Here is a 72,089-nt window from a genome sequence, read left to right as displayed (position 1 = left end):
GTGGCTCCCAAAAAGAAACATGGCATGAAGAATTTCCCAAACTTATTTGACCATAAAGCTGATCTAACAGAATATTATCATTTTTATCATTCTCTTTCCAGATACACATAATGACAAATAGCTATCCCCTTTGATAAATTCCATAGGCTACACACTTGCTTATTCATATAATACTCTTTATTAATACTTCCTTTAGGAACAGGTCACAATATTTCTCTCCTTAAATGGCCCACAATGACCCTTAAATGGTATGGATTTTGGTGATATGGTCTTAGAGACCCACATCCCTTAATATCAAACATTTATTTGAACTCATACAACAAAAGTATATCAAAGATGTCCCAGGTGTTTAGACGTATGCCTTATATCCTGGCTAGAACTAAGCTAGACTAGAACAGAAACTGGAATGTGAAGGATGAGAGAAGCCCCTGCCAAAGGCCCCATGGGGTAGTGTGTTTAGAGGGATGTGAGGGCATCCGTTGAGGGAAATCTAAGTTAGAGTGACACCAAAGCTGAGCCTATAAGGTTATTTCCCTTATCCTGTGGTCTAGCAGCTACAAGGAAGGTCCCTTTCTTAAAGTTGTCCAGGGTCTTGAATGTCTCAGCCATTGGATTTTGAAGAAAGTGCAGAAATACCACAGAGCAAGTTGAACTTCTCTGAGTCTACACATGTCCATCCCAGCAGTCTTGCTGGTAATTCTGCTCTCCTGGCCCTGCTCTGGTCCCTGGGCCATCCCTCTGGTGCCAGAACATTCCTTATATGTAGTAGCTCTAAAGGAGAACCCAAAGTCTCTAATTCCATTGATAACCAGTCAGGATTTTCAGGCCTTTATTTGGAAACTGCCTTTGGTCCAAAAGCGTGGCAAGATCTCTTAACTCTTCCTAGGGCCAGGTACTCAGTCTGGGCTCTCTACCCAAGAAACACAAATAAGAAAGAAGCTTGGGTTATACACTGGACACTTGCACTGGAACTGTACATCCTATATATTCCCTCAGGCAGCCTGACTTCCATCTGGAGACAATAGCTTTGTGTGTCTGAGCAGTACCAGCCCATAGCCTGAGAACTCCCTTTGCTGAGGGCACCCCCTCCAGAGAGCCCTCCCTGATTATCCCAGACCACTGCATTCCCATCTCAAAACCCCTGCAAAATGTACTAAGCACAATTGTGTCTTAGGCCTTAGACCTTTATCCCAACTCCTAATCCTTGGACAAGTAGGGAGGAGAATCAATTCACTCTAGAGTAGGAATGACATATATATGGCACTGTTACCCCACTCCCATCCTTGCCTGTGACAGACATTAATCAATCCCTTGTTCTTTTCTTCTGAATCCAGTAAGTCCTCAAAATCCTTCTGTACAGTAACTGATAGGAGCTAGAATCTAAGATGAAGCACATTTTCCATTCCCGTTCTAGAGATTATAGTGTGCTGGGGCACCTGGGTGACTCAGTCAGTTGAACACCTAACTCTTGATTTAAGCTCAAGTCATGATCTCATGGGTCATGAGATCAAGCCTACATTGAGCTTCGTGCTCAGTGGTGAATCTGTTTGGGATTCTCTCCCTCTGTCCTTCCCCCCATTCTCATGTACAAGTGCTCTCTCTATCTCTCAAAAAATAAATCTGTGGAGATTATAGTGTGCTATTAAAAATGTACCATGAAAGAGACACAGATTACAATAGTTCTGGGGAAGGAAAGATTGTTTCATTCATTTATTTAATTTATCAGATATTTATTGAGCATTTACACCAGGCTCTGTGCTCAGCAAAGGAAGTTAGAAAGTGCTGGCAGAGTACAGAAGAGAGGTAATCAAATGACTGGGTTGTCATAGGAAGGGAAATTTTTAAGGGAGTAAAGAAAACAGAAAAATTTGGAAGCAGGGTAGGGGAAAGCATAGCAGACCGTAAGAACAATTTATGTCAAGACAGATATACAATAGCTATGCAGAAGTTTTGATGACTAAAGGATATCATATAGAAATGACAGGAAATGAATTTTTATGTATATTTCTCAGAACTGTGTAACTAATAGTGTGGTTTGTGGACCAGTGGCATCAGCATCACCTGTGAGCATGTTAAAAAGGCAGATTTTCAGGTCTCACCCCAGACCCACTGAATCAGAAATTCTAAGGAAGAAGCCAAAGGATGTAGGATTTAATATATGTTCTAGGGGATTCTGATGCTTGTTCAAGATCCAGAAGCACTCGGGCAGCCCGGGTGGCTTAGCGGTTTAGCGCCACCTTCGGCCCAGGGTGTGATCCTGGAGACTCGGGATCCAGTCCCATGTCAGGCTCCCTGCATGGAGCCGGCTTCTCCCTCTGCCTGTGTCTCTGCCTCTTTCTCTTCGTGTTTCTCATGAATAAATAAATAAAATCTTAAAAAAAAAAAAAAGCACTGCTCCAAAATAATGGTCGATGCTACAAATCATTGATTTCACCTCTGTGTCCCTTGGGGACATTCACCATCCCGCCTGGGTCCAGCATTTCCCCCACTGCACTCAGCATCACTTCCTCCTGCTTCACCTGACTCCATGGATGCTGGTGCCACCGAGGATTTCAGACTCTACACTTCAGTGTGACTTTGACCCCCTCCCCCACACCATCTGACACATCCCATCTGCCCTCACGTCCTGGGAACTTGTTAGTCTGACTAATAACCTGAATCCACTCAATATGGATAAAATGAGATGAGGTGACAGTGGGCATTGCGAAGAAGGTCATGTCAATCTCTTCAACTAGATAAACCTTTGTTCCTCAACCCCCCTACAGGGCAAGGATGGAGAGCCCAGGCTCTAAGCTGGCCTGCCCAGACTCACATACTGACTTCTCTCTTCTCCTCCCTCTTGCTGTATGACTTTGAATGAGCTGTTTAAGATCTCTGTGCCTCATTCTCTAAGCTGTAAAATAGACATAATAATGGTACTCATCTCATGGGGTTGTTGTGGGGATGCCTGAGTTTATACAGGTAAAGTACTTCCAACAGGACCTGACTGAATTTTATAATAATTATTGTTATTAAATTATTAAATTTATGATAAATCAAATAATTTCAAAATTATTAAAATGAATAATAAAAGTTAATAAAATCAAGGATTATTTAAAAATATTTAATATTAAAATAATTGAAATAATAATGTATTCAAATATTAAAAGTGGTAGCAGTAGTATAGACATTCCATTATTCACCTATTGCCATAGTCTTCTGTCCTCCAGTCTCTCTTCACCGCTCTTGGCCTTGCAACCTGGCCCACTGGGCACGTCAACATGGCAGCTTTGTGTTGAACAGAGCATTCCCCTCATCAAAAGTCTGCAGAAGCTCCCCTCTCCCATCATCATCAATGATTTTGATAAAGTAATGGAACGCTTTGCTTCTAATGAACTCTTACAGATAATAGTGGACCTGTTTTGATTGAAGTTAGGGGGTTGGAACACCCTACCAGCTTCTCCCTTTGCTCTTCCTTGCCCTGAGGGACATCCCCATCCTGGGATCCCAGGAATACAGCACAGAAACGTTTGGTTTATGAAATCCAAGCAGCAATCAGGTTGCCCACTTGCTTTAGGACTACAATCTCCTTCCCAGGAAGGCAAACCACCACCACATTCAATTGCACCTCACAGCTTTGTCCCAGCTGCTCACCCCATCCATGCATCAGAATGTTGGGCCTGAATTTCCCACCTAGGTCTGGTCTCACTCTGCTGTGTGTCCTCCGGGTGAGCCCTGTCCCCAAGGGACTTTTCCTTCCTCTTGACTCTGGTCTCCCTTGTACTTGTCAGACACCCTCCTGTAGGCAGGGAACAACACACCCTGGGGAACTCTGAGAACAGAGGAGCCTAGGAAGAGCTATTTCCAACTCAGAATGTTCTGGCTAGCTGCCTAGGCTTTGTTCTGTTTTCCGATGTTTTTTAGCATCTTCTCATTACATCATTGAGAGAAGCACAATTAAGTGCTACTCTCTTCCTCTCTTTTTAATAACTTTTACTGTGTTTTCTGATTATAAATGTAACATATGGCCAATATATTGGAAGAAATCTGTAAAATACAAAAAAAAATTCAAAGAAAGGAAAGATAAACTTTAAGAGAGTTTTGAGAAACAGTTCTTTAGGACGAATTACTGCATCGTTGGGAGCAGAGGGATGGTAGGTGGAATGATGAGCCCAAGAAGATTCCAAACCCTAATCCCTGGGGCTGTAAATAATACTGAGATCCCACGCCCATGACTATGTTACCCTATATGGCCAAAGGGATTTTGCGGATGTAACTGTAATTGTATTAACTTCCTAGGGCTGTGTGACAAAGTACCACAAACTGGGTCACTTGAGACAATAGAAAAGACCTAAATTAAGATGTTGGCAGGGCTATGCTTTCTCTCTCTTAGCTTCCAGTTGTTACCAGCAATTCTTGGCATTCCTTGGCTTGCAATTCCATCACTTCAGTCTCTGCCTCTGTCATTACCTGCCCATCTTTCCTCTGTGTTCATATGGCATTCTCTAATCTGGATTTCATTGCCTCTGTGTCTCTTTTTATTAGGACATCAGTCATATTGGATTAAGGGTCCACCTTACTTCTTATCTGACCTCATCTTGAGTATGTCTGCCAAGACCTACTTCCAAATAAGGTCATATTCAGAGGTACCAGGGGTTAGGGCTTCAATGCATCTTTTGGGGGAGACAGTTCAACCCATAACAGCGTTACTGGTGAGTTGATCTTAAAATAGGGAAATTGTCCTGGATTATCTGGGTAGGCCCAGTGCAATCACATGTACCCTTATAGGCAGAGAACTTTCTCATGCTGGAGTCAGTGAGATGCAGCACCAGGGGAAGACAGAAAGGGTCCAGGCTGGAGATGGGTTCCATTCCACATGCCATTGCTGGTTCTTACATGTAAGGAGCCACATGCAAGGAATGAAGAGAGGCCTTCAGAACCTGAGGATGGTGCCTGGCTGACACCAGAGAGGAAATAGGAACCTTGTTCTAATAACCACAAGCAACTGGATTCATGCAACAACCTAAGTGGGCTTGGAAGTATATGGTCCCCCAGAGCCTCCAGAAGGGAACACAGCCCTGGTGACACCTTAATTTCAGTCTTGGGAGACCTGGAGCAGAAGAATCAGATGAGCTTCACTGTACCTAGTTTATGATCCTTGGAAACTGAGAGATGATAAATGGGGTTAAGATGAAATTTGTTAAATAGCCATAGGAAAGGAGAATATAAAGAATAACTCCAGGCTTCTGCTTGAGCACCTGGGTAGATGCAGTGGTCTTTACCTTGGTGGAGAAAATCTGAGAGAACCAGATTAGGTGGGGCAGGGCTCCATGGACAGCAGCGTTTGCAAGACCTAGGAGAAAGCTCTGTGAGGACAGCAGGTTCCCAGCTGGACTCATGAGCCAGACTGAGCCTGGGAAACCTCTCACCCTAGCTAAGGGGTGGGGTGACAGGAAGAAGAGGAATCAATATGGAAACTGGAAGAGATGGCCTCGCAGAAAGGGGAAGTCAAAGTGGTGCACGATGTGAAATGTCTAGTAAAGTGAGGCCTCAAGAAACCCATTTTAGTTTCTTGCATTATAAACATACACCCACCATATGACCCAACAACCCCATTCTACCCAGAGAAATGAAAACCAATGTTCATGGAGACACCTGTATACACATTTTTCCAGCGGCTTTATTTGTAGTCACCCAAACCTAGAAACAACCCAAATGTCCTTCGATGGGAGAATGAACAAGCAAACCATGGTCCATCCATACATGGAACATTACTCAGTCCTAAAAAGGAATAGGCTATTGATACACACAACACCTTGGATCCAAAGACTGTGTGCTGTATGAGTCCATTTATGTGACATTCTCAAAAATATAAACCACAGGTATAGAAAGCAGTTCAGTTGTTGCCAGGGGCTGAGAGAAAGAATGATTACAAAGGGGTACCATGAGGGAATTTTGGGGTGGTGGTAGAAGCATTTTATATCATTTTTTTTAGAAGATTTTATTTATTTATTTGAGAGAGAGAGAAAGAGAGAGCCTGAGCACACCTGAGCAGAGGGGAGAGGGAGAAGCAGGCTCTCTGCTGAGTAGGGAGGCTGATGTGAGTGAGGCTGGATCCTAGGACCCTGAGACAACGACCAGAGCAGAAGGCAGATGCTTAACTGACTGAGCCATCCAGGTGCCCCAGCATTTTATATCTTGATTGTTGTGGCGATGGTTACAGAACTCCATGCAGGTGTCCAAATAGAATGGTACACTTCAAAGTGTAAATTAATCTAACTTTATTTTTTTGAGTGAAGAAAAATATTAATTAAAAAAATACCCTATAAATCTAGACATGTGGAAGTTAGTGGTGACTTTCAGAAGAACAGTTTTGAGGGACAACAGGCCTGGGAAGCAGCCAGAAGAGGCACATGAGGGACCAGGGGATAAAGAAGGAGAGACACAGAGTACAGACAAAGGGAAGCGGGAGGGGAGGGGGGGCAGTCAGAAAGGAGACCGCAAGGTGGGGAAGGGGCATTTTTCATCCTCAGGAGCTGAGCGTTGAACTGACCACACCCCTTGGTTTATGACCCACTTTCATCATCAGTTTGTGCCAGGCCCATCTCTGTCATTTCCCTTTAGTCTCTGACACCCACAGGCTCCCATGCTAATGTGTTTGATTCATGCTTGAATATGTATGTATGCATCTGTAAAATATGAAATGTTCCTCTACTTGTATTTGTGCTTTTCATTTACATAAATGGCATTATGCAATTGGCCTCATTCTGTTTCTCTCTTCTTTCACTCATTACATTTTTTTAAAGATTTGTTCTTTCTCATGATTCTTACAGCATCAGCTCATTGCTCTGGGAGCCATGTAGTATTCTGCAATGAGTGTCCAGTGCCCTGCACCCACCCTCTGTTCTCCTAGTGCTGGACTTGAGGTTGCCTCCAGCTGCTGTGATGGACCACTCTGTGCCTGTCCCCATAGGACCATGGGACATTGTACTTGTAATATGTCCCCAAGAGTGAGATTGCTGGGTAAGAGTGTACCAAGCCTGGGTCATAACAAAAAGACTCCTTGCCTGATGGTTCTGCCCATCTACATTGCCACTAACAGTATCGGGGCACTACGAGAGGGACCTGGTTTCCCACAAGGGATTGTGGGTAGATGGAGTCATTTTTTCCTTCACTCTTCAAGTTCCCACAGAGAGAGGCAATTTCTACTCTTCTTTCCAGGAGAGCAATGTGCTTAGGACTGCTTCTCCTTCTCCCTCTGCTTTCCATTCCCAGAGGAGTAGCTTGTGGGGTTGATACATTTGTGAGCATAGAGTGTATTTGTGAGACCTGAAGCTCCTGAGTGTTCTCTTTAGGGCCCCCACCCAGGAGATTGGTCCCTGGGACTCATCTCCTCCACATGGTTTACTTACAAGAGCCCAATCTGCCTTGGGCAGTGGGAGGCCTATTGCTCTGCTAACAAGGGAATGAAGAATTAGGAAGTTTAGTTGGTCAAATTTTCATCCTTAAGTGTAGCTGCAATAATCAAGATGATATTTTGATTTCTATTTGATTGAATCCTGTGGTCATCTCCCAATCGGTATCAAATTCAGGGATATATGGGGTAAAGGGTATGACTTCCTATTACCGTAAATCCCTAACACATTGTGCACAGGCCTGAAACGTTGAGAAATGGGTGCAGGGTCAAGCATTTGGGGTGTAAGTAATTGAGGCTTGGGCTCATCCTAAAACAAGGTCTCACAAGCCTTAGACTTTGCAGACATATATATGTGTATATATATATATATATATATATCCCATAACTATAGCATTCATTACTGATTCTGGTCTCCCCTCGCACTGTGGGGGACTTGGCCAGACAGAAGGAACACAAGTATTAGGCAAACTTGAATCTGGAAAAAACAGGAGCAGGGGGAGAAATGAGGAAGAAGATACTCATGTCCACCAAACACTGCTGACTTTATATGTGGAGTAGAAAGGCAGGGATTCAGTTAAGGCAGGGTCAAAATGCTAAAACTTATCCAAGATTGTCTGATAAAAGGCAGAGGGAGACAAATTCTGGAGAGTCACATGAATGTTGCAGTACAGTGGAGAGCTAAGTGGCAGGAGAGAGATTTGTAGCTGCCACCCATGAGGCACATATTCTAGGCTCTGGGAAAAATCAGACAACAGTGTCAATCCTTACCAGTCCCTGGTAGCTCAGGATTCAGAGTACTTCCTGTAGCTCCATATCTGGAATCTCACAGGGAGGTACTACAGCTGAAGCAGACATAGGGACAACAAGGCATCTGTCCCTTGAGATGAATTTCATGGGCTTGAGAAATGTAATATGGCTGCTCACAAGAGGTGTTAGAGGCTCTGTCTCTAAACAGAGTCTTCCCTGAGTTCATCTTTAGATGTCAGGATCATAAAATCCCCCCTGGGATGTAGAAACAAAGACATTCTCTACCCTACAAGATGCTAAAAAGAGGAATATCTCAAATGACCCCTGATGACAGGCTATGTCCATTCCATATATTTAAAATTTTTGCTGAAAAATCAAAGCATCTGAAAGCTACCCCATGATGAAGAAGAGAATTTGTACAATGGACTTTTCCCCATGGGTCTGAGATTGGAGGTCACAGAAGCAGAGCCTGAGACAAGGATTTTGGTGAAGGTAGTTTATTTGGAAGATGGTCCCAGGAAATTCCAGTAGGTGATGAAAAAGTGGAGTGGGGAAGGGAGGAAAATCAACAGAGGGGTACTGTTATGGGCAACTGAGACCAGTCCTGTTGGGAACTTCCTGAGGGACTGGTCATGTCCACTTGAGCAGTGAGGAAATTCGGGTGCATACCCACCAACTCCTCCTGCTTGTTATTTCATTAGGGGCACTGCTTCTGGGGGTTCAGCTCACTAGTATTTCTGGACAGCCTCACAAGTGTCCAAGCACACTCTCACACCCAAAAAAAGCCCTCAGCCAGAAGGTCTCAGGTGCTTGCAAGAGGAAGCCATCAACATCACAGTCACAGTGAGTGCGAAGATGACACAGAAGGGGCACCAACTTACATCTGGAAAACAACATGCTCTAGTCAGCCTCTAGAAGTTAGAAAATTTCTCCCGGTTCAGTGTTGTTCTTACAACATCAGACAATGCATGGCCAGAGACTGACATCATGCTGAAGCTGAAACCAAGATTTTTTCTTTTTCCCCCTACCCTCTCTTAGACACTGCTGAATGGATGCTGTTTCATCAGTGGTCATGTGTATTTGGATTAATGTAAATAATGGGCTCTGCTGGTGATAACTGCATTTGGGGCTTTCCCCCCTAGTATTTCTGAGTCACATAGTGTGCATCAGTGTTGTGATGGTCCTCTGTGTCCTCTTAAGGATGGATATGAGCACTAGACTTTGGGTTGCAGGAATCATCTTGGATATCCTGAAGGAATTGCAGTGAAAGTCACCCAAACTATGGCAGCAGAGGGACTGAGACTCTACCCAGGTATGTGAGTGAGACCCTGCACTTGAGACCACAGAGTTAACATTGACAAGGGTGACTTGGGATATTAATTTTTTGTGAAGTTCTTAACAAGATTTATTTTTAATATCTTAGATTTCTATTTACAAGCAGGTGTTTGAGTAATGGAAGTTTGAATTGAAGCCTATTATTCAAGTTTAGGACAGTTTTCTATCACCACCATTATAATAACAAAGCTTTAAAAATCTATCATTTGCGCTCATTTCATGACCTCAGCTGAGCCCTTTGTACTATGAGGCATCACCTGAGATGGAAACACAGAGAGAGCGGACTGTCAGTATAGGATGTAGGCCTTAGAGTTGATTTAGTTAATGTACAGTGCTGACGCATTTCAGAGCCTTTAGGGAAAGAGCTAAATTGCCCACCCTTGTGTTTTATAAGATTTACAGATTCTTTTGATGTCAGGACACAACACAATGACACTCAGATAGATGAAAGGCAGAAGTCTTTGTTGCCTGAATGAAAGAAGGTGCTGCGAGGCCGAGCCACACACACAGAAGCTTCACCCACGCCAAGGTAATAGCCAGTTTGAGCTGATGGGGCAGCTTATGCCAGGCAAGCAGTGTGTGGTTAGCTCAGTTACTGGGGCTCGCTGTGGATTGGCTAATTTGAATAATTTCCAGGGTGCCAGGGCATAGGTACTGGCCCTACTTGTCTGGGACCTTGGCCCAGGGCACTTAGGGCTGGTACATATGGCCTGAGGTACGAAAGCCTGATAAAGGGAGAGGTTGGGTGTGTGGGCTTAATTGGCTGCTCAAAACGGGAACTGACCCACCTCCCATCAGGGCTTCAAGACTGGGTCAAAACAGCATAAACAAATAAACAAGCAAAAAAACAACCTATGTTACTCCTGGTCTCAAGATGATGAAAAAAATGTGGTTGGTGCAGGGGAGTGGCCACATGACTGTGGCATTAAGTGCTCCCTGATAGACTGCTCATCTCCTCCCTAAGGAATGACCACACCCCCAGTGGACCATAAGTTTAGACCTAGCGTCAGTAGACAAAACTTGGGTATGTCAGAGAGTGTCATGTCACCTTTTTCCCACTTTTCTGCCTTTATACCACGACAGGTCCTCAAGCCTATGAAGAGACCAGCACAATATTGGGAAGGGTTAGGGTTAGGGTTAACATTACAGATAGGCTGGAGCCCTCATGATAGGAATAGTGCCCTTACAGAAAAGAAAGGAAAGTGCTTTCTCCCTCTGTCTTTCTCTTCTCTATCTCTGTCTCTGTCTCTCTCCCATGTAAGAATATAACAAAAAGCCAGCTATCAGCAGGCCAGGAAGTGGGCTGTCTTCTGACACTGGATCTCCTAGCACCTGGATCATGGACTTTCCAACCTCCAGAACTGGAGAAGTATTAAATGTTTGTTGTTTAAGCCACTCAGTCTCTGGCATTTTCATTATAACAGGGCTGAAGTATCAATGGCACCGTGAAATTCCCTTTGTTTTTTTGTTTGTTTGTTTTTCTGATTTTTTTTTTTTTGAAATTCCCTTTGAATGCTCACTCCGTCTCCACCACATCCATTTCTTCAAAGCTTGGTTCATTCTCCAGCTCTGCTCATGCCCCCACCCTCACCACACCACTAGAAGCTCCTTCCTTTGTGCTCTCCCTGCTAACCACACCATACATTTCTATTCCTCTCTATACCTCATAGATCTTCAGGGGGAGAATGTTGTCTGTATTCCCCTTGTATCTCCAGGGCCTGGCATTGTGTGTGACCCTGATTAGGTGGTCAGTAAATGAGGGAGTGTATACTCTGCCAGCAAGAGGAAGCAAAGGACAAACTTGACTCACAGGTGTCAGAATAGATGCATTTACTTGGCATGCCCAATGTAATTACAGGTCTCAGGTGATTTAAAGGCTGTTTCTACAGGAGCAAATAAATCTTTTATGAAGGCTTTGTCGTGCAGCATAATCACCCAGCTTGTCTTTGGCTGTTTAAATGCAGCAGGTTATACCATCTGAGACTCTGGAGTCCAACCAATGATCCTACGCAGCAGGGAACTCTCGGGCATGAGGCTGGAGCTGACAAGTCCCACTGTGGAGCCTTGGGAAAGGCTCTCATGGAAGAAGTCCATGTGGCCTAGGAATTCTCAGGGGTCAGAGCATGGGGAGTGTGGCAAATTGCATTAATTGCCCCAATTCTCAACCCTTCCTGTATCCATATCATTTGCCATGTGACTTAGTGAGTATATTTTCTCACCTCCAGACTTTGTATTTGGCCAAGGACCTTCCTTGGCCAGTAGAAAGATGAATGAGTAGAGTGTAGTCCTCCAGCAGCCTTACTTGCTTCTTTTGGGTTTCTGGTACCTTTGCCATCCCTGGAGAATGAGATTCCCATGCTAGACCACTCTCCCAGGAAGAGTGTAAGACAGATGCATGAGCAATAAGTACTTACTGGGGAATGCCTCTGAAATTTTGTGATTTTCGTTATCCAGAATTATGGGGGCTCTGACTTAGGCCATTACCCTGATCAACCAGAAACACAACAAGGTCCAAGGGCAAAGGCAGAATGATATTAAAGAGGGTTGACAAATCCTTGACCGTCGTTAAGAAGCCAAGTGCATTCTCAGACCAGGTGCACTAGGAGTGGAGAAGCCAGGGGAGAGGGTATGCATCAGTGGAGCACCCTCCAGAGCAGGAGGCAGCAACATAAGTCTGAGGACTATTCCCTGCAGCAGCTCATGCTGTTTGGAGCTTGTTCTTATCAGTACCTGAAAGTAGAAGGCTGGGCATCATCCATCCATACTCCTATTAGGTACAACATTCAGGCTCTGGGTAGCTGCTTGTTGGGGGCAGGCAGGAAAGCTGGGTCCTAGCTACAGATTTCCTGCAAGGTCTCTGATGCTCCAAGGCAGTCACTCCTCCTGTCTAAACTTCAGTGTCCCCTAACAACAAGCAGGGCATTGCAGGAATGTCCTTATTTTTCAGGACGAGCTAGGTTATGCAGAAATAACAACGCCCCCTTCCTCAAATTTCAACTGCTTTCAAAACAAGCCAAGAAAGGTCAAAGTTTATTGGTGATGTCCTCACTGAGGACCCAGAGTGATAGAGCAGTTACTCTTGTTGTCAGTCACTGAGGCAGAGGAAAAAGAACGGAGAAGGCACACACTGGTTCTTGCAGCTCCTGCCCGCAAGGGACATCCTTTCATGGGCCAAGGCATGTCCATGACCAATTTAACTTCAAACAGGCAGAGAAATGCAATTTTATCCTGTGTCTGGAAGGAAAAAGACATGGAACATTTGCAAACAGCTCTGATGACTACTATGCTCTCCATACAGCTTGATACTGTTTTTTGGAGGTTTTATTTTTATTTTTAAAAAATATTTTATTTAAATACAATTTGACAACATATAGTATAATACCCAGTGCTCATCCCATCCCATCTCTTCCTGTAGGAAGCCCAGTGTACTGCTACAAGCACTCTGTCAATTCCTGGGGTCATCACCAGGGCTACCTCCAGCAAGTCTTGTCCCTACTTGTATGTTACCTGCGGTGGGGTTTTCTCCTCCCTGCTCCAATTTCTGACATGAAGAAAAAAAAAAGAAAAAAGAAAAAGATGCCTTTTCTTTGATTTCTCCTGCATTTATTCACACAAAGCATCTTTGTGCAGAGCCGACTTTGCTGAAGGTTTGCACGGGGAGAAGGATTACATTACAGAACATAGACAACCTAAAAATGAATATCAAGCATTCCTGTTCTCCTGGGACTTTGGGTCACCCTGCCACTGGAAATTTCTCTCTGTGCTTGGCTCTACAGGTGAAACTCTGCCACTGGGTATAAATCCTCTCCTGCTGGCTTCTATCTACTCTTTATTTGTAGAATAGTTCTCTTTTGGCCTCTATTTGGCCCCAGGGATGTGTTACATACAGACATTCAGTGTCTGCTAAACAGAGCACATCTACTGTGGGTCCTGGGCAGCTCAGAAGACCTGGCAGAGGCTCTGAAATTCCATTCCCCACCCGCAGCCCTGGTCCCCTCCATAAGTAGAAGGGAGCAGTATAGAGATTTATGTGCCCAGGAATACAGGCATTGCTGCCTTGCCCTTGCTCCATCCCTTAAAAGGCAGAAGTTGCTTAAGTCAGTTTTGGTTTTAAATAACTCTCTCTCTCTCTCTCTCAGACAGACTCACTGTTTTTGTGAAGCATGCACATGTGAATGCCAGGTTGCATGTCCCCTACCGGCCACCCATGGGGACTGTGCTAGGCTCCTCTTCATTTTACAGATGAGAAAACTGAGCCTGGGGAGGACGAGCCGGGTCTCCCACACAGCCCCCACGTGGAACACAAATCTGGTCTGTAGAACAAATCACCCTTTCTCTTTGGTCAGTGTCTCTCTGACCTCATGCCCTTTACAAGAAAGGTCTCTGCTTCAAAGAATTCCAGAGAAACCATAAAAATTTCCTGAAGGAGTGTTTTCTGCCATCTTTTGCCTTTTATCTTCTTCTTGAAATACATTTTTAAACCAACAAAGGCTTGGCCACCAAGTGCCAAGCTCTGGCATCTGCCCCAGGGGGAAGAGCAGAGAAGATGCAGAAGAGCTCGTATCGGAGCCCATGGAGGGTACCGCTGTGCCCAGAGAAGCAGGGCTTCCTGACGCCCATGGGCTCACAGAGGCTCCTGGCCCCCTGGGGGGTGTCACAGGAGTGGGGCCTGATGGCGGGGTGTGGAGTGGGCTGCTCACAGTGGCTTCACGGGAAGCTTACCAAGTTCCATCTGTCCATACGGGGCAGTTAATGAACATTCCCTTACACTTCCCTCTCATTCCCCCAGGAAACTTCTGCTCCATCCTACTGCAAAGTGGCATGGTTTCTCGGCTCACACATGCTGGGGCAATTCGCTGACCTGACTGTGTAGGCTTGATCCCTTCCACTGGACTTTACACCTTGAGAAATGCTCAAATATCCCCATTTCACAGACGGGGAAGTGGAATTCCAGGAAAGTAAAGAACTCATGTCAGATCTCCCAACTCCTTAGTAACCAGGGTGAGACTAGTCCCCACATCACCTGCACTCCAGGCCTGAAATGCTCCTGGACCCCATGCCTGCCAGGGTGTGGCAACCAACATCAACTCCAGCAGACCTCACAGTCAGACGCAGGCACCCTGATGCCTGATGCCTTCGGCAGGGTCTCATTAATGAGGGGAGGGTTGTGTTTCCCTTTAGGGGTGTCTGGGACTGACAACAATTCTACCACAAAGTAATGCTATTCTCTACTCTTTGAGGGGGCATAACACTCCCCATTGTGAGCTAGTGGTGTCATTGTTTCTGAAGAATTGTTTTGCAAATAATTTATACAGGCAAAATTCCTGGTCTGGGGCTGTGTCCATGCTACAGGGACGCCCTAATAAATTATATTGGATCTGAAAATACCATGTGTTTTCCTTACCAGATTCACTTTAAAAGCAAGTCTGCATTTTCTAACAATGTAAAAGAATGTGCTTCAGAAAAAGCTGGATACTAAAGAAAGGGAAAATGCTCCAAGATGATAACACTTCTGCAGTTTCAAAGGGTCTGGTGCTGGTGGTGACTATTGAGAAGTGGCTTTAAACATTCTCATTTTCAGAGTATCTCCTTCCTCGTCAGCTCTCGTCCAGCCTCCCTGCTGTGCAGGAAGCAGAAGGTTCCTGATTTCCCCTGCGCTATGAACTATGAACGGGAAAACAAATCCACAATGGTACAGCGACTCACTGCAGGGTACTGCTTCCCAGGCTTTGCATGAGGTTGCTGCAGTGGATCTCTGGCAATCCCTCCCCCTCTTTTGTTTCCCTCACCACAGGCATTACCATATTGCAGTGTAATGAGAAAAGCTCTGAAGATCTGGGTTCAAATCTTGCCTCTGCCAGTGACTGCTGAAGGATCTGGGACACTTTGCTCAGCTTTGAGGTTCAGCTTTTTCATCTATACAATGAAAGCAATGGAACATCGACCAGGAATAGAGGAGAAAAAAAATATGGTTTCATTTTCATAATAGGGACAGTTAATCACACATAAACTACTTCTGAAGGATTTGTCTCTAAAGGACGGAGGCAGAAGGCTGCCATTTTGCTTGTCCAGAGTCCATCCAAAGAAGGGTGGGTGGGAGGCAACCCCACTTCCTGCTATGGAAATTGGGAAAATATTTCTTTTTCCATGTCTCCTGACAGCTAAATATGGGCTCATGGCCTAAACATGGGCCTAAACAAATTAGGTCTTCAAGGCTAGGATTTTGAATCTAGAGAGTAATACAAAGGGGTGGGTCTTTTGAAGGTTTTTCCATGTAAATGGGTAGAACTGAGTGAATGCCAGACATGGCAACATATGTGGGCTGTGTAGGGGTGCCCACTAGGGCAGGCACCAAGTGTCCAGCAATTGGGGTCTCATGGGCAGACTATTCCTGTTGGCTCTTTGTCTTCCAGTGTCTTCTGTGAGCTGCTCAATTCAGCTGTGAGAAACTCAACTCAGGCATTAAGTTAAGGGGAAGCAGTTTCTGTTGCTTCTAGCCAATAGTTCTGACTCACAGATTGTCTCAAATGCTACAGTCAGAGGATGGCACAAACCTGATCCTTAAAGCATCAATTGTTTCTCAGTTGTAGGCCAAGTAGGAAATGGGCAGTTTGGTTCTTCAGAGTCTGACTTTACCAAGGTTGCTAGGTCTGTTTTTCCATGGGTCTTACTCAGAAGAGAGTGGTCAGCATTCATTAGTAGTCAATTCTCATTCATTGAGCTCCTACTGTGTCCAAGAGATTCAGATCTGAATTCAGACTCAGTGAGCACCCAGGTAAAGTCACGCTTTCTTTCATCCACTACAGCTTTCTAGTTACCCCCAAAATTCGGCTCCTAAAGCTTATAACTGCTGACATCTTCACCTTTAATTACCAATGTTCAAAATAGCTATTTCAAATGGTGATGAATTTGGGTTTTTTTCCTCTCTCTCTCTCTCTCTCTCATTTTAGGATAAATCAACTGTCAATGACATGATTGGGTCATTTGGAAAAGTTTGAATATGACCTGGATATTGATGACACAAAAATGTACTATAATAGTGTAGATCGTAACCTGAAAAAGGACATTAACAAAATACCATGATTTCCTTTATTACATATATATGCAACACGTACACAAGGAAAGATCTGGAAGGGTATGCACCAGCATGCTGCAATATTTTCGCCCTGGTGGTGAGAATGTCTTAATTACTAAATGCTTGCTTATCCATATTTTCTGATTTTGTACAATAAACCATCTAGCACAATACCAGCAAAAGCTAGGTGATCTAGAAATAGAAGCTATTAAGGAAGGTCTCCTTACTAAGACAACTACTTTTAAGTATTTGGTAGTTACCAATTACTTACAAAAAGATGATACACTATCTAGAGCAAATTTGGAGATAATAAATATTTGGATATAACCAGATAGCTTAACTGTCCCAACCACCATTTAGTCTAACTCTGTTTTGTGGCCTCTGATTAATAACCAGTAGCTTTTTCTTCACAATATTTTCTGGCTATCTTTCAACAAATGGAATTGTTGAACAATTTCATTGAACAGCCTCATATTTAATAGACAAAAAGTTTTTCATTCCATGAATGTGCCATCATTTATGTCAAGGTTTCTCACCCTCAAAACTGTTGATATTTGGGGTGGATAGTTGTCTGTTGTCCTGTGCATTGTGGAATATTTACCAGCATCCCTGATCTCTGCCCATACAATGCCAGTAGCATTCCTTTCTCCTCCAGGGTATCAATCAAAAATGTCTCCTGACATCATGAAACATCCCTTGGTGGGAAAAACCCCATACACATCCATGCTTGACAACCAGTGCTTTAACCACTTCCCTACTGGTGGACCCATAGGTTGTTACACATTTTCCCTACCACAAATAATGCTATGCTAAACCTATAAAGATATACATCTTTGTCCTTTTGATTATTTTCTTAGAATAAGTTTCTAGAAATAAAACATCCAGATGAAATATACTGACACAATCAGATCAGACTGCCTCCCCTATAGGTTGTATCTATACTCCCAGCAGCAGGTATATAGGCACCACACACCCCCATGTCACCTTTGAATATTTTATTCTTGCTAGTATTTGCCAATCCAAACATTTTATAATAGTATATAAATATTATTTTCCATACAAAGGATAGCATTTTGTGCTATTAGTTATTTGTATTTCTTCTTTTTTGAACTGTTGATGGCATTTACCCATTTTATTCATAAAGTGCTTATCTAAATATTTAAATATTAATGATGCTAATTAACCCTTTGTTTATTATCCACACTGCAAGAATATTTCTTTTTTTTTTTGAGAGAGAGAGCACGCACACACTCACCAATTGCTGGGGGAGGGGCAGAGGGAGAAGGAGAGGAAGAATCCTAAACAGATTCTCAACTGAGTGTGGAACCCAACGTGGGCCTCAGTCCCACCACCCTGAGATCATGACGTGGGCCAAAATCAAGAGTCAGGCAATTAGCTGACTGGGTCACTCAAGCACTTCTGCAGGAACATTCCTAGTTTACTAATTACATTTTAAGTCTATGATTTTTGTTACTGTACTGAAAATGTTATTTTTCATTCATAAAATCTTACCAGTTTTCCATTTTGGGTTTTTGGATGTATTGTCTGCTTAGAAAAGTTCTTTCCTACCCAAACATTATTAAATGGTCAGCTGTTTGTGTCTACACAATATTTTGTCTAATGATTTAAAATACCAACATTATTAAATACTAAATTCTGCGTCTGGATGTCTACTTCATTGATCTATCTGTTTTTTTCTACCACATTCTTATCATTGACTTGGTTTTAAAATATCTTTTAATATCTGGAAGGACAAGTCTCTTTGTATCAATTTTCTTTGAAAAATTGGATGTTCTTGGGGCACCTGGGTAACTCAGTCGGTTAAACATCTGATCCTTGATCTCAGCTCGGGTGTTGATCTCAGGGTTATGAGTTCAAGCCCCACGTATGTCATATAGGGACTTACATTACATTTTTCCAGGATAACATTTTACTAGTATTTTTTCCCTTTTAAAGAAAAAGATGATATATGTTTTTTTAAGGTTTCAGTAATAGCAAAAATATTCAGAGTATAACAGCTTGAGAACTTGTGCTAGCCTTACCTTTCTTTGCAAAATCTTTAGAAATGAGAGAAATGGTATTTTTGAAAGAATAAATCCATGGAAATACCAGGGAACAAAGAGTGCCAGGTGGACCAGAAATTCTGAGGCATACCCGAATGATATAAAAGACAGATGGAATTGGATTGAGAAAGGAAACCACAGCCCAAAATGCATTCACAGAAACTTGTTTCAAAAGGTAAGAGTACCGTAGATGCATAAAAGTCAATACATGAAATGAACAGATCGAAGACACACCAAAGGAAAATTCTATGGGGATCACCTCTATCTTCTTCCTGTCCCTCTTCCTCTCCTAACACTGAGTGCCAGTGCTTTTAAGATGTGGATTTATGATCACATGGGTTGGGATTTGAGCCTCATGTCCTGTGCATCACAGGGAGCCAGGAAAATAACGATCTATCCCATGAATGAAGACAGAAAATCCTTGCCTGTTTATCCTTCCCAAGCCATGTAATGAAATAGAAATAGTCACTAGTGAGTGACCAGAACATGGATTTGTGCCAAGTTTGGGCATAAGCCTGATTCCCATGTTCTTAGCAGTACAGGGGGCAAAAATAGGTGATGGTGGGGAATAAACATTTAATGTTTACCATTAAAAGACACATTTCTAATGACTCATTGCTTGAAGAAAAATTCAATGTGAAAATCATAAAATATTTAGGACAAATAAGAATGAAAGAAGGCAAAATTTATGGAGTGCTGCATAAATGATATTGAAGGAAAACATATCTATTAGATGTCGGAGCTTCTAGACTGATTCTCCGGTATTTATCTGTTCTCTTTATCAAAGAGTAAAAAGATGGGTCTTTTTCCTCTCCATTTTGGGGAAATTTCCTTGGCATTTACCTCCAAGATCATTTTTTTTTAAATTTTGCCAACTATGTATTTAATTTTCAAGAGGTCCTTTCTGGTTCCTTGATTGTTCCATCTTATAACAACCTATACTTCCTTTATGGATGCCATGTCTTATCAAATATATCTGTTAAATGTAAGAGTGTTTTACAGTCCATTTTGTTCACTGAATTATTTGTTTCCTCAGGAGTATGTTATCAATTAAAATATATTTTCTCGATGGCCTACACTTTGCCAGACATGGCTCCAGGCACTCTATGGAAGAAAGCAAAGAGTCGCTGCCCCCAGGAACCACTAATGTTCTATTTGAGGGAGACAGAAAATTAACTTATAAACAAATAAATAAGATAATTCCAGGTGTTGATAACTGTTATGAGAAATAAATGCAAAAACTGATTCAGAACCTATGACTCCAACAGGGTTTGGTTAACTGCCATGGGGAGTAACCACCCAGGACACAGCACAGAGACATAAACAGATGGAAATATGATGAGAGATTGGACATAAATATGATGGATTAAGAAGCTGCAACATATGTTAAATAGTTCTTTTACTTTTCCATGTCAATTTTAAAATAATCTTGTCCATATATACAAAAAAAAATCTTACTGGGATTTTGATAGATATTGTGTTAAACCTCTATATCGATGAGAAGACTCTATGTCTTTACTACATTGATTCCTCTAATCCATGAACACAGAATATTTCTCCCATTCATTGAGATTTTCTTTGACTTCTTTCATGAGTGCTTTATAGTTTTCAAAATCAGTCTTCTTTTTTTTTTAAGATTTTATTTATTTATTCATGAGAGACACAGAGAGAGAGAATCAGAGACACAGGCAGAGGGAGAAGCAGGCTCCATGCAGGGAGCCTGACATTGGACTTGGTCCCAGGTCTCCAGGATCACACCCCCGGCTGAAGGCGGCACTAAACCGCTGAGCCACCCGGGCTGCCCCAAAATCAGTCTTCTATATGTTTCATCAAATTTCAGCCTAAGTTAATTGTTCTGTAGCTTGAGCAATTGTAAATGGTATGACATTAAAAATTTTTGTTTTCCATATATACATTGAGAGGATATAGAAATGAAATTGATTTTTGGGTGTGGTCTTGTATCTCAAGAAATTGCCAAATTTACTTAGTAGTTCTGGGAGGTCTTTGGAGATTCCGTGGGCTTAGTATTTATTTAGACCATCATGTATTTGCAAAGAGAAGCAGTTGTATTTTCTTTTTTTCTGATATTTGTGCCCTTTATTTCTTTTTCTGTCCTTATTGCAGTGGCTTAAAATTCAAGGATTATGTTAAATAGCAATGGTTTATGTCTTTTGCCAAATTGGGGGATTTTCAGCCATTATTTCTTTGGATACTTTTTCATCCCCACTCTGTGCCTCTTCCCTTCTGGAACTGCCATGGTACGGACGTCACATCTTTTGTTATAGTCCCACATACCCTTGAGGCTTCATTCATTATTGTCAGTCTACTCTCTGTTCATTTTGGGCAATTACTCTTGTTCTATCTTCAGCAGCTCTAATTCTTTCCCTTGTTCTCTGCATTCTGCTGTTAAGCCCAACTACTAAGTTTTTCACTTCAGTCAGTGTACATTTCAGTTGTAAGATTTCCACTTTGTTTTTGTTTTCTATTTCTTTGCTGAAACTTACTATTTTTTTTCATTTGTTTTAAGCATGTCCATAATTGCTCATGAAGCATTTTTATGATGGCAAATACAGATAATTTTACCTAGTCATCTGTGTAATTTCAGTGTTGGGATCTGTTGACTGACTTTCCTCATGCAGTTTGAGATAGTCTCAGCTCCTGGTATGATATACATGATTTTTTTATTGATCCTGGACATTTTGGGTACTGTTTTTTGAGACTAGATCTTATTTAAATCTCATGTTTTAGCAGGTCTCTGATGACATAGCTCTGGTGGCTGAATGGAATGCTGTCTCCTTAACTCCAGTTGGGTTTAGAAATCCAGGCTCTCCAGTCAGCCTCCAATGACACCCAGGTAAGAAGACATGCCTCGTTACTACATGGTGAGGGTGGCTGTCCACATGGACTCCACAGACTTTGGTGGAGGGAGGGGGACCTTCATTACTACTGAGCAAGGGTGAAAGTCCTCACTTCCTACTATATCTCCCTTGACACCACTCTAGTGGGGAGGGACAAAGGTGCCTCAATATTGCCAGGTGCGGAGGGTACCCAGGTGATATCAATTGGCAGTGTGGAGGGGAGGAGTTTCTAACCTAAAGTCTGGGTTCCGCATTTGACCTTCTCCAAAAGTACATGGTAATCACTGACCCATAGTGACACCAAGATTGTTGGAGCATCTCATAACAACCTTCAGAGAGTACAAGAGTAGGGACTTTTCTGGCAATGGTGGAGATGGGGATATAGCTTTTTCTGTGGGGTTTGGCAGGAGTAGGGTTGTCATTGTCTAAAGTTTCTGTCCTTCTCTTTGTCTAGAGAAAGCAAGCTCTTCCTGGGGCTTCATTGATCCCCATTGGTATTTCCAGGTGCCAGCTTCTCCATTATCCATCTGGGATATAATTAGGCAAAATGAAAACATGGAGAATTCAACACCCGGTCATTCTCTGGGTCCTCCAGTCCCTACTTGGTCTGCTTTCTTAGTTTTCTTATGTTTGTTTTATACATAATGTCAAGGGATTTTAGTTGTACTTAGGGGTAGAGAACGGGGGAAATTATATCTATTCCATCTTCCCAGAAGTACAAGTCCCTAGACTAAATTTTACCAAGCAAAATCTTGTTATATGCTATCTAAAAGACAGACCCCAAGATAAAAGTCACCTAAAAGCTAAACATAAAAAGATTTGAAAATGTATACCAACAAGTAGTAGCCAAAATAATCAATATCAGATAAAATACAATTTATAGTGAAAATCCTTAATAGATATAGATAATATATAATGATAACAAGGAAAATTCCATCTCATAATAACAGGGTGCCTGGGTGGCTCAGTTGGTTAAGGCCCAACTCTGGATTTTGCCTCAGGTCATGATCCCAGGGTCGTGAGATCAGTCAGTCTCCACATTCAGCCTGTAGTCTTCTTGTCCCTCTCTCTGTTCCTCCCCTGCATGTGCTTTTTCTCTCTCTCTAGAATGAATAAACAAAATCTTTAAAAAATATATAACAAATACAAATAACTAATGATACTGACTTGAAAAACAGAAAAATTGACAGAATTTCAAAACAAAAATTGACAAATCCACATTCAGAGATGCTACTAGTAAACACTTTCTTCTCAAAAGCTGATAGATTAAGCCTAACCAAAAAAATTTAGAATAAGTAGTTGACACAATGAAAACACTTGATTAATGGGCATTTAGAACGCTGCACCCAAATTTAGTGCTTATCCCTTCCTTTTAATCACACTAGGAACATATGCTTAAGAAGCAAGCATTGCCCACATGCCCAGGAATCTCAGCCAGTTTTAAAGAGTGGGTAGCAGACATATCAATTAATCTGATCAAAATACAATGAAAATAGCAATCAGCAACCAAAATATACCCTTCAAAGAAAAGAAAAATTCTTTCTATTTAGACACTAGAAGGCACAGTTCTAAATGACTCACTGCTTAAGAGAAAAGCACCATGACAATCATGCAATATTTAGGAGTGAATGACAGAGAAAGAAAGCAAATCTGTGGGGAGGCAGTAATAGAACTCCTGGATTAATTCTCTGTGGTGCTTAACTGTTCTTTTTATCGGAGGGTGAAGCAATGTCTTCTGTCTCTCTAGTCTGGGAAATTTCCAGACATGATCTGCAAGTTTCAACTATTACATTTTTTTTGTTGTTTATATTTTACCAATCACACAAATTTAACTTCCAGAAAACCTTTTTTGTTGTTGTTCCTTAATTGTTCCATTTAAATAGCAGCTTGTTTTCGTTTTATATCTGCAACATCTTTTTTTAACTAACTTTATTTTTTTAAGATTTTATTTATTTATTTAAGAGGAACACGCACAGAAGAGAGAGCATGAGCAGGGGAAGGGGCAGAGGGAGAAGACTCCCTGCTGAGCAGGGAATGGATGTGAGGCTTGATCCCAGGACCCTGGGATCATGACCTGAGCCAAAGGCAGATGCTTAACCAACTGATCCACCCAGGTGCCCCTAGCTGCAACATCTTGTTAAATTTATCTGTTAATATTAATTTGAGTGTTGTGGGGGGCATAGTGTTTTACATTGTTTCATTCACTGAATTACTTATTTTCCCACCAGTCTGTTATGTTTGCTTTCCTGGGTTTCTGCTGGTTTTCTTCATATGTGTCTTAGTTTGGTTATCTCTAAAAGCGGATCTTGAGACAAGGAGGATTGAGTGCAAGTAGTACACTTGTTAACCATCTGTGATGATTCCAGTTTTTAGCTATTACAAATAAAGCTGTGATAACCATTTGTGTAGAGGATTTTGTGTGAACATAAATTTTCATTCTTAGGGATACATTCCTGAGTACAATTGCTGAGTTACATAGTAATTGTACGTTTAATTCTATAAAGAAACTGTCACATGGTTTCAGAAGTGGCTAACCCATTTTATATTCCCAACAGTAATGCATGAGGGATCTAATTTTTTTTGCATCTTGACCAGCATTTGGTGTTGTCACTATTTTTATTTTAGCGACTCTGATACGTGTGTATTGATAACAGTGGTAGTTTTAACTTGCATTTCCCTGACAGCTAATGATGTTGGACATCTTTTCATGTGCTTATTTGCCATCTATACACCCTCTTTAGAGAATTTTTTTTCATGTTTGTTGTCCATTTTCTTTTTTTATTTCTTTTTTGTTGTTGTTGTCCATTTTCAAATTAACTGTTTGCTTTTTACTATTGAGTTTTGCTAGTTTTTTTTTTCATATATTCTCCATAATACTCCTTTGTCAGGTGGGTGGTGTGCAAATATTTTCTCCCAATCCCTTTTCATCCTCTTCACTTGAACTTGCACAGAACAAAAGTTTTTGACAGTATATATATTTGTTTTTATCTTTCTAAAAGAGAGAATCAAATTTATGTAATATTTGGGGAGTTAATTTTTTCTGCTTAATATTTCCACAATTCATCAAATTGTAGCCATATTACCTTTATATTGACAGCTATATTATTGTGTGACTATGCCATAGTTTTTCCGATCCTCAGTGATGGGCATTTGGGTTGTTTTCAGGGTTTAGTTGCATGAACAATGATGTTATACACATCTTATACATACTTTCTTCCATGTATATGAAAGAATTCCTATTGGCATGTTCCTAGGAGTGGAATAGTTCATGTGTAGAATTGAGTCAACCTGGGGACAGGGTTCAGCAACCTTGTCATCTATGGTTGTGTTTACCTCAGACCCAAGTCTTTTTAATCTTTCTTGTGCCTCTGTTATTGACATCTTTCTCATTTCTGTTTTTTCATTATTTTTTATTTTCATACTAGTAAAAATTGAAGACATTTGGGAGACTAGCAGATGGTAATAAAATGCCTATTATCTTCTGTTGTCATCGTTTAATAAAAGAAACAAAAAATTAGGAAGACTCTAACCTCAAAATGAAGGACATTCTTCCCAAAAAAAGATAGTTGGCACCTATACTCACATCTAAAAATGATGATATTTTCATTATTTGAAAACAGAAAAAATATATACATTTTTAATTTTAATTTTATACATTAAAATTTTTTAATTTTATAATTTTATACTACATAAAATATAATTTTTTCCTTGGTGGGAGTGAGCCAGCATGTGACAATATAAAACATATTAGTGATTGAATTTCAAGCTTCTTTGGTTAAATAGTTTCTAGCCCAGTCATTGTCAAAAATGGAGTTTCAAATAGAAACCAATAAAAAAGATGGAATCAATACTCAAAGTCACCTGTAATGGTTAATTTTATGTGTGAACTTGTCTGGGCCACCAGCTGCCCAGATACTCATTCAAGCATTATTCTGGGTGCCTCTTTGAGGGTGTTTTTGGATGAGTTTAACATTTGAATTGGTAGACTGAATTCACATGGGTGGGCCTCACCCAGTCAGTTGAAGGCTCGAATAGAACCAAAATTCTGACCTTCCTATGAGTAACAGGGACTTCCTCTTGCTTAGTCAGAGGTTTGAGCTGGACATCAGTCTTTGCTGCCTTTGTATTTGAACTGAAACATTAGCTCTTCTTGGGTCTTGAGACTGTAGCTTCCTGGGTCTTGAGACTTAGCCTCCAGAATTGTCTGATCTGATGCCTATAAAAAAATCAATATGTAAATGTGTACATATATAATTTATATGTGTATATAGTGATATATGTATATATATATATTTATTTTAAAGAATAAATTTGATTTATTATCAAGAATCACATGATGATAGAGGCTGGGAAATTTCAAGATCTACAGTTAGAGAACCAAAAGAACTGATTGTGTAAGTTCCAGTTGAAATATATAGTGATATATAGATATCTTCTTGGTTCTACTTCTCTTAGAAACTCTGTATAATAACCATCTTAAGCCATCTCACTTAATTTGGAAATTTCTAGGTGCTCCAGAGAAACAGGGAACAATAGGCTCTGTGGTCCTCTTGCCTTTCCCCAGTAGGCCTGGGAACTGAGAATGAGGGGACAAGGCTAATACTATACTTAGAAGGTTCCTAGGAAGATCTTTAGGGCTCCCCTACTCCTTAGTAGCCCATGAGGCCTGTGAGGTTGGGGTCCTGTCTGCACAAGGCAGGGTGCTCAAAAATATCTCTGAGAGGGAGCTGTAGGCCTCTAACAAGCAGAAGGATATTTGGAACTCGTTGCTCCATTGAATGAAGGCTGCTTCAGTGACTGCCTCCAAATCATCAGCATAAGAACATAAACTTCTAGTGCACCTGGGTGGCTCCATCACTCGGTCAAGCATCCAACTCTTGATTTCGGCTCAGATCATGATCTCAGAGTCACAAGATGGAGCCCTGCATCAGGCTCTATGTGGAGCCTGCTTAGGATTATTTCTCCCTCTCTATGCCCCTCCTCACCATGTTCTCTCTCTTTCTCTCTCTCTCTCTCTCTCACACACACACACACACACACTCTCTCTCTCTCTCAAATAAATGAATAAATCTTTAAAAAAAGAACATAAGCTTCCTTATATCATGATATAATGTAAATACACAACCATAAGTGGAGTTATGTCTCCACTCTGTCTACCTCCTCTTCCCACCTAGGTTGAGCTGAGATGTCCTCTGGCAAACCTTCAGCATCCTGCCTTTTACAGATTACTTCCTATATTATTTTTTTAGAAACTACTTTCTCAAATAACTCAAATCCTTTTGCCCCATAACAGTCTAAAGCACCATTTAGAGTAAGTTTTCAAACAGAGCGTTAAAGTGGTCTCATAGCAACATTACAAAATTACCTCTCAGACTGCCTGATAATTGTCATTTTCATCCAAGGAAAACCAGGGACATTGCCCAGGGACACGGAGGGTGGGCGGCAAGAAGAGAATCTTCAAGGCCTAATTCCTGGCTCACAGTTCTGAATTTGAAACACCTGACCTGGCTGCTTATTTTGGACAAGCTTAGTTAACACTTTCTCAAATGGCTTTTGCATCCCTGTTTTTTTTTTTAAAAACTAACATTCTTCAGAAGGAGCCCTTGAAACACAAAGCTTCTCAAGTCTCTGTTGGTGGGCAGTAATTTTCCTATTCAGTTTGTGCTATGTGGGGAAAAAATCATCACAATTCTAGAAATTATCATTTTTAAGTACCAGCACCATGCTGGGTATTAATTGAGGCCCTCTGGACAATGGCTACACCTGGATGCTGGTGGGCGAGGCAAGGGCAGCTGCTTTCAGAGTTCTGCTCTCAGGCTCCACTCTGCTGGAAAGAGCAGGTCCAAGGAGCTTGGCACTGGGAGGCTATGGGGAATGTGTTCCCAACCTCCATAACATTTTTATATTAAAACCACTAGGCACATAAGACCCTGCATGCTCGCAAAACACTTAGGGAAACTGAAGTATAAATTAGTGGCTTTCCTTTTACTTAGCAGAAGATACAATGAACTTCTAAAAGCTAATTTTCTTACTATTAAGAAAACAGACTAACATGGAATGCAAGGTCATAGACTCCAGTGTCCTTGGGGTCTACACAGATGCTAGAATGATGTGGCCTACTGTCAGTGGCTACAGTGGGTCAGTCCTTAGGTATGTGACCAATAAGCTCAGGTCAGTTGTCACCTATGACCAGTACCTTGAGATGTGAACATCTCGAGTCTAAAATAGCTTGCACCACCATCATGGCTACCACCCACCCTGGTTTCTGGAATCTCTGCCATTTCCATTGAGTCTGAACATTCTCTTCAAAAGCTTTTCCTTGAAGAGGAAAAAGGAGAAGCAAAAGGTAGAAGTAGTGGTGTGTTAAAAGAGTAAGAATGGTGCATTTTCGTGGAGACCAAATGGCGGCCTACAGTTTTGCTCTAATGAAGGGATTTTAGGCACAGGCAGTAGATGCTGTGGGATGTAGATGACTTCTGCATGAGATGGGGGGAGCATATTTACCTGTTCCCTAAATTCTCTGAAAGATTGCCAGTTGCCCACTCTGCTGAAACTGCATTCAAAGTGCGGTTGAAAAGAAAGAGGTTTAACAGTGCTTCTCACATATAAGCATGCACAAAAATCACCTGCAGGGCTTATGAAAACACAGATTCCTGGTCTTCATCTGCAGAGTCTTTGACTCAGCAGAACGAGGGTGGGATCTATGATTTGAAATTCTACCAGGTTCTCTGATGATGCTGGTCTATGGACTGTGCTCTGAGGAGCCCCAAAGTAAGGGACTTGGGATATTGCTTGCAACCAAATTACTGCGGGCCATCTCTTAGCGGACTCACCATGCTCACTCTCTTTCCTCCTTCTTCTGCCCTCCCCTGGCTAGAATCTCATATATTTGATTCCAGGCAATTGAAGAAGAGAGAGGAAGGGAGGAGGGGCAGATGGGGGGCAGGAAGGGAGGGAGGGAGAAGACACCACCATCCTCCATTCTGGAATGCTGCAACTCATTAGCAGCTTTCACTTCAGGGAGGAGATGGCCCAGCTGAGGCCTCTCTACAAAACAACTGAGGTCAGAGGTCATTTCTTTATGGGAAGCTTGTTACTACCAGTGGCTTCTTCCAGAAAGATTAGGTTCTTCATGTTCAAAAATATTTTAAGCCTTCTTTTTAAAAAATCAGAACTGTTGGCAAGACAGAGAAAAGGCAGGATGTTGTCTTGGTTTTAAGAAGTCACCATGTTTTCATATTGACTAGGGAGTGGGGAAAGAGGAAGCATCCTTCTAGGAAAGTCCTCCAAACAACCAAATAACAAATTGTTGTGTCCCAGGCCTGGGCTGTGAGAAGACTCAGCTCCTGTCCCAGAAAAGAGTGGGTACCAGTAAGGAGAATGATTGCCCAATGAAGAGTGGGTGACCACAAGGGGCACAGGACCTAAGTCAGCCTTAAGGAGGTGCAGTGGGGCTGGGATGTATTGTCCAGAGCCACATGAAGGACCAAGGCACTTGCTCCAACAGCTGCCAAGAGTGTTGACTGATGAGAGCTCACAGCTGAGCCTCCCTCTCTGGAGTCTAGACTCAGTTCCAAGGGGCTACCTCCCCAAAGGTTACCTCCCTTCTTGGGGGCAGTCATTTCTAAGAACTGACCAATGCAGGGCTTCAAAGACTGGATCCCTGTGGTGGTTAATTTTATGTGTCTACTTGGCTGGGCCATGATGCCCAGATATTGGGTCAAACGTTATTCTGAATGTTTCTGTGAAAGTGGTGGTTTTTCTTTTTTTTTTTTTTTAGGGGGGGCTGTTGGATGAGATTAACATTTAAATTGGTAGACTCCCAGTTTGAGAAAAGCCCATTACCCTCCATAATGTGCATGAGCCTCATCTAATCAGTTAAAAGCTTAATAAGACAATGGCTGACTTTCCCCAAGCAAGAAGGAATTTGGCCAGGGAACTACCTTTGGACTCGAATTGCAACGATGCCCCCGAGCCTCCAATCTGCTGGCCCACCCCATCAGATTTTGGACTTGTCACCTTCCATAATGGGGCAAGCCAATTCCTTAAAATCAATTAGTTATATATATATATTTATCCCCAGGCTGAGGCACATATTCCACACCCTATTCAGGGATTCTGAAGTTAGAGTAATGCTCAAGGGGCCACACCCCTGGTAGGAGTTACTTCACACTACAGCTACATTCTTCTTTCTTCTGGCAAAGAAAGCTCCCGGTGATCTTTCCACCTCCTCAGTGCATCTTAGAGATCCGAGAGACCCTTTGTCTCTCACAACCCACATCAACCCAGAAAGGATCCCTGATGAATGAGACCATATAATGTTTGTCCCTCTCTGATTGACTTATTTCATTTGGGGAATATAAAAATAGTGAAAGGGAATAAAGGGGAAAGGAGAAAAAATGAGTGGGAAATATCAGAAAGGGAGACAGAACATGAGAGACTCCTAACTCTGGGAAACGAACTAGGGGTGTTGGAAGGGGAGGTAGGCGGGGGGTGGGGGTGACTGGGTGACGGGCACTCAGGGGGGCACTTGATGGGATGAGCACTGGGTGTTATTCTATATATTGGCAAATTGAACACCAATAAAAAATAAATTTATTAAAAAAAAGAAAGAAAGAAAGGGTCCCTGATTGGCTGGGTTATATGAACAATGTTCTGATTGGCCTGCTTCAGTGTATGCTCCCACCCCTTGGCTGACAAGGCTCTCCAATAACACTGGGCATGGTTGAGAAGCAGTTTCTCAAAAAGGGGGCCTGGAGACCGACAAAATAAGAATATATAAGCCTTTGTGACCAGAGAAAGTGGCTTGTTTTGGAGCAACAGTGCAATTATTTTCTGCCTAATTAGCTCTAGAGTGTGGGATATGGAATGTTACAATGGTTTGTTTCCCACAGTTGTTCTTTCTCTAGTGTGTTGGCAATAGGTCTGAGCTGGGGCAGGGAAGGAGGTAAGAGAGCTGAGGACTTTTCTTGCACAGGTCCCAAGGTCTAGATTTGGAGAAAAGGTCCAGGAAGGTCCTACTTTGGCTTCAAATCTCCTCCAGCTTCTCCAATCTGTCTGATGCCAGAGAGTTCTGAATTTGGTGGACTATCAGGTATTTCCCAATCATTGATGAGGCTTTGGTTTTCATTTGTATCATGACCCCCTATCATCAGAACCCAGAATGGGGGTGATTCTTGGGCCCACCCCCCAAATGTCATTAGCTGTTATCATCTTGTCTTAACCATTTCCCTAAGAACACGGCCATCTGACTTGGCTGCCACTATACCCCCAGCATCTAGAACACAGTGAGTGCTCAATATATATACATTATCTAATGAACAAGTTTGGCTAGAAATGCGTCCTTTGATTTTGTTTTCCTTCTTAAACGTGACACGTTGACAAACATTGGAAGCAAAGTGTTTAGCCCACTGGAAATAAAAGGCATACCTTGCTTCTGCCAGAAATTCTTTGCAAAGTTTTCCTTGCCAGAGAGCCCTGTGTGGGAGTTTTCTGCAAAGCAATAAATAATAACTTACACCCACCCTCCACAGGCACATTTCATTTTATTGGCTAAATATAAACGGGTAACTGCAGGCTTCTTCAGGGAGGCCCACGCTGTATCTCTCCACCTTCCCTAGATGGGGTTGTGCCCCTAGGCCACCTGCCTCCTCCCTCCCCAGATATAGTCCCCATGGGACCAACCACCCAGACTCCTGGGGATGAAGGAGGACTGGATCTGTCAGCTGCCAACATGTTGTCACTTTATCTCGTCTTGTAGATAACATCATTCCTTAATACAGAAAAGGGCTGTATCTCAGAAGATCCCTCAGGGATGGCTCAAATTCCAAGTCCCCAGAAATGAGGCAGAGCCAAAAATTAGCATTTCCCATAGAGACAGCACTGCTACTCATTGAAGGGAGAACTCCTCTCCCTTTGGTGGCTGCTCTTTTCCTGTCACATCCTGAAAAACACCTCTTTTATTTCTTAAGCTTCAGCTTTCCAGATTTATTTTCAGGGACGTTCCCCATTGCCACCCCTTTCCTCCTGTGGAACAGCTCCTATGCAACCCCTAGGCTTATGATCCCAGCACATAATCCTTGGAATTGGTGGAATGTGTGTGATTCCCCCACCAGACTTTGAGAATGTCGTAAACAGAAACCATGTCCTATTTATCTTTAAATCCCCAGAGCCTAATACATAGCAGACCCTCCATAAACATGCTCTAAATAAATGGTGGGTGCATACATTCGTGCATGCATAAATGAATGAATACCCTGTCCCACGTCCTTTATATCCATTATATTGTTGCTTCATCATATCAAGTCTACAAATAGAAATGCTCGTCCTTATTGTATCCCCATTATATAGAAGGAAGAATTGCGATCAAAGACATTAAACCACGTATGTATGTTCACCCAGCAAGTAGATGGCAGAATCAAGATTCGAAAAAAAAGAATCAGGATTTGAACCCCAGGGAGTCTGACTTCAAAATCGATCCCTTTTCCCAGCCAATTGAAAGTTTTATGGCCCCAAATCCTACCCAGTGGACAGTTACTTTCTCAGAGTATTGTTTTTCTACAGGCTCACCTGAATATCTACTGGCAAGACTTGAAAGAAGGGAGAAGTGAAGACCATGGGGAAGGGTAACAGATAGGTAAGAAGCAGGACTAAGTCCTCTCACCTCTTATAATCCTGTTTTAAAAATGCACATCTTGGGGCATCAGGGTGGCTCAGTTGGTTAAGTGGCTGCCATTGGCTCAGGTCATGATTCTGGGGTCTTGGGATTAAGCCCCACACAGAGCTTCCAGCTGGATGGGCAGCTTGCTTCTCTCTCTCCAGTGCTTGTACTCTCCCACTTTCTCTCTCTCTCTCAATAAATAAATAAAATCTTAAAAAATAAATAAGATAAATAAAATGCAAATCTTGAGTGAAGCTGAAGAGAGTTAATTATTGAACCACATGCAGCCATTATTACCAGTTATTTCATTATCTTCAGAGGCCAGGAGAGAGGCAAGTCTTCTAGAGAAATGAAAACATGCTGATGGAGGAATGTGGGAATGAAACTGATTCAAAACACTTTCTCTGATCCAAAAAAGCACATGCTGTAAGAAAAAGGATGGAATAAGAAGCATGTCTCCATTTTAAAACCACTTAGTTTGGGCAGACTAGGTGTCTCAGTGGTTTAAGCACCTGCCTTCGGCCCAGTGTGTGATCCTGGAGATCCTGGGATCTAGTCCCACGTCGGGCTCCCGGTGCATGGAGCCTGCTTCTCCCTCTGCCTGTGTCTCTGCCTCTCTCTCTCTCTCTCTGTCTCTCATGAATAAATAAATAAAATATTTAAAATAAAATAAAATAAAGCCACTTAGCTTGTACCCTGCTCACTCCTTAGTCTACACCACTGCCACCTCCATTTTTAAAAAAAGTTTTTAATTGACATACAAAATGTTTTTTTAAGTACATTTTGCTCTACTTGAAAGATTAGCTAATCTTTTCAACATAAAATTAATCATTTGGGGATTCCTTTGGGTTCTTTGCAAATTGGAATCTCAAGGGCATAAGCCAAAATTTGGAATAATAACAAATACCAATGTAGACAGAACAGGTTCTAACACTCTACTTCCAATTCTCCCTCCTACACTCACAGTAGGCACCATCCGATCATAGCACTGAACTCACATGAGGCCTCAGAACCGTTCTCCACACATTGCTGCAGGAGGACTCTAGTAATCTGCTAGCATATCACACCAGACAATCATGTTGTCATTCCTGGCAGTGAAATACATATCAATTTAGGAACTAGGGTGCCCGTGTTCTAGCTGCAACTTTCATCTAATGGTTATGTGACCATAGATTAGGTTATGTGACCATTAGAAACAAGTAATTGACCCTATCTGGCATCCTTGTTTTCCTACATAAAATAGAATTCATAATAGCTGTACAAAATTAGTTCAGGGAAATAGATGACCCAGAGCTGCAAAAATGATAGAAAAATATTTACAATGTGGAATGAGTCTATCACATCCCGGAAAATGAGACTGAGGCTACTTGACTAAAGATATTGACTAAAAAGTTGATGGTAGCAAATCTATGAAGGAAAGAAGATTGTAAGCAACATCAACCAAAAACACAAGCAGAGAATAAACTCTAGGGAAGTAAAAGTGTTAGAGAGCTCCAAGTGAAAAATTAATAGACACAAGGAGAGAGTGAGGGTTCTCAAGTGTTTGCCAGTGTCATGATTTGGGGAAGAGGGTGTTTCAGCTTCCTAGGGCTTTCATAAGTACCACAAATTGGATGACTTAAGCAACAGAAGATTTTTTGCCTCACATATCTGGAGGCTAGAAGTTCAAGATCAAAGTATCAGCAAGGTTGGCTCCTTCTGAAATCTGTTCCATACCTCTGCCCCAGCATCTGGTGGTTGGCTGGCAGTGTCTTCCACGGACTTGTAGAAACAACACCCTGATCTCTGCCTTTGTCTTCATGTGGTATTCTCCCCATGTGCACGTATGTGTCCAAATTTCCCCTTATAAAAAGTCATATTGGATTAGGGCCTACACTAATGACCTCATTGCAACTAATTACATCTACAATAACCCTATTTCCAAATAAGGTCTGAGGTACTGGAGGTTTAAGCTTCAACATATTAATTCTGGATGGACACAATTCAACCTGTGACAGGAAGTGTCATCAGAGCCACTCGTAGCTGGGCCGTCCTCTCCTCCCCCACCATCTGTGCTAAGTAGCAACAGCTGGGCATCTGCTCCTGCGCCAAAGCAGGATGTTACACAGGACAGCCAGAGGAAACACAGAGTTGCAGGTGGTTACTTACTCCTCAGACAGATGGGGAAGCCCTCCTCCCATGAAACAATCTTTTAGCAGAACCCACCCAGGAGTGGGTCTTATCTCCCTTTTACACAATTACCAGTGGAAGCCTATTAATCACAGGAACAATTTTAGAAAATAAAAACCAGCCATCTAATTATAACAGTAATAATAGATCAAGACAAACAGGGTTTATTCCAAGCATTTGTTCCATGCATATTGTTTCAACAATAGAAAATTTACTAATATAATTATATAATATACAAGGGTAGCAGAGAGAGTCTATAAATATCTCAATAGATGCATGCAATCGACTACATTCTTCTTCCCAGTTTTATATCCTTCCCTTTATCCATACTTTATGCCATGTGACTTTGAGTTCCTTCCTCCAGAGGCAGAGTATACCACCCCCACCTTCACTGTTGTGAGGCTTTGCCATGTGTTTTGGTTTCACCAATGAAAATGGGGTGGAAGTGGAAGCATCCCAAGCCTATTCTGCTGTCCCTTCTTCCACTTCTGCCATCATCATAGAACACTCCCTGGCTAGATCACTGGTCCAAGAAGGATAAGAGATGTTTGAAATAGTCTGGATTCAACATGAAGGTTGTTGCCAAACCAGTCAGCTAATTAGCCAAATCCTAGTCAACCCGAAAATGTGTAAGAACTAATTATTATACTAATCCACTGAGTATGGAGTGATTGTCACACAGTGTTATTATGACAATAGTGGACTGACACAATGCAGAAAAGGCCCCTAGTAAAATTCAACACCTGTCTCTGTTCTAAAACACATCCCCTACACATAGTCACACTACTACCTGCAAACTACAGTCAGCTAATAGTTGAGAAAAAAAGTTTCTTTAATCTAAGAAAATTTAAAAAGAAATTTTTTTTGCAAGAAATTTAAAATGATCTGAATGGTAAAACTTTAGAAATAGTCACATAAGTCAGGAACAAGACAGAGATGCTAGCCTTCAAGGATATTTTGCAATAATAGGTCCTAGGGAAAGAATAAAACAAAAAAAGAGGTATAAATACTGGAAGAAAAGTGAGAAAAATGTCTTGTTTACTATAGTACAGCTGTTCATCTAACAAATATAAATCCACCAAAAACCTTTTAGGACTAACACCACAGTTCAGTAAATGATCAGACACAAGATAAGTAGATGGAATTCAAAAGTTTTCTTCTGTATGAACAAAAACCAAATAGAGAATTAGAAAGTACGATGGTATAAAATTATTCCAATGTATGACACTAACCAAAAAGAAAAACAAAGCAGCACTTACTCTTTTTCACATGGCTTATAGATGTGGAAAGACTCAGCATTCATGGCAATGCCTTCCCAGATTGATCCCTACATTCAGTTCATTCCCAACTATGGCAGTGTTATATTTCCTTTTTAGAGGACCTGACAAGCATATTCCAAAACCCATGTCAAAGAATATGTGTGCAAAATGTTAAAGTAATGAATTATACTGGAGAAGGGGGGAAAGGAGTCATATGTATCCCAAAATGTATTTAAGAAAAACATTTTCTTAAGATTTATTTTATTTATTTGAGAGAGAGAGAGAGCACACAAGTGGGAGGGGCAGAAAGAGAGGGAGAGAGAATCTCAAGCAGACTCCACACTGAATGTAGAGCCCAATGCAGGGCTCGATATCAACAAAACCAAAGGTTGGACCTTAAATGACTGTGCCACCCAGGTGCCCCTAAGAAAAATTTTAATTATAATGCTATAGTAAGAAATGAAAGCAAAATTAGAACATCCAGATAAAAATATGCTTAAAGCTTGTACTACATACAGATTTTTTTTAAGATTTATTTATTCATGAGAGACAGAGAGAGACAGAGACATAGGCAGAGAGAGAAGCAGGCTCTATGCAAAAAGCCTGATGTGGGACTTGATCCTGGATCCCGGGATCATGCCCTGAGCCAAAGGCAGACGCTCAACCACCAAGCCACCCAGGTGTCCCCATACAGATCCTTCTTAAAGGAAGTTCTCAAGGACATGCTTCCTATAGAAAAACCATGATCCCTGGAGGAAGGTCTAAGATGCAAGAAGGATTGGAACACAAGGAAAGGAAGAAAAACACATGAGCAAATCCAAGCAGAAACTGAATTAGAAAATAATAATCAGGAATACCTGGGTGGCTTAATGGTTGAATATCTGCCTTTGGCTCAGGGCGTGATCCCGGGGTCCTGGGATCGAGTTCCACATCAGGCTCCCTGTGAGGAGCCTGCTTCTCCCTCTGCTTATGTCTCTGCCTCTCTCTGTGTGTCTCTCATGAATAAATAAATAAAACCTTTAAAAAAGAGAAAAGAAAACAACAATTGTATCAATGTCTGAGTTGTGTGCCAAATACTAAAAACAGAAATAAAATTCTGGAGACAAATTACAAGTAAGTCGAGAGGTAGGTGTCAAAATTAAAGTGCTCAAAGATTACTGTAGGCCCCAGAAAGAGGGTAAAATTCTTGATTGGGAATTCCTTGAGCTAAATATGCATGTCAAAATTTCAGTAATGAAGATAAAATAACAGAATAGTGCATATATCTTCAAAACCAAGATGAAAAAATTTCAATAAGGAGAAACATCTCTCCCAGCCCAAAAGTTGATGAGAAAGAGAGAGAGAGAGAGAGAGAGAGAGAGATAAAGTAGAATAAGTAAAATGTGTAAAATAAAATGGTCAGAAAATGCAGTTATACCAAGAATAAGAGTAAAAGAATATAAAGTAAAAAGCTCTTATTAAAAAACACAAAGCTGAATTCTTTTCCAATCCAACTGCATTTTATTTACACTCAACGTATAAGGCAGAGAAAGACTAGAAGGAAAAGGATAAAAGTAGATACCAAGCTAACAATAACTAAAGAAAGTTAGTGTTGCTTTATTAATACCAAACACAATAGAGTTCAGTGCAGATAATCCTCCTGGAAATAGAAGGGCTTAGTGTTGTATTAATGTAAGAAGAGAAAAATATTCTAAATGTGTATGCCTCTTCACCAAAGCTTCAAATTGGGTGTGCCATTAACCAAAAGAGCAACCTTTTTAAAAATATATTTTATTTATTTCTTTATTTATGAGAGACACACAGAGAGAGGCAGAGACACAGGCAGAGGGAGAAACAGGCTCCATGCAGGGAGCCTGATGCGGGACTCCATCCCAGGACCCCGGGATCACGCCCTGAGCCAAAGGCAGACACTCAACCACCAAGCCACCCAGGCGTCCCCAAAAGAGCAACCTTAATAACACAACTCAGTGTGACCTTTCCTCAATTTTTTTTTTATTTTACTTATTTAGGCACACAGTGAGAGAGAGAGAGAGAGAGAGAGAGAGAGAGAGAGAGAGAGACACAGCCAGAGGGAGAAGCAGGCTCCACGCACCAGGAGCCGGACGTGGGATTTGATCCCGGGTCTCCAGGATCGCGCCCTGGGCCAAAGGTAGGCGCCAAACCGCTGCGCCACCCAGGGATCCCCCTTTCCTCCTTAATACACCTCTACCTCCCCGAGTCCTACTTCCCAGAGTATTCAGGCTCTGCTTCAGGGAAGCCAGGCAAGGTAGAATCAGCATGGGCGAGTGTGTTAGGAAATGTTCCTGGAAGGTAGGACGCAGCCCAGAAAAGTTTGGACCAGATCTGGGAAGAGGAATAAAGAAGATCCGAGCATGCACCAGAGCCTCCACCCTGGGAACAGGCCTCAGGCAGCTGGGGAAACAGTCTGAGTTGGAGGGTGTTTGGGGGGAAAGGCAGGAGGTGAGGGAGGGACCCCCAGAAGGGGCACAGAGACTGCCCTTGGCATCCTCCCTTCCTGTCAACTCTGATCTCCCTGAGGCCCTGGCAGAAATTCCACCCCGCTCTCTTTCTGGCTCCAACCCCACCTCACATTCCAGCGAAAGCTCAGTCTAGTGCAGAAATGCAACCCTTGCTTTTGGGCTTAGGTATCACAAAGTCAGAGGCCTCTTCTAAAAACCTGACTTTGGGTTTCAGTTTGTTGACAAAAATAACTGGAGTCCCTGAGCAGCCAACACAAACGAATGGCAAACTGTCCCAGACAGAAACCCCAACCCCCAGGCTCTTGCCATTCTCAAGCAGCCTCCCTGCGAGGAAGGCCTTGGGCCCAGAGGCCTGGGTTCCAACCCCACCTGTGGACGGCCTCCCAGCTTGGTGACCTTGGGGTGGTCGCTGTTCTCTTGGCCACAATTTCCCAGCTGTGTAGTGGGAATCAGAGAACTCAGTCCCCTTCCTATACCACAGGATTTGCTGGTACAAAGGCACACGATGCTGGGGTTTGAAGTGAAAGCAAAATGCTCTGTCAGGAACCTCAATTTATATACGGAGGTTCCTTGTTCCTTTCAAAACACATTGATAGACACTCACTGGATGTTCCATTGTATGCTCACCACGGTGAGAAGTTCCAAATGCCAAGGCCACCGGACCAAAAGCCTGTGATGCCCCTCTTTTCACTTTAACAATTAGCTGGATTCCTGCCCCACTTTGATCCTTCCATCCTTTCCTCAGGCTCTACCGGGCAAAATTGACTCTCTCCTGCTCCTCCCTCAGGATGCTGACTTACCTTTCTTCCCATCAGGATCTCTAGGTGTACTGGCCCTTACCTCTCACCCCTTAGTGCCTTCATGTTGTTCTTATTCTAAAGAAAAGTCTAGGGGCACCTGGGTTGCTTAGTGGTTGAGTGTCTACCTTTGGCTCAGGTCATGATCCCAGCATCCTGGGATGGAGTCCCATATCCACTCCCCAGAGAGAGCCTGCTTCTCCCTCTGCCTATGTCTCTGCCTCTTTCTCTATGTCTCTCATGAATACATAAAATCTTTTAAAATAATAAAATTTTTAAAATCTATCTTTATTTTTCTTTGTGTCCCCAGCATTGTCAACCAAGCTATAATCTTAGCCCTCAGCTCAGTCAAAACCAGGACACAGCAAGTTTTTTCTGCAAAGGGTCAGATAGTAAATATTTCAGGCTTTGCAAGCCATGTGGTCCCTGTCACAACTACTCAACTCTGACATTGTAGCACACAGGTGGGCATTGAAGATATATCAACATGTGAGCATGTCTGTGTCCCACGAAAACTTTGTTTATAAAGACAGGCTGGATTTGGCCCACAGGCTATAGTCTGTGGACTTCTGATCTTGGAGGTTGCTTCTTAAATGTTAATGTTCATACAAATCACCTGGGAATCTTGTTAAAATGCAGCCTCTGATTCTCTAGGTCTGGAGGAGGACCCAGCACTCTGCATTTCTAAGAAGCTCCCAGGTGATGCTGATGAGGCTAGTCCCAGGAACAAGGCTCTTGATGACTGCTGGGACAGGTACAGCTGACTCAACTGGCATTCCAAGCCCCTTCTCCCTTGCTGCCTTCCAAGAGAGAGGCTGGAAAAACCAAATAAACACTTTCTTGTCTTCCCTTGTGGCCAAGGTATCCATGTAGACCAGTTCTGGCCAATACGATGAAAACAAAAATATGGAGGTCTTTCAAGAGGCTCATGATTGGCACCCTTCTCCCTGTCCTGAGTTCTCAACTATATAAGAATTAAGACAAAGGGGATCCCTGGGTGGCGCAGCAGTTTGGCGCCTGCCTTTGGCCCAGGGTGCGATCCTGGAGACCCGGGATCGAATCCCATGTCGGGCTCCCGGTGCATGGAGGCTGCTTCTCCCTCTGCCTGTGTCTCTGCCTCTCTCTCTGTGTGTGTGTGTGACTATCATAAATAAATAAAAATTTATTTAAAAAAATAAGAATTAAGACAAAGGAGTGGCATGTGAAGGCTTGAGATATCACTGGTATTACTTATAAAGGCCGTTATTGTGGAAAACATAGTTTATGTTGAAATGAGCCTGATAATTGAATTGTGGGAAAAGGCAGACTTACTTATTTCACATGGACTGGGACAGACCTCCCCATAGGGTTGGAGAGATGGGGGTAAGACTTATGGCCCAAAGGAGCAGAAGAGAACTGTTACCTATAGACAGGCTAGGCTCCCTCCCAGTAGAAAACTGGAGTTCACTCTTCCCAAATTTAGCAACCAGCTACATTCCACTTCCTCCACTTCCCCTGGGATAGGGTAAATAAAAGGCAGAGAGAAGCTGGAAGTGTATCACAAGGAATGAAATCATTTCAAGTGAGACAACATCACCTTCTCTCCAGTATTCACTACTTTTTGTTCTGTTAAGATACTGGGCTTAACATTAAACCTTTAGTCAGGAGGAGGTGTGTAGTCACCCAAATTTATTCTCTATTCTATTAATTGCCCAAATTCTATCCAGTTGTGTTGTCCACATAACTAATCAGAGTTCATGAATTCATTCATTCAGTAAATATTTAATGAGTACTCACTTTTTCCAGGCTGTGTTCTAAGTGCTAAAGATACAACAGTGGACAAAGATGAACATGCTTGCCCTAATGCAGCTCAGATTCCAGCAAGGGGTATGGACAAGAAATAATCATCATATAAATAAGTTATACTACATGTTTGATGGTGGAAACATCATGAAAAAAAAGAGAAAAAGTAGAGCAGGGAAGCAGGATCAGGAATGCTGGGAGGGAGGGAGAATGTTGCACTATGAAAGGTAGGGTATACAGTGGAATTAAAACTAAACTAAAAAATTTTAAAAAGATAGCTAGAGTGGGTCTCTTCAGGAAGATTAAATTGAGAAATTATTTGGCATGAAGAATTAACAATGTAGATAATTAGAGAAATGCATCCTATACAGTCATTGCAAAGGGCCAGGAGAACAAGAATTCACCTGTTCAGTGAGGAGCAGATTGACTGGAGCAGAGTGACCAGAAGAAAGGGGCGATGACAGAGATAATGCAGAGTCACATCAGAAGGAGTGGAAATAACCCTAAAGAGGAGGCTCTTGGGACGCCTGGGTGGCTCAGTGTTTGAGCATCTGCCTTTGGCTCAGGGCATGATCCTGGAGTCCCGGGATCAAGTCCCATATAGAGCTCCCTCCATGGGGCCTGCTTCTCCCTCTGCCTGTGTCTCTGCCTCTCTCTCTGTATTTCATGAATAAATAAATAAAATCTTAAAAAAAAAAAAAAAGAGGAGGCTCTTGCAGGTGAGAGAGGATGATGGCTTGAGCCAGGATAATAGCAGGTGAGGAAGGGAAAAGAGGTTGAATCCTGAATAAATTTTCAAGGTAGAACCAGTAGGATTTCTTGGCAGGCTGGGTATGTGAAAGAAGAGGCAAGGACTCCATGGTCATCCTTGCACAGAGATTAAATGGTAATATTAAGATACATCAGGAAGAGCAGAATGAGGAGCCTGGTCGAGTCTCTCCATAGAAAAACAATGATTTAAGTGGCAAAAAATATTTTTTAAAAAAGTATTTACAGTCTCTAGAATCATCTTAAGGGCATACAGTAAGTGAAGAAACATTCATTGAAGAAAATCTGCAAAACCTCAGCAAGGACAGCAAATGTCCATGGTATCTGAGCCATGACCTGCTCCCTCCTCCTCCCCAAGTTCTGTGTTATAGAAACTCTCCTGCAGGTGAGTATGGCCAAGAAGACGGGGACTCCCTTTCCCTCAGTTCCCAGTCTTGGGCTACAGTTTCACTCTGAGAAGGGCAAGACTCCAGTGTTTCTCCAGCCCCGTGTGGCAGAACCTCTAATCTGGGTGGGTGTGGATGAAGGAACTGAAGCCCCCATTACTCGCCCCCCCCATTCCCTATTTGGATGATGGAAGCTCTACTCTCCTCCAGGTGTGGCAGGCTGAACGTCCTGAAGCCCAGCCATCCCTGCCCCAGCTCCTTCGCCAGGTGGAGGCTCTGTGCTCACAGGAGAAATATAAGAAGACCAGAAGTTACCACCCCTCCCAATGTCTGCTCACAGAGCAAGTGTCACTCCAGAAGAAGAGGGCCATCGCCCACTCTGGATCGTGTGCGGTGCTGCGGATTCTTCCCAGGGGAAGAGACAGGCCAGAAGGAAGAAGAGCTCCATGGTGCTGTCTGAGAGGACTGACTTTATTTGGAAGAGAATGTGGAGAATTCCTAGCTGAAGGGTGTCCTTGAAAACCAGGAGGGATGCCTGGGTGGCTCAGGTCATGATCCTGGGGTTCTGGAATGAAGTCCTGCATCCGGCTCCCTGCAGGGGGCCTGCTTCTCCCTCTGCCTGTGTCTCTGCCTCTCTCTGTGTGTTTCTCATGAATAAATAAATAAAACCTTAAAAAAAAAAAAAAGACAACCAAGAGATCTTGGTGGAGGGAAATTGAGAGTGTGCTGGGAGCTCCCTAATACTGGTAGCAGCTAGTGAAGTGACAGAGTGTCAAAAAGTTAAACAAAAAGAAACAGGGTAAAAGACGGCCAAGAACACCCCCAGGGGTCACAGTTGACCCTGGGGGTCAGGCAAGTTGTGCACCAGGTTGTGCATCCATGGACTCGGATGCAGTTGAAGCTGGACATGGATGAGACTTGTAAATATACCCAATTCACACACAGATTCATCAACAAAGGGCAGAAGCCCCCCCCCCCCCACCAGCACAGGAGTTTAAGCACAGGCTAATAAAATGCTGGCGAAACAATGAGCCCCTCAAACCCTGGGGAACTCCCTGAAAGCTAGGAGGAAAAATAAAACCACACACGTCCCTACTTGACAAATGTGTGCAAGCCAAGGCTGTACCCTTTCAGGAGTGATGGAGAAGGACTTCCAAGCTAGTCCTTGGCTGAAAGTTGGCCCAAAACATAGAGTCCCTGACCTGTGATAGTGACTGACCTCCAAGCTACACACACATACACACACACACACACACACACACACACACACACACTCTAACCAACTAAAGAAGCCTAAGCACAACCTGTGATCAACAAGTAGCTTTAGTAGATTCCAGGATGACCCTGAGGTAGCCTGAAAAACAAATCTGAGCAGCGACATCAGAGGCTGCACACTGCAAGGGAAATAGACTTCACAAAATTAGCTCAGCCAAGTCACAAAACAAATAAACAAACATCAAGCAAACAACAGTAATAACCCCAAGGGATGGGGGAGTCAATAGCCAGAGTTGCTATAATATTTTACCTAAAATGTATTGAAGCTAGTGACACTAACAGTAACTCAAATCCATACTGAAAACACCAGTAAAGCTCATTGTGAGATAAACTATAAAAGATGGTATAATGGCCTATTTCTTCTTCTGTCTTTACCTGATATAAAGAGTGGTTGTATAAAACAGTTTGTATACAGTTGTATTATTAGACCTGTGAAGTATAGAAATGTAATGTATTTGAGGGGTGCCTGGGTGGCTTGGTCGGTTACATGTCTCCCTTCAGCTCAGGCCACGGTGTCAGAGTCCTGGGTTTGAGCCCCACATTGGGCTCCCTGCTCAATGGAGCAGTGGGGAGTCTGCTTCTCCCTCTGCCCCTTCTCCCAACTCATGCTTGCGTGTGTGTGTGTGCGCGCGCGCGCAAGCACTCTTCTCTCTCTCATTCTCTCTCAAATAAACAAAAAAAATTTTTTTTAAAGAAATGTAATGTGTTTGATAGTAACAGCAAAAAGGAGACAGATGGGAGCAAAGACATGTTGAAGCAAAGAAATTAATCAAACCAGATGGTAACTGGCATCCATAGGAGTGAATGAAGAAAACTAGAAATGGGAAATAAGATTAATTTAACAACTCTGGATATATATTAATTTTCCTTTCTTCTCTTAGCTTCTATAAAGAATATGCATTTGTGTAAATTAATAATTACAACATGTGTTTCTGGGTTTGTGACATACATAGATGTAACATTTATAACAATAATAGTATAAAAGGGGGAAGAGTTTGGAGTTTATAGAGAAAAGTTTCAGAATTCATTGGAATTATGCTAGTAAAATCTGAAGTAAATCTGATAAGGAAGCTGTATATTGGGATCCCTGGGTGGCGCAGCGGTTTGGCGCCTGCCTTTGGCCCAGGGCGCGATCCCGGAGACCCGGGATCGAATCCCACATCGGGCTCCCGGTGCATGGAGCCTGCTTCTCCCTCTGCCTGTGTCTCTGCCTCTCTCTCTCTCTCTCTCTCTCTCTCTCTCTCTGTGACAATAATAAATAAATTTAAAAAAAAGGAAGCTGTATATTGTAAGCCTTAGAGCAATCACTGTGGCAATAACTAAAAATAGAACATCAGGTGCCTGGGTGGCTCAATTGATTAAGTGTCCAACTCTTGATTTCAGTTCAGGTCATGGTCTCAGGGTCATGAGATCAAGCTTTGTGACAGTCACGCTCCATGCTGGGCATGGAGACTGCTTCAGATCCTCTCTCTCTCTCCCTCTCCCTTTGTCCCTCTCCATGTGCACCCCCTGCCCCCTTCCCCCACTCACACACTCTCTCTCTCTCTCTCTCAAAAAAAAAAAAAAAGAGACAGATAATAGAGTTAAATGGTCATTACAGAAATTTAAATGTTATTCTAGAAAATATCCACTTAACACAGAAGAAGGCAGTAAAGGAGAAACAGAGAGTGACAGAATGAGGCATAGAAAACAAAAAGCTAAGGTGCAACTGTAAATATAACCATATCATTAATAACACCAAATATAAATGAATGAAGTGATCCAATGTAAAGGAAGAGATCCAACTATGTACTGGCTCAGAGTACACACACACTAAAAAGACACACTTTATTTTTTTAACTGCCTTTGTTTACATTTCATACACAACAAAATGTGTGTATGGGACCTACTCTAGGTCCCTCATATAAGTGGAATCGTACAGTATTTGCCCTTTGGTCTTGCTTATTTCACTAAGCATAATATTTTCAAGGTTCATCTATGTAGATGATATAGATTTATATAGACGTACCTTGAAAATATTATATATAATATATATCAGAATTGCACTCCATTTTACAGCTAAATAATATTCCATTCCTTTGGGGAGAGAGGTACTTAGCTATTAATTTACTTATTCTGCTTTATTGAGGTATAATGGACAAATAAAATGGTAGATACTTGGGGCACCTGGATGACTCAGTGGTTGAGCGTCTGCCTTCCACTCAGGTCATGATCCTGAGGTCCTGGGATCGAGTCTCGCATCAGGTTCCCTGTGGGGAAACTGCTTCTCCCTCTGCCTATGTCTTTGCCTCTCTCTCTCTCTGTATCTCTCATGAATAAAAAAATAAAATCTTTTAAAAAAATACATAAAATGGTATATATTTAAAATACACAACATAACAATTTGAATTATATATACTTTATGAAATTATTACCATAATCTCATTAATTAACACATCCATCACCAACTAAAGCATACTTATGCTTCGCCTTTGTTTTTGTTTTGTGTATATGTTGGTGAGATTTCTTAGGGTCTTCTCTCAGCAAATCTCAAGCATACAACACAGTGTTATTAACCTCGGTCATCATGCTGTACTTTAGATTCCTCAGAGCTTATTTCTCTTATAACTGAAAGTTTATTCCTTTTGACCAGCATCTCCCCATTTCCCCCATCCCCTAGCCCCTGGTAACCACCTTTCTATTTTCTATTTCTGAGTTCAATCTGTTTTTTTCTTTGAGATTTCACGTATAAAAGAGATCAGACAGTATTTGTCAAGCTAATTTCACAATGGAGAAAGAATAGTCCTTTTAACAGTACTGAGACAATTGGAATCCACATGCAGAAGAATGTATTACAGAAAAATTAACTTGAATCTAAGTGGTCATAGACCTAAATGTAAGAGCTGAAATTATAAAAATCTTAGAAGAAATCATAGTTGTAAACATCATGACCTTGGGTGATGATTTCTTAGATATGACACCAAAAGTACAAGCAATGACGGAAAAAGATACATAAATTGGACTACATCAGGTGTGCTTGGGTGACTCAGCCAGTTAAACGTCTGCCTTCAGCTCAGGCCATGATCTCAGGGTCCTGGGATAGAGCCCTGCATTGGGCTCTCTGCTCAGCGGGGAGCCTGCTTCTCCCTCTCACTCCCCCTCTGTGCTCTCTCTCTGTCCCCCTCAAATAAATGAATAAAATATTTTTTTAAAAATTTTGTGCTGCAAATAAATGCTGCTGTCCACTAAATGAAAAGATAATCCACAGAATGGGAAAAAATATTAGCAAACCATATATCTAAAAAAATATATCAAGAATATATAAAAGACAACTCAATACCAAAAAGACAATCCAATTTAAAAATGGGTGGAGGTTTGAAAACATATTTCTCCAAAGAAGATATACAAAAGGCCAATAAGCCCTTGAAAAGGTGCTCAACATCATTAGTTGCTAGAGAAATGCAAAAATGCAAATCAAAACCACAAGGAGACACAACTTCATACTCACCAGAATGGCTACAATCAAAATGTGGAGAATTTGAAATCCTTGTGCATCGTTGATGGGAATTTCAAATGGTTCAGTCAGTTTGTCCCTCAAAATCTTGAACATAGAGTTACTATATCCCCCAACAATTCCACTCCAGGTATATATAATCAAGAGAAATGAAAATGTACACCCACACAAAAACTTACACATGAATGTTCACAGCAGCATTATTTGTAATAGTCAAAAAGTGGAAACAACCCAATGACTAATGGATGAATAAACAAAATGTAGCATATCCAAACAAAGGAATGTTATTCAGCAATAAGAAGGAATTAAGTATGATATATACTACAAAACGGATGAACTTTTACACTAAGTAAAAGAAGCCAGTCACAAAATACCACAGATAATGTGATTCTATTTATTTAAAATGTCCAGAATAGAAAAATCTATAGAGCCAGAAAGTAAATTAGTGGTTCCCTTGGCTGGGAGGAGGGTGTAGGGGCATGGGGAGTGACTGCTGATGGGCACAGAATGTCTTCCAGAAGTGATGAATAGGATCTAAACTGACATTGTATTCGTGGTTGCACAACCCTGTGAATATACTTAAAATTCACTACTCTGTGGCCACCGCCACTGTGGTTGTTCCTCCTGGGGCCTCAAAGGGTAAACAGCCCCCACTGAGCCTCACAGTGGCCTCACCGGATAAACAACTTAAACATCACTCACTGAGCCCTGCACCAGGCAGGGGGCTGAGCAGCTCCCCCAAGTGCTCACACCTGAAAATCAGCACAACAGGCCCCTCCCCCAGAAGACCAGCTAGAGGGACAGGAGAAAAACAAATTATTGACCAAGCAGCACTGGAAAGTTCAGGGGAAGTCAAGGGACTTACAGTATACAGAATCAGAGGATACTGCCCCTTGGTTTTGTTTGTTTGTTTGTTTGTTTTTTGTTTTTGTTTTGTTTTGTTTTGTTTTTGCTTTTTGATTTCTGTTTGCTTCCCTCCCCCCCCTTTTTTTTTCACTTTTTCTTCTCTTTTTTTCTTCCTTTTTTCTTTTTTCTTTTTTTCTTTTTCTTTTCTTCTTTCTCTTCTCTCTTTTTCCCCTTTTCCCAATACAACTTGTTTTGGGCCACTCTGCACTGAGCAAAATGACTAGAAGGAAAACCTCACCTCAAAAGAAAGAATCAGAAACAGTCCTCGCTCCCACAGAGTTACAAAATCTGGATTACAATTCAAGGTCAGAAAGCCAATTCAGAAGCACTATTATACAGCTACTGGTGGCTCTAGAAAAAAGCATAAAGGACTCAAGAGACTTCATGACTGCAGAATTTAGATCTAATCAGGCAGAAATTAAAAATCAATTGAATGAGATGCAATCCAAAATTCACTACTCTGTACACTTTAAGTGGGTGATATCTGTAGTACATGTATTACATCTCATTAAAGATATTTTTAATTATTCATATGAAGATGCTCCAATAATTAAATGCATAGATATTCCAACAGTAAAATGCTAACATATAGTGATGCTCTGAATTTGAAAATATTCAAATATTCTTTACATCCAGCCCTGCACCTGGAATTCTGAATTCCAGTCCACATTTCCTACTGCATATAGCTCCCCACCTGGTTTTCCTATTGGCCCCTCATGCTCACAGATTCCCCTGAAATCCAGTCCTCTTCTTAGGTGCCCCTCACTGACAGTAGCATTGCCATTTCTACAGGCTTCTAGACTGATAATCCTAGGACCACCTTTGATTCCTACCTGTCCCTTGTTCCTAAATCCAGGAGACTTCACTTCTGCCCAAGTTAACCCATTCCCTTCCGTTGCACCAGGGGAGCTCCCATGCCTTAGTTCTGAGCCTCAGTTTTGCCCCTACATTAGCGATGACCTCCAGTTTCTCCTGCCAACCTGCACCAATACCAGGTTAACATGCCCAGGAAGAACACCAGTCACCTCAAAGCTCAGCAGCTCTCAGTGGCTCCCTGTGCTTAATGAATAATGTCCAAACTCCTGCTTCTGGAAGTTTGAAACTCTCTAGGTGCCTTTCCCCCAAAACTATCTTTATCTGTCCCTGATGATTCCCTTCACAAATACTTTATATTAAAAACCATCCACTATCCCCTTTGAGTGTCACTCAACTTCCCCCACTTTCTTGCCTTTGCCCATGCTGTTCCCCTGCACCTTACACTTTACTTCACCTTGTCTATGAACGTCCGGATTCCCAGTCAGGTTCCTCCAAGAAACTCCTCCCAAACTGGTGTCAGAATCCCCTTCTTTTAAACTGTGCCCACATTCTGTCACCTACCCATAGTGCTACAGATAACTGTCCTTCAGATCCTGTAGCTCTCTAGGTGCTTTACTTCTTGCACTGCTATTTCTAATCCTTGTTCATTGCCTCATCTCTTCTCTTCCTTCCATGTTGCAACCGGTCTTTGTACGGGATTTGGAAGGGTTGCATCTGTGTTCGACTTATAATTCTCAGAGCTTTAGCACAGAGCCAGGCACTTCATAGGTCCTCCTCAGTAAGCCTTCAGGAACACAAAGCAAAGAGAAAACACAGCATGTGTACTTCCTGGCTTTATGGAATTTACAACCTCACATGGAAACTAGACATACATTTTTTTAAAGATTTTATTTATTTATTTATTCATGAGAGACACACAGAGAGAAGAGAGAGAGGCAGAGACACAGGCAGAGGGAGAAGCAAGCTCCATCCAGGGAGCCCAATGCGGAACTCGATCCTGGGACTCCAGGATCATGCCCTGGGCTGAAGGCAGGTGCTAAACCACTGAGCCACCCAGGGATCCCCTAGACATAAATTATTTTGATGCAAGACAGGATGAAGGAAGTATATGATAACTGTGTCCCTGGGGCACCTGGGTGGCTCAGTAGTTGAGCATCTGCCTTTGGCTTGGGTCATGATCCCAGTGTCTTGAGATTGAGTCCCTCATCAGGCTCCCCACAGGGAGTCTGTTTCTCTTTATGCCTCTCTCCCTCTCTGTGTCTCTCACGAATAAATAAATAAAATCTTAAAAAAAATAACTGTGTTCCCAAGTACTTTGGAGCAAGAGGTGACATTTAATACAACTGAGAGGAATGAAAAGAGGCTACTGATTGGGATGAGATTCTCATAGATGGATTTGGGATGAAGAGCATTACAGATTAAGGGATCAGCATCAGCAGATACCCAAGTAGAAAAGTGTCAAACACATTTGCAAGAAGTGAACTGGGGGCTATGACTGACGAGCAAGGTCCATGCTCAGTTGGAAGGGGAAAGGGTACTGTGGCTAGAGATGAGCCTTGAAAATTATGTTGGAGACAGATCACAGAGAGTGATGGACTCCAGGCTAGAGAATCTGGACTTTATTCTGCTGGGGGTGAGCAGCCCTGAAGATATTTAGTTGAGCAATGAAAGAGCTCAGGAGCTAAAAGGAGCTAAAAGGCAAATTGTATCAGGCAGCCCAGGTGGCTCAGCCATTTAGTGCCGCCTTCAGCCCAGGGCCTGATCCTGGAGACCCGGAATTCAGTCCCACGACGGGTTCCCTGCATGGAGCCTGCTTCTCCCTCTGCCTGTGTCTCTGCCTCTGTGTGTGTGTGTGTCTCTAATGAATAAATAAATAAAATCTTTAAAAAACAAAACAAAACGGTGTCTCAATGAATAATCAGCTGTTGATTTACCTGATTTGTAAATCTGGCTGTTCAGCTATGAATGCCTTAAAAAAAAGTGGGGGCAGATGGTGATTAATTCTTAAAGGGACAACAAAGAGTTTAGCTCACTTTTTTTTAAAAAAAAAATTGTTACAACTTCTATTTTCTTAAAGTATATGTAAGTTAACCAAAGACTCGAGGGGAAGTTTCTGTTTGGATGATGTTTATTTTGGTACCTTGAAAGCTTGGCAGTTGTTTAGAAATTCAATTACAACTTGCCTTTAAACAAAACCACCCTTGGGAATGGTGGGTTTGAGCTGATCTCAATATATTAAGTTGACATTATGAGGCAGTTATGCTGCAGGTTCAGAGGGTTGATTAAATCTTAAAATGAGTGCAGAACAGGCGCCGAAAGCACATGCTTTGTTTAATTGGCTCTTCCAATAGACGAGACAAAGAAGGAAAAAACTGCAATATAAATGGAGGCTATTTTTATTATTGTTTAAAAGGGAGCCTCCTCTGTGTCAGATGGGAGATCTAGCATCAGCTCCCATGGCTTTTCTTCAAGACCATGGATACACAAAAAGCACAAATTGACAGTCGGGGCTAGAAGGAAACTGAGGCTCCCAGCCACATGCAAGCCAGTTGAGAGGAGGAAAGGAATAGTAAATACTGAGAAAGTGTTCAATCAAAACTTCCATTTGCTCTAGCAATTAATCATTGTGCATGCACATACACATAGTCCTTTTTTTTTTTACGCTTGATCTTAGCCAAAAGTGATACACAGTTTTTTAACTGAATTTAACAGTTTTAACCCATGGCAGAGATATTTAGATATTTATCGTTCACTGATAATAATCAAATGCCTTCTCTGCCTTTCTCAGCTTCCCTGTTAGTTAGGTGGAGGCCAGGTGACAAGCTCTGGCAAAGGTCCGGAGAACAGAGGAAGGGTATGTCGCTAGCAAGCTGAACCATTTAGGAGCCAGTGTCCTCTCTCTATGCCTTCTTTTCCCTTGATACAGTGGTCCTGGGGGTCCTCGGTTCTGGGTGAATCAGCTGAGTGATGGTAGAGTGTCTGCCAATCTAGATTCCCAAGTAAGAAGTAAAATTTAGTTATGTCAAGCCACTGAGATATTAGGGTTTATTTGTACCACAGCATAGCCTAGCCTATTCTGACTAATCCATCCCCAGTATCCATCCTTTCTTTTATTATGTCAGATCCCCTAATTTTTTTAGCTGGACATGTGGCTACCCAAAGGGAAAACTATATTTCTTGACCTTTCTAGTGGCTGAGAGAAGCAATATGTTTAAAATCCAGCCAATGGAATGCAAGCAGAAGAATCATCTGTTCCTTAAGAAGCAGTAGTAATATCCCCTTTTTTTCTTCTTCTTTGGCCTAATCTTTATCCTGCTACCTGGAATGTAGATGCTGCCATCTTGGACAAGATGCTGCCATCAAGGCCACAAGTGGAACAGCAACAGTAGGGGAAGCCAGAGTTCCCGAGTGCATGGAGCACCATTCCAACTGTGAACAGCCTGCCCACATTTTTATGTGAGTGAGAAATAAATTTATACTTTCTTCAAGCCATTGTTGTTTCCAGCATCTTCCATGTATTTAGATGTTTGACTTTGTCACCAAATTATCTGTCTTTTTCACTTCTTCTGCAAATGTCTTAGAAATACGTGGCCAAGAACCCCAGAATCAGCACCAGGACTGCCTAATAGAGTGGATATTTTGGACAGATCAACTCAGGTGGTCTAGGAGAGCTTGTCAATTCTTTAAGCAAAAAGATCCCAGAAGAACCAGAGGACAAGTGACAGCATATGTATGGTTAGCAAACAGAGTCTCTGATTTCCTTAACTAGAAGGTAGAGGTCATAATTGTTAATAACAATTTAGAGTCTACTTCTCTTCTTCTTGACCCTGAGGTAAACTCCTGGCAAGAAAAAAGCCACTTCCTCTCTCTGATTTGACTTTATTTTTATATTTTTAGGTTTCCCACTTGGGAGATGGACTTCTTCCCTCCATTTTGAAAGAAACTCATTGCTACTTCTTTCCCAAGCTTTCATATATTCCTTACTTTATCCCTTCAAGATGGTATGGTCCCTTCCACATATGGTATGGTCCCTTCCACATACTGAAGTCTTAATGAGCGTGAACTTCCCTTATTCTTTCTACTTCTCTCCCATAGTCAATGGTTTGATACTGAGAGCACTATTCTGCTATGGAATGGAATAACTCCTATATCCAGTAAGTATCTGCTAGAAAGAAAGCTCCAAGAAGGCAGGGATTTTTATCTGTGTATCTCTAGTACCTAGAAAAGTACCTTGTATATAATAGGAATTCTATAAATATTTGCTGAATTTAATATCTAATAGTCTTCTGTAGGGGATCCCTGGGTGGCGCAGCGGTTTGGCGCCTGCCTTTGGCCCAGGGCGCGATCCTGGAGACCCGGGATCGAGTCCCACGTCGTGCTCCTGGTGCATGGAGCCTGCCTCTCCCTCTGCCTGTGTCTCTGCCTCTCTCTCTCACTGTGTGCCTACCATAAATAAATAAATAAAACAAAAAAAAATACAGTTTAAAAAAAAAAAGATTGTTGTTAATAGTCTTCTGTATTTATCTCACTACCACTCCACTATTTACCTCTGAGTTACATCAGCTTATATGTATTCAATGCACAGAAATATCCCGAGTGACCAACTGCTGGAGTCTAGAAAAATAAACATCAAACTTAAATAAACTAACAGGCATCTTTTTTTTAGAGTAAACCTTGTATATAGTATTTTAAACAATGGGTAAATTAAAATGTGAGTTTATTGTAAACCACAAAGCCTTGAGAATACATTTCTAGGTGTACTACCTCTATCTAAAATCATGCTGAAATAGAAACTATCTCCCAAATTCAATGGCATAGAGCAAAAAGCACTGAATTCTCATTCCCTCACAGCTGCAAGTTGGCTAATCTAAGGCAGACTCAGCTAGGCTTGGTTCCAAGCTACAGGCCAGGTCCTGATAAGCTCTATGTCTCCATATTTTCCATGTCCAGTGGTTACCAGGGAATGTGTTTCCCATGACAAAAGGCATTCAGCACAGAAGGCACTCCGTTTGTGTCTTATCTGCTAACATCCCATTTACCAAAACAAATCATGTGATCAAGTGGTCAGGGAGAAATTCTGACCACCCTGAAGCACTAGCAAGGGGGTGAATCCATAAAACAAGAAGTGAAGAATTGAGATCAATGATTCACTTTAACACACTGGGTTTGATAAATATCAAACATGAAATCTGGCTATTTTCTGATACAAGTACGACTCTGTTAAATACTGTTAACTCTCACAAGAGAGGAAAGTGGAGCATGAAATCCCCAGAACTTAACTCAAGAGTCCCTAAAGCTGGGAAACATTCTTCTGTTTCTGAATGAACAACACATGCTGGGTAACGGTGGTGAAGATGTCCTCTGGCTTCACACACTCTCTCAGGCTTACCATGTTCCAGATCTCAGTCCTGACTCCATCCTTGTCCAAAGTTTTTAACTCTTCCACTTGGGAAATCCTCCCAGTAGAAGAGTTCTGTAGGCCAACAATAGTAGTAAATGGCAAGAGAAGTTACATCAAGAAATTTTATTTACTACCTTCATCCTCATTGGAATGATGGTTCCATGTCCCATTAAAAAGAAAGTACCTTGAATGCCAGAAAGAAGGGCCGTAGAGTAAAGGAGGTTGGAAACATCAAAGACTTGCCAGACTCCCATCTATGGTATAGGTCCTTTGACATCTGACCCAACGAATGTTCCCCAGCCTTGTTGACTACTGACTCCCTATTATAGTCACTGTAGGGATCATTAATCTGGGATCCTCAGACTGAATGTGGACAGAATTTTAGGGATCCCTGAATTTGAGTGGGAAAAAAGTTAACTAATATTTAATTAATATAATAATAACATTTAGCACTTCCTTCAATTATGCAGGTCACAAACCACAGTATTATTAGGAATACCTGTGCTTTTGTCACCAAATCATACATTTTTTTCTTATCACATGATGCTTGTACATATCTTTTATAGATACTTTTAAATAAAGATATTTATGTTTAGCACTACTTCAAAAATGCAAGAGTTATTAAATCCACTACTAGATAAGGTTTTTTATGTGCCATACTGTATCACAAATTTGTTTTTCTAATACTCTGATAACTGTATTTATAATCTAAGTATTTTGTTTCATGAGTGTAAAATCATTATACTGAGACTCATTAGCTTCGCCAGACTACCACTGAACAAATAAGATTAAGAACTTCTCCCTAAGGTTTCCTGCAACAGGTGATGTTCTTTAGACCCTCAGGAAATGCACTGTGGGTTTACCAGGTGCTTATATGCAACAGCAGGTGCTGTGCCCAAAATATCTTGGACATATGGGATCAGTTCATTCCCTTTTATCCAAATTTCAAACACTTTCCCTTCTGATCCCTGTGACTCCTCTGAAGAAACTCTCCCAACCCCACTCCAGTTTCTTCTTATAGTTTCCAGAAAAATCTGTAAAAATCCCTTCTTTCTCATTCTTTTATCGTATCTTTAGTCCCCAACTATAAGGAAAGGTCAAGGTGAGTTTAACCCAGCAATATCTCCCTATTTAGTTTTTAAAATTTCCTCATGATCATGTTACATCTCTTAAGCAGTCAGCAGGGAAGTGAAGTGCACCCCACTCCCTTGTCTAAGCAATTCTTACTTTAGAAATATTGCCTGATACTGATACAAAATCTTCCCTCCAATAAGGTTGGCTCTGCCTTCTTTCCCAGATCCATTATGAGATAGTTTCCATGACCCTTCCACAAAGTCTTTTCTCCTCTGTACCAAGCAGCCATTGACTCCTCAACCATGGCAAAGACCTGCTTGGTCTCCAGACCTCTCCTTACTCTTATCTCCTCCACAGGCTACTGTTGGTGTATGAGGCTGGGATGGAAGAGTGATCCATCAGGCATTTGCCACGTGCCACCCGAGTCAAGACTTTGCTCATTTCACTGTGGATATGTCATGTGTGTCTGGGCAGTCAAAGATGAGTTTGTTTTACAGCTACTTCACTGATGACTGGTACAACCCAATCAACTAACCATTTACTGATTCACTTCACATTCAGGGTCTTGTACAGAATGTTCCTATCTAGCCAAATTTTTTATCACTACCTGCTATGGTCTAAATGTTTGTGTATCCCCCTCCTCAAATTTCATATGTTAAATCCTTAACCCCAAAGCAATGGTATTAAAGATGGGGCCCTCAGAAGGTGATTAGGTTCTAAAAGTGGAATCCAAATGATTAGGATTAGTACCCTTATAAAAGAAGTCCCAGAAAGATCCCTCACTCCCACCAAGTGAGGGCACAATGGGAAGTTAGCAGTCACAACCCATAGGCGAGCCTTCACCAGAAACCTATGTTAGCACCCTGATCTTGAATTTCCAGACTCCATAACTGTGAGAAACAAATTTCTTTTGTTTATAAGCTTCCCAGGCTGTGGCATTTTGTTAGAGCAGCCTGAACAAACTAAGATACTACCTGTAATGGACATTATGATGCAACACCAGATTCCCCATCAGAACTTATTGTCCCAGCTGCTGAGAGCACTTCTGGCTGATTGCCCTGAGCTGTTATCTCTCCCTGGATACTACCCTTGGCTAGAGACAGCTACTTCGCCCAAGAGGACAGTCACATCCAATGACTGGTCACTGTGAGGATATAGAGGCTCAGCACTCTCCTTGTGACATTAGACAACTGTGAAGGGCCATTCCAGCTTCAGAGCTCTGCATAGGTCAGCTGAGGCCTTTGTTGAGACTGCATTGCAGCTCAGTCTCTCCCAGTACATGATCCTTTTTCTTTTCCTTTCAGAGTTTGATCCCCAGAGCTCCAATAGACCCATATGCTAAAGCCTCATCTCAGAGTCCACTTCTGGGGGACCCCAACCTGTAAGACTCCCTCACTCCATTCCAGGGCCTGAACCCCACCAGACTTTAAATATACCACTTTGATCTCCTATTTACTGCTATATCCCCAGTTCTCTCTACAGGGCTTGGCACAAAGGAGGAATTTAATAAGTGTTTAATAAATTGAATTTAATTTGCAAATTTGACCAGCCTGCCAGCAGTACCCTCCTCCAAATCTCTAGTAAGAATCTTGGCAGTCAATAGGTCATTTGCCAGTGGATCACACTAAACAACTAGTTACCAAAAGAGCCATCTAGTGATGCTGTCTGAGAGTAGTTAAGGTTCCTGGCAGGTGTCTCAGGCCACACAGTCAACCACCAGAAGGCCAAGAGCCTGCTCCCCTGGGGTCCCTGTCACGCCAGATCCCAGGATCAGTGAGACCTGCTTAGAATAGACAAATAGGTACCCAGTCCAAAGCACTGCTCTTGTCCTACACAGAGAGATTTCTCTCTGAGGCTGATTCTTAATCTCTGATCTTGTTTTGCTTTATCATTAAACCTTCTGTTTTTTAACCACATTATTTTTGAGCCATAAGAATTTGTTATTGTTGTAGGTTCCATATGATCAAATATTGGATATTTCATGTACTCAACCTGAGTATTATCTCAGCTCAATTTTTAATTACAAATATGTATTCTTATTGTACCTAATTTGTCCTAAAATTTGCTTTTTTGTATATCAATTTATACCTTTTTTTTTTTACCATTTTGCCACTTTGTTCTTTTATTTTTTAATTTTATCTCAGTTCGTCATTTTATTGATTAACATATTCTTTTAAATTGGCTTCAGATAACAAGGCCATTTTCTGTTACCACAACAATCAAAGAACCGAGTTCCTACACAATTCTCCTTAGGACCCTAGAGGACTGCTGGAAATATGACAATTGGTCTCTTCTTTAGGGAAAAAAAAAAGATTGTGTCCTCTTCTGTCCACCCATGTCAGGTATGGTAATTAAGAAAAAATAAAATATTAATCCATGTGCTTGATGCTCTACTTTAGGGCTCTGGCTCTCAATCCTCGCTATACATTAGAACCACTTGAAAAAAATTCTTAATTCCAGTGAAATTAACATACAGTATTATATTTTCCAGATGTACAATATAGTGATTCAACAATTCCATATATTACTCAGTGCTCATCAAGATAAGTGTACTCTTAATCCCCTTTACCTATTTCATTGATTCCCCACTCACCTCACCTCTCCTCTGGTAACCATCTGTTTTTCTCTATAGTTAAGAGTCTGTTTCTTGTTTTTTTTCTTTTCCCCCCTTTGTTCATTTGTTTTGTTTCTTAAATTCTACATATAAGTGAAGTCATATGGTATTTGTCTTTCTCTGACTGACTTATTTCGCTTAGCATTATATTCTCTAGATCCATACATGTTGTTGCAAATAGCAAGATTTTGTTTTTTATAGCTGAATGATATTCCATGGTGTGTGTGTGTGTGTGTGTGTATACCACATTTTATTTATCCATTCATCTATCAATGGACACTTGGGCTTCCATAATTTGGCTATTGTAAATAGTACTGCAATAAACATAAGGGAGCCTGTATCCCTCTGAATTAGTGTTTTTGTATTCTTTGGGTAAATACCCAGTAGTGCAATTACTGGGTCATATGGTTCTATTTTTAATTTTTTGAGGAACCTTCATACTATTTACCACAGTGACTGCACCAGTTTGCATTCCAACCAACAGTACACAAGGATTCCTTTTTCTCTACATCCTCACCAACACTCTTTTCTTGTGTTTTTGATTTTAGCCGTTCTGATGAGCATGAGGTGATATCTCATTGTGGCTTTGATTTGTATTGCCCTGATGATTAATGATGTTGAGACATGATGTTGAGATGATGTTCATATCATCTGTCCATTTTTAATTGGATTGTTTTTGGGGTGTTGAGTGTACAAATTCTTCATATAATTTTGAATATTAAGGCTTTATCAGGTAAGTCATTTACAAATATTTTCTCCCATCCGGTAGGTTGTCTCTTAGTTTTGTTGATTGTTTCCTTAGCTGTACAGAAGCTTTTTTATTTTTATATAGTCCCAATAGTTTATTTTTGCTTTTATTTCCCTTGCCTCAGGGGACTTAGCTAGAAAAAAGTTGTTACAGCCAACAGTCAGAGAAGATACTGCCTGTGCTCCCTTCTAGGATTGTTATGGTTTCAAGTCTCACATTTAGGTCTTTAATCCATTTTGAGTTTATTTTTGTGAATGGCATAAGAAAGTGGTCTAGTTTCATTCTTTTACATATAGCTTGTCCAGCTTTCCCAACACCAATTGCTGAAGATGGAATTTTTTCAGCCATTCTCAATTACATAAGAATCTTGGAGTGGAGTCCAGGCAATATTTTATTAATATTTATTAATAAATAAATATTTATTAATATTTTAAGCTCCCCCAGGTAATTTCAATAAAAGTAACCTTGAAAAGCACTGGTCTATGACTGCTATTCAAAATGTGACCCATATAAAAAAAACACACAAAATGTGGCCCATGGACCTGTAGCATCAGCATCACCTGGGAGCTTATTTAAAATACAGAACCCTAGGACCCACTACAGTCTTGCTGAACTCTATGCATTTAGCAAGAACCCCATGAGATCTGAATATTGAAGTTTGAGAAGTGTTCATTTAAAACACACTTTGATGTGGTTTCCATTTTAACCCTTATTTTAAAAAAAACTTTGATCTGAAGATTCTATGATTCTGCATCTCTAATACATGGTTAATCATTTATATTCTCTTCTTGATTCACCCTATCCCATAGGAGATAGTAATTTGGCTAATTGATGATAAAATGTCTCTTTCCCAGTTTGGCTAAATTGTTTCAAATTAAGGAGATGGAAAGAATTGGATTTATCAGAAGTCTTCTTGGGGAGAGCATCATGTTTCTTTGGAAGGTCTGCCTGGAGAAGCCTGTGGGGTAGAACAGAGCACCAGGGCCAGACCTTCACTGGGTGCCAAAACCTGAGTGGAGAAAGAAGAGCACTTTGCTAAAACAAGGACAGAGAAAGAGAGTGAGGGAGGAATGTCGGGGGGGGGGGAGGGGGGCACAGGCAAAGAAGAGAACTTTCAAGATCAGTGGAAGATCGTTCATGACTCAAACCTTCCTTAAGGGTAATAAACCTATGGATATGATGGCAGTTTGGGATAAACCTGAGAAAGGTCTTAATGTACCCAGGTTGTAACATGGGAACAGAGTAGATATTTGATGTTTGGATGCAGAAACTAGGACCAAAAGGACCATGAAGAAGATGGCCCTCAAAGGACCACAAAAATCACAAAAAAAAAAAAAAACATGCTTTGGGCCATCAGAGGCCATGACACCAGGGGGTTGAGTCCCTTTTATTTTGACCTATAAGAACAGGAATGAAATGAGGAATGGATTCAATGTCTTGCTTCCCCTCAGATCACTGGAGACAGGAAAGGTCCCCCTACAGACAGAAGCTGCCTGGAAACTGTTTTGGAAAAGCAAGCAATTCCTGGTTTCCCCCCAGAAGCTCCTATCCAGAATATTTCCAACCACATTTCTACTTCTGAGGTCCCTGAGGACAGCAACAGTTTTCCCCATCAGACCCCAGGCTTCCTAAAAGTAGGTGCCACGTTTGCTCTTAAAGCCTCATCTAAGAGGGGCCAGGGCTTCCAGCTACAGACAGGATGCTGTGCTAGGGAGGACTGCATCCCGTCCTCCAACTGGGAGGACCTGAGACTGTTTCCTCTCACCAGGAGAAACTTGGACCATCGCTGCAACATTGTACCCCCTCCAGTCTTTCTCTGTCAACCAAACTGATCATTCCCTTGCTTCAGGATTTGTAGGAAGCAAAAAAGTTTTTCCCCTCCTCCCCTACTCAGTGGGACTCAGGACAAGCCTGGCCTTCATACCCAGCATGCTTCTCTTTAGACTGGTCATGTACTGGCCAAAACACGTCAGCAGCAAGCACACCATCCTGGTGCCAAGGGGGTGTTTATAAAAATTGTCCAGATGCTTATTTCTCTCTTCCAGAAATTGCCTTCTGTCTGATCCAGTTTACGAATTTGTGCCAGCACACTGGGTCTTGAAAAACTGTAAAGAATATTTATCAACATCACCCAGAAATTCTCCCCTTCAACCACCCACTCTTCAAACCCCCAACAAGTACATTATTCTAAATTGCTAGGAGTGGGGATGTCAGTAAATGGGTATTTCCTTTCTTTTCTTTATTTTTCTTTTCCTTTTTTGCATCTCTTAATGGTGGTAAAAATATACCTAGCATAAAATGTACCATTTTTAAGTGTACAATTTAGTAGCATTAATAGTTCATCTCGATGTGGAGTCAAATAGGGATTATTGGTCGTCTTTCAAGAATTGCCTGCTTTGTTGCATCCCTCTAATTTCCAGCTTCATTTTTGCTTATAGGACAATGACCAGAATGGTGTTCTTTAATGAAAAGTTTGTTTTCTAATCTGGCTGAGGCTCTCTGCTATCATGTTGATGTGTCCAGCCAGACAAGGCTGACCGGCAGGCCCCGGGGAAATCTATGCATCTCAGTGAAGTGCTCATTTGTCTTTGATGTGTTCTCTCTCTCCCTCTCTCTCTCTCCCTCTATCTCACCTTCTCTTGGGTTCTGCCTTTACCTGTGTAAGTGAGGTAAGTGAGGACTTAGTGTGGGCTCCTGTGATTTCTGATTCCATAGGCCTCTGAAGAATGTAGTATTGTTTAGGTAGAGAAGGAAGGAAAGGTTATCTCTGGTGGGATGTGGAAAAACAGAGTGAGCTAACTACAAATTTAAGGCGCAGGACACACCATTTGAAATAGGATATAAATGAGTTCTGAAAATAAATCTAAAGAGAGAAGTTAGACTTAAGATGAAAATGCCAGAATAAGGAAATAAGTTCTGTCCTGAAGATAATAGGGAGCCATGAAAGGTGGATGAGCCGTCTAAATCAGTCTGGGTAGGAAAGAGCTTGTTCATAAAGAAGATTGGCTATGGTCTGAGGCTCAGGCCTCCTGGGTCTAGGCTCTGCCATGAAAGCAGGAGAGGAGGGACCCAGGGAGTTGGTGGGGGAAAACCCAGGGAGGACCAGAGAAGGTGATTGGTGACTGGGAGTGGGGGAGGAGAAAGATCCCTAAGGGGAGCGAGGTCCAGACATAGAGGGACTGAGAGAATGGAGGAACAAGTCACGGAAAGGGATAGCATGCTGAAGGATGAGCTTGAGCAATGGAGCTATCTGTCCATCCCTGCTCATGCCTCTTTCATAGTCACTTCTCCACGTTGAAAGGTGCTCCTCAGGAACACCTGCCACTCATTGACTGTGGGCTTTTCTGACTGTGGGAGCCCACTCAGCCCACACCTAGGAACAGTCTGAAATGCTTGAAAGTGAATTATCCCAGCAGCAACCCTCTATGCATAATGGACAGAAGTGATAGACAAATAGCCCAGCTCCCTCCTTGCTCAGGTGAGAAGGCTCCAAAGTGCACCATCTCCCAGAATTTTCCAGGGGGACTGAGCTGTGATTGCCCGATTGGGAACTGATTCAGTGGCATATTCTTCATTGGCTATCTTCCTTTTCATATCAGAGTTTCCTTTACCTCCCAAATAAATTATTCACACCCTAATCCTTGACTCTGTTCTCTTTCCAGGGGAGCCCAACCCAAGGGAAACTTCCTCCTGTGTGTATAGACAAAGCCCCTAGATGTCCACTCAAAGTGTATAACACTGAGCCCTGGGATCTCCTTTCCCCTCTACTGGCCTTGTACTGTGGTCTTCCTGGTCTTGTTCACCCAGCCAGGAGAAGAAATAGGCACAGGGGGCTCTATAGTGGCAGGGAACCTTGACACATGCCACACCTCCACAACCATGGCTGTGGAGGAATTCAAAGCTGGGAAAGAGCCCTGGGGGCCTAGAGCCCCCTTCATTTCACCATGCTCCAGGGAAGACAAGGTGGATGTGGATGTCAAGGGGCTCCCACCTGGGGCAGCCGTAGAGTTCTCTTACATAATGCTGGGATGTTTTGTTCTCTTCATCAGACTTGAGTCTTGGGGACTTTGTGGGTCATCTGTCCACTACCTCAGCAGTGTTCTCCACTCCCAGGTCTAAGGCAGAGAAGAAATAATTTATTATTTTGGTCAGAGAGGAAAAGGGGAGTGATATTGGGACCTCCCATGACAGCGCTGGGGCCGCCTACTCTCCAGCTGGCCCTCCAGTGACCAATGGCCAAATGTTGCCCATTAACTTGCCTTGGTGCTGAAGAAAGAACTGACAGGCTCTCAGGCTGCTCTCCACATCATCCACTACTGGGAACTAGTCCTGACCCCAGTGGCTTACTGGAAATTAGTGTGGTGAGGAGAGGTCATCTGGATGGAAATAAGAGAAGCCAGACCAGTGAGTGAGTCCTGGATACTGAGCTCAATCTCAGCCCCTCCTGGCCTGAGCCAGGCCCTGCAACTAGGGGGTAAGGAGCCATCTGAGCAGTCAAGGGGTCACAGTCCCTTGGAAGATGTTCAGCCATTCTCTCAACCTGGTCCCTTACACTGCACCCCTCCCTCCTCAGCTCCTGTCAAGGATAATGTCAGGGAGTCCCCTTGCCTACCATCACAGTGACGCCCTGATTGGCATGTTGCCTCTCAGTCCCCTCCCTGCCACTCTCTAGGGGCCACAGGCATGTTTCTGGATCTCATCCAAGCCCTACAGGGCCTATGGGAGGCTGGAACAGGGCTGGCAGGGAAATTTTAGGGCCGTTCAGCACAACTGAGCCTCCCCATTATTTCTACTTTATCACGACTCTCTCTGGTGGTAAAGGCCACTCTCCAAGGAGGGCTCTCCCTCCTCTCCCAGGGGACAGCAACGTACTCCCACCAGCTCTGGAGTTTCCAAACCTGTCCCATCAGGATTATATGGCCTCCAGTCTCAGGGTTTTGACCAAGAGAAAACCCAGGGAGCAGGTCTGAATTCTTCAGTTCCCCTTTCCCTGCCCAGAAAGGGTTCTTACCCTGCCTTCGCTACCATATGATGTAACCTGCATGTCCCACACTATGACTTGGAGTGGGACACCACTGAGCCTTCCTAGTACTTAAAGAGAAGCTTGGGGGAATTTAGAAAGCCCTTTCATGTCAAACAAAGCCCAGCCCTCACAAGCCCAAATCCTTGCTTTTTATAATTCCTGTTCCAAAGGGGCTTCAAAGCTCCTACTGAGTATCAAAAGCTAAACGCTGACTCCTTTGTCTTCCTCTGGGTTCTGCTTTCACCCATGAATCGTAATGAGCAGACGCTGGGGAACAAGAAGAACTGTTAGCAACAGGGATCACATCCTTGTGTGTAAAGGGTTACCATCAGATCTGGACCTGCTTAGAAGTGACCTTGGCCTCCTTCTTCTCACCCCCTTGTTTCCTGGAACAACAGAATAAATTTGAAACATCATATGTTGGCTTGCAGGCCTTGGGCCTACCTGACCCACACAGTATGAAAAGCTGGTAAGGAGCAAAAGCTGTGGTTTCTGTGTCAAGGTGACCTGCAAGCACCTCAGCTCCCACTGTGGCAGCCATACACACCCCATGTGACCAAAGAGACCAAAGAAGCTGTGGACTTGGGGAGCTGCTGGTTCTCCTGATATGGAGATCTTGGGTATCCTGTGTCTCCATTCCTCTACCCTTCTATAAAGATAAGTGTATTGGTCAAGGTTCTCCAGAGAAACAGAACCAACAGGATGTGTGTATACATAATAGAGAGAGATTTATTTTAAGGAATTGGCTCATGTGATTTTGGAGGAATGATGAGTCCAAAATCTGATGGGGGAGGCTGACAGGCTGGAGACTCAGGGAAGAGTTACAGTTCAACTCCAAAGGCAGTCTGCTAACAGAATTCCTTCTTGCTCAGCAAAGGTCAGTCTTTGTCCTATTAAGGCCTTCAAGTGATTGGATGAGGCCCACCCACATGGAGGGCAATGTGCTTTCCTCAAATTCCACTGATTTAAATGGTAATCTCATCCAAAAAAACACCTTCACAGAAACATTCAGAATGTTTGACCAAATATCTGAGCTCGGTGGCCCAGCCAAGTCGACACAAAAATTTGACCATTATACTAAGTAACCATAGTAAACAAAGGCAATTGATTGCATCCCATGAATTTGATTGCCAGCTTCAATTATGACCATAATCATAACCCATAACTACTGTCTAAGTGCAATCACTGCTGGTTCTTTAAGTGTCATTCTGCTCCGAAAGTCTGTGGGAGGCACACTGGCCCAGGAGGGGACTGCTTCTTCCCCACCGGACCACTGACATCTACAGCCCTGACTGCAACCATACAGGGAGACTTTCCCCTATTCTTTCCTTGGCTCTCATTTTCCTTGAAGACCACACAAATAGCCAAGTTTGGTGATGGGCGCCCAGCATCTTGCTGACTGTCCAAGAGTTGCCCCTGGCTGGCCTTGAAAGGCCCTAAAAGAAGCCACTCTGAGTAGACAACAAATACTCAACTGTGGCCTTAAAAATGAATATCCCCTCTCATGACACACAGCACTTTACAGTGTGCGAAGCACATTTGCATCCATTATCAATTTGAGCCTTCCCAAAAACATGAGAAAAGTCTTTCTTCTGGTCTCTATTGCTGCCTAAGGCAGCCAAAGACAGAGTTTTCCAGGTCTCCCCCGCCCTAGAACACTGCACTTGCTCATGCTGGTGTGGACATGTGGGAGATCGGGGTGAGGCTCAGAGATGGTGGCCCTGGGGGTCCCCTGCATCTCCCAGCACCCATCCCCAAAGATAGCCCAAGCTTCCAGCCCATGCCTGAGGACAGAGAAACCAGCCATGCCCTGGCATTCATTCAGCTATTGTGTCCTGAAAGGCCAGGCTGTCTGGTTTGGCTTATAGCCGTGAGAAATGAACTTAGCTCATGCTGTCAACAAAGCCAGCAAATGGCCCCTGGAAGTTACAGCAGCCCTTCAACCCCTCAGCTGGCAAGACAGTGTCCAAGAGCCCTGGGTTCGCCATCCGTGGAGCCCCATCTGAGCCAACTAGACAGACAAAGGGGTAGCACAGACACAGTTGCGGTTGTGTGTGTTTGTGTGTATGTACAGCTGTGCACACAAATGTGTGTATTTGTGAGTGTGAATAAGCATGACAGTTCATATGTGTGTGGATAAGTATGTACCAGGTGTGTGTGTATGTATGTGTGCGTGCACATACCCCACCGGGCCAACTTCAAGCATTCCTGAAACTTGAAAATCCAATTGGAATTACTGCTAAAGAAAGCAGTGGGCCAAACCCTTGGCAAGGCCCATAGATCCCAGGGAACCTTATGGTCTCAGCCCTCGGAGAACATCTGCTCTGTGGAGTAAGTGGATACACACACACCAGATACTCAGATCCTAGGATGCTGTGGGGACTCTCCTAGTTCAGAACTGGAGTCAAGGCAATGGAAGAACTTCCATGTGCAAGACTGTGCATTTGGTCCCAGAGCTGGAGGGACATGGGAGAGACTGTCCTGGCCTCCAGGGGCCTCAGACTACTGGGTCAGCCCCTGAAACACCAAACAGAACAGCAACCAGGGTCCCAACCAAAAGGCCCCAGCCAGGTGCTACATGAGAGAGGGAAAAAGCTACATGAGGGCTGGAGAAGCAGGGACATGACAGGCCAGAAGGGCTGGGCTCAGTGCCACAAGGGAGAAGTGACCAGGGCACGGAGAGCTACTTCTAGTGGGCAGCAACAATTGGCAGAGCCCTGGTGCTCGGCGCCCCCGCTCTCCACTTCCTATCGCTCACAACTTGGCAGAAAACACCATCAGTTGAGAGGTGGGTCTCCCCCTGACATTTGAGGGGGTGAGACAAAAGGGCAAAGGAGGCCCCCGACATACAGCCCATGTCCTTCTCGCACCAGCCCTGTATCACACAGGGCCTTGCCTGCTCGTGTGTGGACAACTGAGCCTTTAAGTCCGAGCTCTGTCTAGACGCCTGCCTCCCCAGGGAAGCTTGTCAATGGCACTGGCAAACCTTGAGAGGACAGACCCAGAGAAGATGCCCACACAGGGCACAGAAGCAGGATGAAATCATTTAAATTGGGAATTCCAAGGTCCAGCTTACCCTGGGTGTGGCCTGGAAGTAAGGGAGGTAATAGGGTGTCATGAACTCTTGGTGGACAAGTCTCCTTGGCACAGGCAAGGGAGGAATGCCAAGGTCCTCTAAAGCCAGACTGACCAAAATGGGGACCACAGAGCAGTGCCAGCCCAGGGGCTCCTTGTTACGGGCCCATGACTAGGTGAGTGTAGCAGCTGAGCAAGCATTTTGGAGCTTCCTAGCAATCTGACTACCTAATTTTGTTTTTTGAATTTAATTAAACAAAAACTGATGCTTTGTTCTGTGCATTTTCCTTTTATATTTCATCTCCCTAATAATTCATTTTTATCGTCTTTTACAAAAGCATTGATCCACGGCAGACTGGGCAATTTAAAATCTGGTCCCTCACCACAGATAGTTTGAAAAGCTCTGCTCTGCAGGACTGAAAGGTCAGAGGCCCCAACTGCCCAGGGCTAAGGACAGCACTTTCCAGAAGCATGTCTGGGAAACATGCAGCCCAGTCTCCCCACTGGATATTCAGAGGCTTGCCCCCATCAGTCAGTCAGTCCTTCAGCATGAGGGCAGCAGGGCTCTCCAGAAAAGACCACCAGGAATAAAGGGCCATCGCAGTGGGGCTTGCAAAAACTGGGGCAGATGGCATCTATGCTTCACACAGGAGTTCAGGTACTTGAGTCTCTGCTGAGCCACTTGCCAGCTGGGCAACCCTGACCAAGGCACCTTCCCTCTCAGAGCCTGTTTCCTCATCTGCAAAATGGTATGAGTACCAAACAGGATAAAGCATATGAAGTGTTCAGCCTACCCAGCATCATGAGGTCTTAAGAATCTGTGAACTCAGAACGAGCTTCTCCTGCTGTGCTCACACCCAGGATGGCAGGATAGATGCTGGATAGGGGAGCAGACCTCAATAGGCCGGATCCTGACCCATATGTCCTCTACCTAGGAACCTGATCTTCAGGAGTCCTCAGCCCCACCAGCCTTCTGGATCCCTACAGTCACAGGGCCTGCTAACTACTCTGCAGGGAACACTCCCACCCAGAGGGACCTGAGCCATTGCCCCTGCGAGCCCTCAGAGAGGCAGGAGGGTTAGCAGGAACCTAAGATCCCACTAGGAATGTAGACATTTAATGGTTCCCATATGGTGAGCTCTGGAGCAACAAATACTCAAAATATTACTCAGCCCCACAAGGCCCTTTACCCAGAGATGGAGTGAAGGGGAGGTCAGAAAAGCTGAGGTCCAGTTCTGACCACATGGCTCACAAGCTGTGTGACTTCAAGCTAATATTCTGCAAGATTCATGTTGGGTCAGGTTTCCCAGAAGCAGAGCCTGAGACAGGGTGTACATGGGTTATTGCATGGAGGGAGGGGTTCTCAGGTGAGAGTAAGTAAGGGATGCAGGATAGGGCAGGGGAGAGAGCTGAGCTGGGATGTGGTCTCAGTTGGAACTTAGCTTTGGCCAGACCCCACGTGGAGCTCTGGAGCATGAATGGCATCACAGAGTTGTCCCTCCCAGAGGCAAGGAGGCTGAGCTATTATACTCCCAAATCAGTAGGTCATTGACCAAAAAATGCCCTCAAGTGTGCTCATACTCTCCCATGCACTCTCCCATGCTTCTTCCACAGGGCAGCTCCCATCAGCCAAGATTAGTCTCCTGGAGAAGATCCTGGGAGGGTGAGTTCTCAGTAGCCAATGCCTGCAGCTTCTGGGGGGTGGGTCCTGTGGCCTGGCACCTATAATATCCACTGCAGAATTATTGTAGGAATTAGTGACATGGTTGATATGAGCTCAGCAGTGCCTACACACATGTGGTACTCAATAAATGCCGGCCGCATTGTGTCACAAGATCAGAATCCTAATATTGGCTGTGTATTTTGCTAATGTTCAATATTGTTAATATTGGCAAATATCCTCTTCAGGTACCTTTGCCAAGTCCTTTTCCCACCTCATCCCTCTTGGCCTAAAGCACACCATACAAGGGGCAGGGTCTCATGGTGTGCTCTGAGGTTCCTTCCAACTCTCAAGTTCAGATTTCAGGGTTCTATGCATTTCTGGATTGAGGACCCTATTCTAGGACCTCTTAATCTCCCAGATTGAGCATGCCAAGAAATATAGGGAAAGCTTTCTGATAATATGGGAGATCTCACAGAATGCCACCCGCCCCCACCCCCCGACCTACTTGCCCCAAATTACCTGCATCCTCCTTGGCCACCCATGTTGTCTAATTTCCCAACATTCCAAAGAGTCTCACTCTGCTTGTAAGTTCTGTCTCGTCCAGGTTTATTTATATTTCAAATGCCCTTGAGAGGGGCAGTGTATTTGATATGTGATGGTTCAGTGATTAAAAAAAAAGAAGTTAAAAGGTGGGATCACCGGGTTCCTCCACAACTGGAGAGTCCTGGGAACTAGTCGAGAAGGAATCAAAGAGGGGTGGAAGTATTGTTGACAGTGGGGCCCAGGAGGAACGTCCGGTGGAATATGAATCATGGACCATTCTCAGCATTATCACCACCACTTACAGCCAGCCCACAGCAGTGCGCTCTGCTGGATGCCAGGCAGCACTCTTAGAGCTTCTTTCCTCCCCATCCTTTCCCGCACACCAAAACTACCTCTCCTGTATACCATCGTCCAAACATGCAAGGTTCTTTGCTCTCTACCAGGGACTGAAGGTAAATGGGCAGATGGGTTAATCCAAGACGTGGCATGAAGAGCAGCACAAGGCGTAACAGGATCCTGGGGATTGAACTGGGGGTACACTCACACTCTATTCCCTCCCCTCACATGGTCTGGTGGGCCACCACACTATTTGTCACCATGGTCGATTGCAAAAATGAATGGAAGTTTCTCCCTTCCCTGTACTTACTCTCTTACAAAGTGACTTTGCTGCTCCTGCCACCAAGAGGTGAGGTCTTCCTCCACCCCTGGCATCTGAGTTTGGCTACGTGCCTTGCTCTGACTAGTGAGACAAAAGTGATGTAAGCAGTGACTTGAAAAGGGCTGTGAGGTGTGATTATTCCTCTTGCTGCCCTCAGGAAAAGTATAGCCACCAACCTGTGAGCAAGCCTGGGCTAGCCTTCTAGAAGAAGAGAGACCATGGAGTTCAGTTACCCCGTCATCATGCCAGCCAACAGCCAGCCAACCACCAGTCACGTGAGTGAGGCCACCAAACCTCAGCTGACTGCAGACTCACAGGTAAGTTAAGCAAGATCAACAGAGCTGCCCAGCTAAGCCTGACCAGAATTAGCAACTCATAGAGATCATGAACTAAGTACATGGTGTTGTTTTAAACCACTCAGTTTTGGGGTGGTTTGTTATATGCAGTAGCTAATTGACACAATAGCAAACTTGCATGGTCAGTTGGAGGCAGAGAGGTATGGGCCTGAGTCCTTGGACTGGACTTTACATTTCTCTCTTGGTTGTACCACAGTCTTGGATAAGTCATCACACACACACACACACACACACACACACACACACACACACACACAAAGCCTCAGTTTCCTTATCTTTAAAATGGAGACAGAATAATGGCCCCTCTTTGAGCTGTGTTGCCTGTCCCTACATGGCCGCAGAGCATTGCCCATCTTCAACCTTCCAGGTTTCCTGTACTTGTCCCAGAAACCCCTCCTTCCCTCACCCCCACTGAACCCCAGGGGACTCCAAGAGAATGTGTGACTTCCACCACAGCCCAAGCACCCACCCTTCATGGCCAATCTAAGAAGGGTCAGAGGGGTTTGGTATCTGGTGGGTGTGAGTGTGGGAACAGTTTCTAGAAAAAATTATGAAAAGCAAAACACAAGCTTCTCCCCTGGGAAAGTAACAAGGAAACACTCAACCCTAGTTGAAAGAGAAATTTTTAAAGAAGGAAAGTTTATTTAGAGAATAACCAAGCCCCTAAATCAACAAACTGTGGCCTTATCTCTGAGTATGTGGGTCATTCTGATTCTCTCTGCTCTGCTGACCACTCTTGGCCAGACTGGACCTTGGGGCAGAGCCCTTGGGCCCAAGGTGCCTGAGGAGGCAGGACCCTGGGGACTGAGCCTTGGGTCCTGCCATGTGCTGAGAGCCAGGGGTGGGGAGGACAAAGTGCCAGCAAGTGGGATGCTGCAGGCTGCTCTGCTGGCTTTTATTTTTAAATCTCTTTATCGTTTCTCTGGAGATTTTTTTTTTTACTGCCTGGGGCTGCATGCTGAAGGAGGTCCAGGCTGTGTGCCACTATCATCCTTCTGTGTCCCCTGGGGCCCCCACCCCATACATCATTGCTCTGTGAAGACAGAGAGATCATAGGCACTGTGCTTGTTTTCAGGAGGTTTTTAGGACTGTCCAAATGCAGGCAGGACTCTTTTAAACAAATCTTATGTTTGAAAAGTTGATAAACCCAAACAGTAGATTCAAGGTGATTATTCCATTTTCTGAAGAATTTGTAGTTTGACAAAAGGACCAGATATTTATTCTCTTTCATGGGATGTAAGCAAGAGCACCTTATTTGGCATTAGAGACTTTAACAAAACTAATCTGGTTTTTGGAGCCGACCTTGGGATTGAAAGCAAGGATCTCAGTTGGCAGCAGCATAAAAGGACAGCGCCTCAGATGCAAAGATCTGAGGGTATGCAAGATCCCTTAAGACAAGGATTCTGGAGCCAGTAGTTTATAGGAAAATGATTCTAGTAAGCACTGGGGAGTGGGGAAGTGACATGGGGAAAGTTAGAGAAAGCAGTCAATACTGCTTATTATTATTATTTATACTGAATATGAATAGATCTATATATTATACAAATATTAAAAGCAATGGTCCAATCCTTCTCTAGCCCACTTGTTGAAGAGAGAGATTCATTCTAGAGCACAAGTCAGGGAAGGATGAGGCAGTAAAAGTAGAAATGTCACTTTGTGCAGGAGATATATTACTAGACTAGGAGACAGAGTCATGGTTCCAGTCCTGGCTGTACCGTTGACTTGTTTGATTCTCTTTCCAGACCTTGGTGTCCTCATCAGTGAAATGAACTTATTAGATGAGAACCATTTGATCTTCCAATCTTTTGCAAACCTACTGTATTAATCAGGGGGCAGGTGCAGGAAACGGAAACTACTTGAACTGTATTAAGCAAAAATGGATTTAATGAAAGAAACTAGGTACTTAGAAAACTTGTGGGAGGATTGAAGGAAGCATGACACTCAAAACAACGTTGCTAAACTAGCTCAGCAGAGGAGCTGCTTTCTATGCTACACTCATAGGAACACAAGACCTCACTGATATCAGGGGTCACAAGACCCCTGTACAATGCTTGTTCTAGAGTAAGGGCATGCTCTCTAGACCTCCACCAACAAAATATGGATGCCTTGAACTCTGCCTCTCAACACCCATGAAATTAGTGGCTAGCCACTGGAATATACTGCAGAAAACCCCAGCATCATAACAGCCAAAGCTTGCTATCCAGAAGAACCAATGGAAGCAGCAGAAAGTTGGCCTTTGTTTCAATCTCGTTCAGAACCCTAGCTTCATGGGAGTCTGGCAAATGTGGATTTTGATTTTTCAGCCCTTCTGTATAAAAAGAGCACTAGAAGGAAATTGACATGAATGGTGAGTCCAGGATACTGTACCCCTCCCAGGTGCTTTGTGCCGGATCCTGTACAGCACACCTGATATTCAAAGAGGTAGGGGACACAGCCCTGCCCCCCAAATGCTTATAGTCCAATGATGTGGCCTAGAGGTGCAATACAATGGTGCTGTTACCAGATAAAAGTCAGGACTGAATGATGTGGGGGGAAGATAGGCAGGAAAGGGCCCAAAGCAGGGGGGTGGGCAGTTGCCTCCAGGATGACAAGGAAAAGTTCAGAGAGGGAAAGCAGCTTATATCACTCTTGGAAGGTCAATTAGGGAGAGAGGCTATCTAAGGGGAGGG

This window comes from Nyctereutes procyonoides, unplaced genomic scaffold, assembly GCF_905146905.1.
Source record: "Nyctereutes procyonoides isolate TBG_1078 unplaced genomic scaffold, NYPRO_anot_genome, whole genome shotgun sequence".
Classification (NCBI taxonomy): domain Eukaryota; kingdom Metazoa; phylum Chordata; class Mammalia; order Carnivora; family Canidae; genus Nyctereutes; species Nyctereutes procyonoides.
The sequence above is the reverse complement of the archived record's forward strand: the minus strand, read 5'-3'. Positions refer to the sequence as shown.